The following is a 72,089-nucleotide window of genomic DNA, read 5'->3' on the forward strand; positions in this document are numbered from 1 at the left end:
CTAAGTCTGGCTTCCAGCATTTTCTTCTGTACTAATAATGAACTCCATCTCAGAACCCAAGTGTAAATTTTTTTTGATTGGCACCTTGTATCCGAGAACAAAAGTCTCGACTAATCCTGAGAGTGCCCAGGCCCTCGGCAAGGAGTTTTCTGCAAGTTACCAGAACCCAGCGTAAATTAAAATTTATTTATGTGTAAATATATTTTATATAAAATAAGAGATGTTTGTAGTTTTGAATCCTGCTGCTCACGTCTTAGGCTCTTTGGCCTTTTACTTATAAAAAATAAGAGAAGCTTGTTGGACAGTTTCAAGGAAATACTTTTATCGAGGGGGATGATAATAATAATCTATACCCTGTTGGCCTCCTTGCAGTGTCAATGTTGTCCAAGTTAATGGACTAAAGTAGAATAGCTGCAAATAGGCGTTAACTGAGGTACTCAAAATAATATATTATGTTCTGCTACTTAAAACAATATTTCCTCGAATGCAAAGGCATTATAATCTGTAAGGAGATACTTGGGGAATGAGATGAGATGAGAATTTTGTGAATAGTAGTAAGATGGTTTGTGAATAGTAGTAAGATGGTTTGTGAATAGTAGTGAGATAGTTTGATTTAAGTATTTATTGGGTTTTGGGAAATGAGAGAGAAAAAGTTGAATAAAACAGATGATAAAGTTAAAATATTGTTAGAATATAATTTTTTTAATATTATTTTTGTTTTGGGATTTAGAAAATTGAATTATTTTTTGTTTAGAAATTTGGGAAAGTTGTAATGATTAGTTTGAAAGAATTGTAACGATTAGTTTGAAAGTGTTTGTATTTGAATGATGTTTGGAAAGGAAATGAGATGAGATGGGATAAGATTTGTTTCCAAACATCTCCTAAGTATCCAACTTGAATAGTTGAGACTTGACATTCCAATGGTAATATGGAATTGGAATTGATGTAGCAAACCCCAATGAGTGGCGTAGTGATCTTGGGGTGAGCCATATGAACTAGATGTCCTAGAGTTCAAAACTCGATTCACACTCTTGGGGCCATCAAACTAGGAGAATTTTCCCTTGAATTACCCAAGGTAGACTTGCGAGAAACTTCTTGCAGAGGGCTTGTGCACCCCTGAGATTAGCTATGACTTCATGTAGCAAAATCAAATAGTTGGGATGAACTGATTAACTTGTGATCTTTGAGAATTTGGAGCATGGTCATTCACCTGCTTTATTTTTTTACATAAAAAAGTTTTTTGAGATGTGATATGCTCTTGGAAGCAAAACTTATCTTTTCCATGATCTTTGATATCATGATCCACTTTCGCGTTAGTTCCTAGTGGGTGCTGTGTCCATTGTGGATTATAAAAGGATGGGATGAGGATGACCTTTTTCTATTATCCTGTCTAGTGCATTGGAAAAATAGTTTCTTTTTTTATAGGTGGAGAAAAGAACATATTCTCCCTCTGTAGCCGGCTGGATACATAAGACATGGTTCTTATATATGGACTGAGAAGAACAATTACCTTCGGGCTAGTACTCAAAGCTACTAAGAATGACAGTTTACTATGTAGTGAAAGTGCAAAAAGTCCTGCTGAGAACAGCCCATTTGTTTATTTTGAAGAATATTTATAAGGAAGATTGATATTTCTGTCCAATTAGATTGTGAATAAAAAGAGATAGGAAGAAGATTAATTCAGTAGTTAGCCTTTGAAGCGTTCCAAAACATGAGTTCTTGTGAATTATCATGATATTATCCAACAAGTATCGTAGTTATTTTTTTATTTTATTTTTTGACTTTTCATTTTGGCATACATATTGAGGGATTTCTCATTTCTAATTGGCGGAGACAGAAAATTAATAGGCTTATGCTTTTAAAGTTACTTCACTTTTCATGTATGCGGTTAACATGTAAAATTTCTTATTCTTCCTAGTGGCAACATTTATTCCTTGTACTGCCTACAATCGGGCATTTAAGTGCAGCCCTTGTCATCATGGCAATTATAATGTCCAGGCTCCTGTCAGTGATCGGGAATATAGAGCAACTCTTCCAGAAACAGCTGCTATGATCGACTTGGCTTCTACCATGATAAGCGAAGGCCGCGGGTCAGAATTAATGCCAAGGGATGCAGATCCAACTTCACCCATAACTGCTTATAGGTTGGTATACAACCATATTGTTGCCATCCATACTAACAAGACTCAAATCAGAATCGGATATTGGCGGTTCAGAGCTAATGCTTATCTTCCTAATATTTTCTTTTCCTCTAGTAGCATTTTCAGTTAAAAAAAAAAAATGTGGGTCCATCTAATTGAAATTTAGTACTAGTCGTCATGCTAGCTGGTGCTCATGCTAAACATCTTTACATATCAAAGAAAGATTTTAGCATGAGTCATCCCATAGTATGTCTATTTCTTCATCTTTTTGGTTGTCTTCTTCATTTTTCACTTTTTTAATCTGTTCTCACTTGCAATGCTATCTAATGAGTTGAATTAAGCTAGTTGTATATTGGCTATTTGGACCTGTTCCTGGAATGATACGCACTTATACGAGATATTATCCTTAGAAGCTCTTTTCTTTCAATTAATTTCCTTTGCACAATCTGATCAGTTTTTCCAGACTCAACAACTGCTGTTATAAGTTGTGGAGGATTCTAGTCTGGATTTACCTCATATATCTTAAATAAAAATCCTGAGTCTTATGGGAGGTGACAAGAATGGTAAAACATTTTTGTGATGCTTCCACACTATCTGCCCGTGGTCACCAGGAAATTGGCACAATCAATGTTACCATATACAAGAGTTTGATAAAATGCCACTGCTCCCTTTCCTAAAAAGTTAATTACTTTGTAGGTATCACTCCCTCTGTGCATATATGGGAGATGATGACATGTTCAGTTCTGACCTTAGCGATGACCAGCTGCGAATGAGACTTGGCCACATGTCTAACACACCTTGCCAGGTACAGATATGCCTGTTTGAATTCTCTTGTCTGGGTACAGCAGACGTGTGTAGTGTATTTCAATATGAAGAGAAACTTCATCCGGTATTTTCATGAATTAAAGAGCCAACTATTCTGTTATAATTGGCATGGAACTTTTCTTTGCAATTATTTAATCTACATCATAACGAATAAGTTTATAGGAATGTATCTTAAGCAATCACTTATAAAAAAAAAAAATGTGTCTTAAGCAATCAAGTCATTAATTATTAACTCTGCAGTCCTTACATCTAACAATGTGTTTTTGTGCCTTAACACCAGAAGGATTTCTTTCCCTTGTTAAGTGTATGGTAGGTGGCAATACGTACAATAAAGTTATGTCATCCTTTTTTGGCAGGTAATCTTTTCCATGGCAGATGAGTATGTGCCAGATTATGTGGATAACAAAGCATTGGTTGAAAGGTTAGATTAATCTCTTCATACCTTTACTCTTTCTTTTTCTTTTTTTGTTGTTTTGTGTGTGTGTGTGTGTGTGTGGGGGGGGGGGGGGGGGGGGGGGGGGGGGGGGGGGGGGGGGGGGGGGGGGGGGGGGGGGGGGGGGTAAGCGGAGATCAATGGCCCTTACACAAAATGGAACAACCGCATAACAATGACCCCAGTAGCTCAGTTACATTTAGGCAAATACGTTAATCTCTTAATATTCATGCTCACGCTATTTTATTATATCTTTTTCTTTTTTTGCATTGGGACATACAATGGTAGAGATTTTGCCAACTGGTCTTGGTTGATGATCTACTTGTTTGAAACAAAACAATTATAATTTCTATGGGGTGTGTGTGTTGTAAGGAGAGAGACAGGCTGAGACAGAGATCTTTGATGTGATCAAATAAACTTGTCATAACATTTTTTGAAATCATCCAGATTGTGCAGAGCAATGGGTGGTGCAGAGAAAGCTGAAATCGAACATGGGAATCACTCCCTCTCTAACAGAGTTGATGAAGCTGTCCAGGCCATAATTGATTTTCTTAAAAGGGAGGGACCTAAAGGTTGGGATGATCCATGGAAGTAGTGTAGTTTTTTTTTTTTTTTTCCTGTCAGCTTCATGATTTCATCTTTTTTTGTTATTCTCATGTATTTGCTCTCTTTGTTGCTGTCAGCTATTTCAATTTCTTTCTTCAATATATTAGAGGGTGGGGAAATCGTATTCTTATTCTATTTATTGGAGGTATGATTTTAGTTTGCATCAGTGGACTTTTGTGAATAACTTAGTTTCGGCATTAATTCATGTGAGAGCATTTTTGCGTCCTTTTCACCATTTATATGGCGTTTGATGTTGACCTTTTTGCTTTCTGGAACTTGCCTCTTGATTGTATACCCAATTAGTTGTTTGTAATACCAACTTTAAAGGCTTGTGAGCTCAAACCAACTGTAAATGTAAATTGTTGAGAATGGATTTAAATTAACTGTTATTATTTGTTCCTTTTAAGAACTATGGTCATATTTTTTTGCTGCTTTGCTTTACAAGACATACAAACACAGAGTCTCACTAAAATCAAATCAGTCCATTTGATTTAGAGAAAAGAAATTTGCAACTGTGAGTTGTACAATCGTCACGTAATCGTTTTGAAAAAAATAAATAAAACATGAGATTATATGAAAAAAATTATTTTTTTATTAGTAGATTTTTTTTTTTTTTTAAAGTGATTACATGATGATCACAACAATTATTCTGAAAAGTAAGTAAACTGACTTCTTTCTCAACTAACAGACTTACGATGATATGTAGTAGCATCTTTACTCCTCAACTAAATACCAAGTATTAAGAAGACTTGGACGAAAGCATCTTAAATTATTGTCCTGCTGCCTGCACCATTGAATGCCTGCTTTGTCTGAACTGCCCTTGATGAAACCTTAGAAGAGAACAGAGAGAAACATCTCCAGACTAGGACAATAGGATTACGTTATTGCTTGTCATGAGTGGTGCTTAACCTTTGGAATTGTCGTAGAAGACTTTCTTTGAAACATCTCCTATAACCATGTGGTAAAGAAACATGCAACATAAAACGTCACTTTGACGTTTGATGTTTCTGATCTATGAAACTTTTTCTCTGAACTTGTGGGAATCTGACGTAAAAGATCAGTGACAGAAGGAAGTGCGTGTTTACTGTTTAGTTTGTGGGTTGGTGAGTTGGTACTTGGTGTCAAAGTGTCAACCCAAATAATGTACAAAATCTTCCCTCTCTAGAGAAGCCCAATTCAACATTTCGAGTCTTCGACTTCCCCAACTTTCACTTCTCTTTATACTTTATGCTAGGGGTGAAAACCGTCCCATCAACGCGGTTTTATGACAAAATTGATACCGACCGATGCTCCATTTTTTAAATAGGAAATCGGCCGAAATCGGTGGTAGCAGCCGTCTCGATATCAACAGTTTTTTAATAGTTCAGGATCTTTTCATCAGCAAGCTTCGTCTGAGAGAGAGAGTTACAGAGGAGAGAGAAGATAAGAAATGAGATCGAAAAACTGAGAAGAAGTGAGGAAGAATACGATAATTTTCAAAACGATCAAACGGTATCGTTCTATTTTTTTTTTTTTTTTCAATATGTTGTGAATAAAACGATATGGTTTAGTCTAAAATCAAATGGTGTCATTTTAATTGTATTTAAAATATAATTACAGGTTTAAAATAAGAGTAGGATTATTATGCCGCTCTACTTTTATTGTTGTCGTGCTGTTAAGTGATTTTTTTATATTTTTTTAATATATTTAAATTTTTTAAAAAATGAAAAATATATATTAATATATTTAAAATTACTTCTTTATTTATTAAATAAAAAAAAATTTAACCAACAGTCAAATAAAATAGTTAAAACGAGACGATACAATAGATTTTCTCTTAAAACAATACCGTACTACTTAAACTTAAATAAATTAGTGTCGTTTTGAGAATAAAATATATAAAAAAATATATATATAATTTCTTTAATCGATTGGTGAAACAATTTAGAGTATGTTTGGATGTTGAAATGAGTTAAGTTAAATTGATAAAATATTATTTATTATTATTATTATTATTATTTTAAAATTTGTAAAAATTAAATTATTGATTATATTTTATATTAAAATTTTAAAAAATTATAATAATAAATTAAAATAAATTAAAATAAATTATATTTTCAAACCAACCCTTAATCCAGATTTGAACCGATGCTAATATCTGTTTTTCTATTTTTTATCGCACGCGTATCGATTCTTTATCGATTTTGGCCGGTTCTGAACTCTGACAACAAGTCTAAATCGGTTTAAAGTTGGTTTCTGAGTTTCTTATGCAGCACTACTTTATAGAAGAGATAGATAATATCATGAGTTTAGAGTTTTCAAAAGAAACAGCTGTCCTCTAATCAATAATAGGCCCTTTAGACCTTAACACACTTGAATAAATTGCTTTATGGATGATGTTGCTGTCTTGTCCAAAGGCCATCCGTAATTTGCTACCATGTCCTTTTCATAACTAAATGCGCAGCATGGCACCGCTGCTTTCTTTCCTTTACACTTTTTTGCATCATCAAAATAATTAAATAAAACAAAACTCTCAACCCCCCCGGTTGTTGATTTGTTCGGTGGCATTCATTGTTGGGTTTTTGAACAGCTATTGGTTTGGGGGCATCATGGTCTTAGGGACATTTCTTCTATTTTCTTCTAGGTAAATTGGATACTCCAATCCAAAAACACTAACTGAAAATCTCATATGGATGTCTTTTTTTTTTTTTTTTTTTTTAAATTAACTCATCTATTGAAAAACTGTACTAAAATATAGGCTGATTGCATATTGGAGTCTCTGTCTCCTCCAATTCGATTACACACTCAGTCACTGTTAAAGTATTTTTTTTCAATATATGTGCTTAAAATAACATGAATTGAACTTATCGATTAAGACTTTAATGTCTGTAAGAAGCATTCCAAAGTAGTTATTCTCTTAATGCTTCTTTTGTATTGCCGGAACTACTAGCTGAGAATTTTCTTCTATTGTAACATTTGTCATACTCAGTTCAATTTCAAAAATGACTATTTTAAAAACAGTCATTGCTTCTGCTATTAGAGGATCTGAGACAGAAGTCAGCTTCCTCTTTATAGCCAAAAATATCATATGGATGGCATCTGAATTAGAAAATATTTACTTATTTCCATATGGAACAATCTAACACACAAACAGACAAAGAAAAAACAGAATTTATGGTTGGTTTGATTGATATTTGTTTGGTTGGTAGCTGCTTGTTAGTGCAGATGAACCCTAAACCAAATGTTTATTATACATGCAAGGTAAGTAGGCAATCTAGGAAAACTGTGTTCCTTTTGTTCAGCTCAAACTTGATATCCTAAAACTACATCCTACCCAGAATGAATTAAGTAGTTCATCCATAATAACCCATCTCATCTCTACCTTTCCTTTATTGCATCTAACACGGTTTAGATTGAAGTACAAGAAAAGGACCTGTTTTTGTATAATATTGTGGAGGTATAGTACCGCTCTTTTTATTATTATCTTCTCATTATCTCATAACGTAATATTAAATAATTAAAAATTATTTCTTATGTTTCACTTGTCGACTTATTATTTAACGCCATATCAAAAGAAATGTAGAGAATATGATGATAAAAATAATGTTAAATAATTTTTTTTCATTGCGGATATTCTCATTCATAGGTTAGGAGAAAAAGTGTGGGTTTAAAAAGTATAGACAATGGTTAAGTTTTTTAACATTTATTTCATTATCAAATATTATTCAGACATAAAAAAATAAATAAAGAAACTCTTTTATTTCAAATTTTGAACTTTTTATTTAATTATTACTTAAACATAAAAATTAATATAACTTTTTCAATATTAAAAACAAAAAATAATAATAATAATTTTTATATTAAACAATTTTTCAACTTTATCTATCATTAATTTTAGGAAAATGCTAATTGAACCTATATAAAAGTGACCAATTGACATTTTAATTTTTTTACTTAATAGTTAAGAAAGTAAATATTAATAAATTAGTATTTTTTTCTATTTTTTAAAAGTGTTTAAAAATATATAAAAAAATGATTAAAAAAAGAGAAAAAAATATAAAATTGAATTTGCACTTATCAATTTGAATTCTTCGGTTGATCATCGGTCCTTATAGCACTACTCTTAATTTTAACAATGCAATACTTATTTTAAAAACGCTTTTTATTCAAAATTTTTATTTTTCCTTTTCCAACGTCTAATCTCAAACAAAATTTCAAAATTCTAATATATTTTCAAACATTTTTTTACAACCAATCACGGCCTAAATAAAAAAAGTACTCCCCAAAAATGCCATAATGCCTTAATATGTAACAAGTGTAATGCTTTTCTTCCTCTCGTTTGCTTTTGTCCTTTCTCTCTAAGTTTTTTTTGGGTGCTTTAACTCTTTTGTTTATACTTTTTTTTTTTATATAAAAAGAATTGAATTAAAAAAAATCAAGGAAATTCGTTGGCCAATATCATAGGTTCTCGTAATTTACTAGTTGGTTTCAATTTTAAAGGGTTACAATTCCCTTTTTTTCATCGTGATATTTGAATTACTAATTTTGAATTTTAACTTTTAGTTACATGATATTCCAAAAGAATAATTATTAAAAAGAATAGGATCGTGCTACGTCTACTGCTCCCAGCTGGGAGCTACTGTTAATATAATTGTTCTTCTTTTTGTTATCTTTTTTTACATGTAATTTTTTATACTTTTAAATATTTTTTAGAAAGATAAAAAAAATTACAATATTATTAAAAAATACTTTTTCAATCACTAAATAAAAATATAGATTAAAAAATAAAATAAAAAATTTTAGTAGTAACACCAAGCTACTCTCTTGGTTCCCTCTAGTTATTTTGAATTTTTTTTTTTTTTACTTTTTTTACATGTATTTTTTAACACTTTTAAATATATATATTTTTTAAAAACATTCAAAACATTATTAAAAAATACTTTCTTAATTATAAAGTAAAAATAAAAATAAACAACAAAAAATGCTAGTAATAGCTCCTAGCAGAAGCTCGGAGCGGGACGAGGCTTCGTTTGGTAACTAAACTCCTCTTAACTCATCTCAACTCATCATTAAAACTTTTTCAAATCTCAACACAAAATATAATAAACAATTCAACTTTTTCAAATTTCAAAATAATAATAATATTAAAAACTAATATTCTAACAATATTTTATCATCTCAACTCAACTCAACTCAATTCAGTTCAACATCCAAACGTAGCTTAACATTTTCCAAAATAATAATACTTAGGTTTTGTTTGGATCTTTAATTACTCTCAATTCATCTCAATTCATTATTACAATTTTTTTAAATCCTAATACAAAATATAATAAACAATTTAACTTTTTTAAATCTCAAAATAATAATAATAATATTAAAAAATAATATTCTAATAATATTTTATTATTTTAACTCAATTCAACTCAACTCACTTCAACATCTAAATATCTCTCAATTTTCCCGCGTTTCGGTGGACATTATCTTTGTCTCATTTCCACCGCTGGCTTTAAAATAATAAAAATTATATGTTGCAATTATTTTACGTTTTTTATGCACTTTATTAATTTTTGAATTATTTTTTTAATATAAAATAATTATTTTAACAAATATACAAAAAAATAACTATATAAAAATAACTATATATATATATATATAACAGAACTTCCAAAATAATATATTCAGAATTTTGTTTTGTTTTTTTTTTTTTAATTTTGAATAAGAAAAGCACCGTTCATGGGATGGGATGGCTTTTCCTTTTCTTTACATATCGATTCAACCTTGCCCACCTGACGATGCACCATGCACATGCACATGCACATTGCCCAATACTTTCCTAATGCTGCCGAAGGACGTAAATGCCCCCACTCTCACCGACACGCGTCCAATCCATATATTTATAATATATATATATATATATGTATATATATCTTAGGGTGGTCTCGGTCCCTGCGTAGTATCAACTTGACAAATGCCTGGAATTGCATCGGAAATTCGAGGGTACCGGGGTCCACGCATAATAATTGTCGTCCTCCCAGCTCCGTTTTCTGCCAGCTTCTGTATGTCTGTGCTCCCAAAATAGAATTCAAGAATTCCCATACTCCCTCCATAACCTTTCTATACTTTTAGAAAACCAAAATACTTGCCATTGTTTTTCGGAAGCAAGTTTAGTCATAAAACTAACTACTGTATTCAGAAAGAAAACAGGGGCAGAAAAAATACTCTCTCTCTCTCTCTCCATATGCGTTGAAACTAGTTGGAACCAAGAAGAAGAAGGACAAGAGGTCAAGATTTGAGAGCCGTATTGTCCCAGCTTCCTTTGCTTTTCTTAAAGCGATTTTGGCTATTAAAGAGACGAAGATCTCTGATCTTGAAGGCTTGAACCATACTATGTAAGTTAAAGTTCATCTCTTTATATTGCTTCCTGTTTTTGGTTAAATTTATGCTTTAACCCAGGAAAAAGAAAAGGACTTCTATTTTTCCTTTTGTTTTTTGTTTATGGGAATGTGACTCTTTAATCTTCTCGTGGAAAGAACCTTTTTTATTTTCCCCGAGAGGAAAACTTTTAAGTGGCCGGTGTTTTTTTCTTTCTTTTTCTTGATTTGTTCAGTTTGTTGCTGTTGTGGTAGTGGCGGTGGTTGGAAATGCCGGAGAAGGCAGTGAATTCGCTATCTTTGAATCCATTGATACCAAGGTCGAGTCCCTTGCTTCATTGGCGTTTTGGGGTGCTGACGGCTTTGGTTTTTGTTGGGATGGTCGTCGTTTGGAGCATAGATGGGTGCACCATAAAGAGCTTTCTTGAAGCTTGGAGGCTCAGGCAAGATTACAAAACCGTGAAGTTCAGCACTCGCCCAGCCAATCTCACCCGAACCCATCCAAGTCTGCCTCTTAACACCTCCATCATCCTAGCTAATGATCCGACCCAGAACCAAACCAATATCCCTACCCACTTCGATTCCCACATTCTTGAACCGGTTTCTGTTCAGAATTCAACTGGAGTGCCTCCAGAACCATCCCAGAATCCAATGCAGATTATAGCTTCGCCGGAATTGAGCTGGGTTGCTGCGGAATTGGAGCCCAACTTGACGTCCAATCTTCTCACCAGGTGGTTAGCTCCTGGAGGTGAACCTTGTAAGGATTCCAAGACGGTGCAGATTGCGATTCCTGGTTTGGATGGTGGGAACTTGGTTGATCTGTCAGCTGGCGAAATCCATGAATTTGGTTTTCAAGCACTGGATGAGTCTGGAAAACCTCGCTGTTTAGGTGGGGATTACTTTGAGACTGATCTTTCAGGGGATTCTTGGAAGTCCAGACCATTAGTCAAAGATTTTGGTAATGGGTCTTATTCTGTTTCGCTTCAGGTTCATCCGGATTTTTTCGGGGATTACAATCTGACGGTAATTCTGCTCTTTAGGCATTTTGAGGGCCTAAAATTCTCGCCTTGGCGCTTCGTGTTTGATCGAGAGCTTCGCAAGATTCCAATCAGGTTTCACAAAGCCTCAGGTCAGTTGCATGAGATAAAAACTTGTAAAGAATCTGATTTTAACCTGGACATTTGGTCTGGGAGGTGGACTCGGCATGGTAAAAATGATGATTGCAAAATCGGTAACGATGGTCGGTACCGTTGCCTAGCACCAGACTTTCCATGCCAGAGTCCATGGTGTAGTGGTCCACTGGGGTTGTTAGAGAGTAACGGTTGGGTCTACTCTGCACATTGTGCATTTAGATTGTTCCTAGCGGATTCTGCTTGGAATTGCTTGAAGAATCGGTGGATTTTCTTCTGGGGTGATTCAAATCACGTTGATACAATTCGAAACATGCTCAATTTTGTTTTAGATTTACCTGATATTCCGTCAGTTCCTAGGCGGTTTGATATGAACTTCTCAAACCCCAAAGACCCGTCTCAGTCAGTTAGGATCACTAGCATTTTCAATGGCCATTGGAATGAGACAGGGAATTATGAAGGGTTGAATTCGCTGCAAGATGAAGGATTTAGAAATTTGTTAAAAAAGTACTTTTCAGAAGGCGCACTTCCAGACACAGTGATCATGAACTCTGGATTACACGATGGTGTTAAGTGGAAAAATTTGAGACAATTCTCTGCAGGCGCAGATTATGCAGCGTCATTCTGGACCGAGGTTATGGAGTCAGTGAAGCAGAGGGGGATGGCGTTGCCAAAGGTTTTTTACAGGACCACGGTGGCGACTGGTGGATATGCTCGGTCACTGGCATTTAACCCCAATAAAATGGAGGCATATAATGGGGTATTGCTGGACAAATTGAAGCGAGCTGGGGTAGTTTCGGCCGTGATTGATAACTTTGATATGACTTTTCCTTGGCATTTTGATAACCGGTGCAATGACGGTGTGCATTATGGCCGGGCTCCAGTGAAGATGAAATGGAGAGATGGCCAAATTGGGCACCAGTATTTTGTAGACCTCATGTTAGTTCATGTGCTGCTCAATGCACTCTGCGCAAGATAGGGAGTTAAGAAGGTTTGTGTTTACAGGTGCAGCAGGTGAATTTTCTGCACTCTTGCTGAGAAGGTGGAGCACCCAGATTGTGGTGTTATGACACTATTGATGGAACGCAAATTGCAGGTCATTCATATACCTGCCAGCCAAAGAAAATGGACCGGATACGATTGCTAGAGTGCAGATAAAAGAACTCAGCTGTGCTGCTTGGAGGAAAAAGTTTTTTGAGTTAGGGAGTTCTATGTATAGAACCAATCATATTGTTCACTAGATCCAATGGCATTCTTTGTTTGTTTATAAACTATCAAATATATGGTATAGATAAATACATATGGTTGCCTCGCTTGTAGAGTTTTTGTTAACGTCATCAGGTATCAGATTCAGTAACTGATGCATTTCTCTGGTGTTAGCTTTGCCAATTCTCATGATCTTCTCAGAGTTTATCTCAGCACATCTCATTACTATTTATTATTATTCATAAATTTTAACTCGCAAATCTTATTATTATTTATAAATCATTTCAACTTATCTCTAAATCTAAATTTAAGTGAGGCGAGTACGCAAGCAAAATCATAACTTTTGATCTTGGGTTTGAATGCTAGCTGGATTCTCATGTAGAGAGATATAATAGAACATTAATTGAACAGTAAACAGACAAAGAAGTGCCAAAAAGATTGCACGAAAAGAACCGAAGTCAAGTCATTTTTAAACGGCAAAAATAAAAAGACTACTGTGTCATTTTCAACTTTATCAATGGCAAGCAGGGATGCCATTCTCCATAGAAATAAACGGCGACTGTGATAAATCTTGTTGTTTTGCACCCTAGACGACAACGAAAAAGGCCATTAGGTTCGTACTAGATCTGTTTGGCTGCCATTGGATATGATAATGCACCATAAAAGATTGTCGTCTCCGGTTGAGCAAATGACAAGGAGGACGGTAGGTATCAATTATCATTTTTTGAGGTGCAGTGGCGCCTGCGCATGCATGGAGGAGGAGTGGGCTCCAAACCCCTTGTCGTTTTTCTTTTAGTTTATATAGCTGGCTTGCTCTGAGGCAATCAAGTCGCCACTTGCCAATTTTTTATTAAACGAAGATATTCTTGTAACTTGTTCATCTTCTCAAACAGTATAACCACATGTATTGTACGTACGCATATGGATTTTTTTTTTTTTTTTTTTTACCTCAAATCTTCAAAATGGAGTTTTTTTAATTATTAATTTTTAAAACATTTTCATTATATGTGTAGACATATGAGTTAGTCACGTTGATTTAGTGACTATATAAATGTGGCGTGGAATATCGCATTAATTTATAAAAATGATATATATAGTAAACATAAAATATATGCCTTGATAAAAAACTAAACTAATTATGCTGTGAAGTTGACAGGATGCATGGTTGTTTTCTTTATGAACTCTCAACTTTTGTATCGATAAGAAATCACTCAAATTTGCCCTCCATATCAATCTAAACAAACAAACTTATACTAATTATTATGTCAAGATTTATGAATCATTTTCCTTTAATCAATAAATTTCCGGATAAATGCCAAAAACATCGCCAAATAAATACATCCATAAAGTGATTAGATACAATCTTTAAGTATAGAAGACTCTTGGTAAAAAAGTAGACGCTACAAAAATGAAAAATCAAGATTTATATAGTTGCAACTTGTAAAATACCGGACATTTCACAGCGGAGAGGAGCTCCTGTGGTCACTAGGGGTGGACAGCGGGACTCCGCATCCCTCTGCACCACCTTGTTTGCCCCACCCCCACCCATGGGGGGCGGGGGGTTTCGTCCCTTTCATGCGGGGTGCAGGGGGCCCTGCCCGCACATTTGGAGGCCAGCGGATGCAGGGGACGGAAGGGGCTAAGCCCCCCTCCGCTTTACCCTTGCCCTGCATAATTATTAAATTATCATTAATATTTAAATTATATAGGAAAAAAACAAGTCCATAATTATCTTAAGGCCCCCCTCCCGTCTTCTCAAACTCTCGTCTCTCTCTCAGACTCACTCTCTCTCTATCTCTCACTCTCTCGCACTCTCAATCTCTCTCTCTCTTGATCTCTTTTCTCTCTCTCTCTCTCTCTCTCTCTCTCTCGCGCGCGCGACTGCACGAGCACCACCGTCGTTCGCAACTTTGTTGTGCCAAACTCTAAAGGTAAGACTTCTAGTCTTTACTCCGAACCTAGATTATTATTATTTTTTTTTTTTTTGTGAGTTTTGGATTGAAGATTGGAGGAAAGATGGGTTGAATCGAAGATCAAGGATGGGAATGATTGTGAATTTGTGTGCTGTGGATTCTGATTTGTGCATGTGTTTAAAATTGATGTCGCCTTTGTCACTGTGTTTGCTTTTTTTTTTTTTAGTAGTTTGTACTTTCTGGGTTTTCGGATTTAGAACCCTAAACTAATTTAAGGTTCTAATCCGAAACCCTAAATTGATTCGAAACCTCTGAAATTTCAATGCAAGGGTTTCAACCGAAACCCCTAAATCAATTTATTTAGGGGTTTTGGATTGAACCCCAAAATCAATTTAGGAGTTCAATCCAAAACCCCTAAATCATTTATTTAGGGGTTTCGATTGAAACCCCTAAATCAAAAGGCTAAATTAATTTTTTTCGGAGTTTTGGATTGAACCCCCCCTAAATTGATTTAGGGGTTTCAATCCAAAATTCATAAATTGTGTTGATTTTGCACTTTGCCTTATTTTTTCATGTGTGGTGTATTATTATGATTTTTTTTTATGTTTTTTGTTTATTGATTTTATAATTTTTTATCGTGTTGTGGAAAAATATATGGATGTCACTATAAGAAACGTGGTACATCTCATTTAAATGTCCATTTAGAGGAACAATGCAATAAGAGTCCAATATTAAGATCTTTACTGGAAAAGAGTCAATCTAGACTAGATATTGGATTAAAAAAAATGGTGGATGGGAGTAGTGGGGGTCTAACGTTGAAGGAGTATACGAAGTATAATGTCGATGAGTGTAGAAAGAAGTTAGCTAGTATGATTATCATAGACGAGCTACATTTTCAGTTTGTGGAGGAGAGAGGGTTCCAAAATTTGTCCAATAATTGGAACCTAGATTTACTCTTCCTTCTTGCCACACTGTAGCAAATGATATTAAAAAGATGTACAAAAAAGATAAAGATGTTTTGAGAGGCCAATTGGCGGGTTTGGTAGTTAGCCTCACTACCGATACTTGGACTTCTGTCTAAAATTTCAATTACATATGTTTAACTGCTTATTTTGTTGATTTTGATTGGATTCTTTATAAAAAGATTATTAAGTTTTGTCAAATAATTGATCATAAGGGTGAAACAATTGGGAATGCCTTGAAGCCTCAATAAAGGAGTGAGGGTTGACATGGGTTTTGACAGTTTCGGTTGATAATACCTCATCTAATGATGTCGCCTTGGGATATTTGAAGACTTATCTTAGAGAGGCAAATAAGACATTCTTGGGTGGTGAATATTTGCATGTCAGATGTACTGCACATATCTTGAATATAATTGTGACTGAGGGGTTGAAAGATGTTGATGACTCAGTTGCACGAGTTAGAATGGCTGTGAAATTTGTGAGGCATTCTCTTTCTAGATTGGAGAAATTCAAAGTTACTGCGCAAACTGTGGGCATAGCATCAAATAAAGGTCTTTGTACTAATATTCCTACTAGATGGAACTCAACCTTCTTGATGTTAGAGGCGGCCCAAAAATATAAGACAGTTTTTCAATTATTGGGTGATGAAGACATTCAATATGTCAAATACTTTGATGAGCACGGTGGATTAGGAAAGCCTAATGATGATATTGGAAGGTAATTTCTACTTTTGTTGATTTTCTCGGGCTTTTTTACGATGTCGCATTGAAATTATCTGATTCTTTGTACCTTACATCCCATGAATTTTGTCAAAATTATGTAGGGTGAAATAAGAATTAGACGACATGGGTAGGGGTTCCAATATAAAGATGATGGGGATGACATTGATCATGAGGGTCAAATATGACAAGTATTGGGGATATTTGAGTAGACTAAATATTTTGTTATATGTGGCTGTTATTCTTGATCCCCGTCTGAAAATTTTAGGCATGTTATATGGTTTGAGACTTGTGCATGATCAGACATGGGTTGATCTTATTGGTGATATAGCTCAAGATACCCTGGCTAATTTGTATTAAGGGTGATACTGCATCTACTGCACCTACACATACCCCAACGCCTATTCCAGACATCGGGACAACAAAGAAGTGTAGATTGGCTTGGATTAATACCCTCGCACAGAATCCCACACTAGTACGTCAATCTACGAAGGTAGTTTCGGAGTTAGACAACTATTTGTCAGGGGATCTTATTCAAGATGATGACGGTTTCGATATATTAAGATGGTGGAAGGCGACATCAAAGAAATATCTCATCATTTATGAGATAACTCGTTGTATTTTGGCCATCCATATTAGTACTGTTGCCTCGGAGTCAACTTTTAGTACCGAGGGCGCATATTGGATCCTTTCCGTAGTTCATTATCTCTTACAACTGTGGAGACATTAATATGCACACAAAGTTGGACGATGAGAAATGATACTTAGTTCTGAATGTTTTAGATTTTAAGGAGACCAATGAAGAGGGCGGTGATCAGTCTGGATCTGGATCATCTGGTAATTGGTGTTTTTATTTTATTATTTTGATTTATTTATATTCATTTCGATTTCATCGGTATTAGTTTTAGTATTCATTGTTGTAACAACATATTAGACAACTCAAACGACGTCTACCTCCATTGCAATATGAATATGTGCTCAAGCTTCAAAAGACTACCTGCCCGGGCCACCCCAAATGTCACAGTCAAAGACTCAAACAACTATATCTTTAGATTTTTAGAATATTGAATTTTGAAATTTGAATAATTTGTACGTATTATGTATTCAATGATTTGTAATGTTGATACAATGTCCCTTGGACACTTTTATGTTTGTAATTTTGTAATTGTTTAGCCTTTCATTTTTGTAATAACTTAGTTATTATTATTAGTTTATTAGGTAGTAGACTTGTAATATGTAGTAGTACTTCATTTGCTTTAAATTAGTAAATTTGTATCATGTATATAATATTTTTATTCATGTAACTTTTTTTTTTATCAAGTTTTTTAATTTCTAATTTTATGGGCCCAAAATGGCTCAGAAGCTGTTTCTGGACCAAAGGCCTAGTAGGGGCGAACAGATTGATCCCCTCATCCGCACCCCGTTCTCCGGGACAAGGGGTGGGAGAAGGGGAGAAAAACGTCTCCCCCGCCCATGCGGGGGCGGGTAGCACCCTTAATGGTCACGTCTAAAAAGGGTTACTACGCCGGTCGCCCCAGCTCCTATTTTATTTAAAAAAAACTTGTAAAACACATTAACCCTATTTGAATCTATTAAATTTAAGAAATATATAGATAGATAATATTAACATTATACACATTTAAGATAATTTTTAAAACAATATTAAATATTATAAAATCTAAAGAAAAAAAACTGTGATCTTTAATGGCAAAAGTTTCTATAGTGCGTTTAGATGTTGAAGTGAGTTGAGTTGAGTTGATAAAATATTATTAAAATATTATTTATTATTATTATTATTGTTTTGAAATTTGAAAAAATTGAATTGTTTATTATATTTTGTCTTGAAATTTAAAAAAATTATAATGATAAATTGAGATGAGTTGAGATAGTTGTGTTTCTAAACGAAACAGTAAAACGGGTCTGACCCGCACAAGCTCGCGGACGCAGGCGGATGGATGGACTGATACGCAAAGAGTGGGAGATTGGCAGGAAGGGTAGTTGATTGTACTCTAGCAAAAATAAAAACATCGACCGTGCATTTTAATTTGTTTGCTGCCAAGACCCCAAAGAATACTACGAAACCAATCTGGCAGATTTTGGGGGATTGAGGGCTGGCTTGTCCTTGAAGCAACCTATCTCCGACTACAACGACGACGACGAGGAGTGCAGGCCTTGGCGTCGCAGGATTTTCATGGCCTTTACGTGGGTCTCCGGCCTTAGGATCGCCCTCCTTCTCCTCCTTCTTGCCGCCGTCGTTACCGCTTGCTTCACTCTCCCCGTCGAGAAGGTCTGGTTTTTTCCATCCGGGTTGGTGTTGTTTTCGCTTTTTGGTTGGTTTTCTGTTTTTTTTTTTTGTTGAGTTTTTTCGTTTCTGTTTGTGTCAGATATGGTGAATTGCTGATTGGTCTCTTTCGTTTCATTTTGTTGAGCGTGACATCTGTGAGGGATGTTTGAGCTGGTTGTATGTTCTCTCGTTTTGATTCTATAAAGTATAAATATGTGTGCGTTTATTATTGTTATTATTTTTGGACTGGGTTAGAATATGTTCGAGTTTCAGATCAATTACGGGAATCTGGTTTTATTAGCAGTTTTCCAGAATTGGTTTGTAATTTGAGCTTATGTTTCTGCCGCTGACGCATTTATGGCACCAGTCTTTGTTTTTATGGTCACTGCATAGTAAATTTAGAACAGAAAGAAGGAAAAGAGAACCACATTTTATGGTGCATAATTTGCGCTTTAAAATTTAAATGTAATGCCGAACACAGTTCGATCTTTTTAATTGAAATAGTTCACTCTCCCATTATTAAAACGAGAGACAGTAATATACCAGCTTGAGCCACTCCCGGAGCCTGGTTGATATCCTAGTATTAGCTTCAGATCCTAAATTTATTATTACTTAGCTTCCCAAGATATAGGGTGCGTAGCTATTATTTAATCATTTATCTCCCGCAACGGCAGCATTCAATTTTAACTAGTTCTTCTAGTTTGTAGCTTCCACAAGAGGGTTATGTTGCAGATGTCGTTCTTGGAAAACGTTATATGAAGTTTATTTTAAAAGCTCTGTGTTTCGTATTTATCATAGCATATGCTTTGTGCAGATTCTGAAGGACTTCTTATTATGGGTTGAGCAGGATCTTGGACCTTGGGGTCCCCTTGTGCTGTAAGTCGATTGCTACTTTCTTGTTGGTACTGATTTACAATTTATCTCCAGTCAAACAAGTGTAGTCTTGATTTTTAACTCCTGTGTTCAGGAATAAGATTTTTACCTGTGATGTAACTGCAAGTAAAAGTTTTATTGCAATCATCGCTTTGGTGGGAATACTTTAAGCCAAAATTCCTGTCATAGATGGTGTGTGTTAGAACTTAGAAGGGTGGTTTAAGAAATTCATTTAATGATGGGCTGGAGTTTATTTGCGTGGACAGTTTGGCAGTCTAATTTGATAGCCAAAAGATAGTTGATGTGCTTAATACAACCCGCTTACCCTTATGAACTCTGGAAAGGCTATCCTACAATGCATAGGCCTGTTTGCAAATGCATAATTGATAGTTATGCATTTTGAATTCTACTTGCTAGGTCACATACACTATCATGGGACAAAAACTTCCAAACTGAAGTCAACGATAATTTAAAATTTCACAATTAGATTTTTGAATGGGCCTAACTTGAGCAAATGTGCTAATTTTGTTTTGTTGGAAATGTAGAAATTTATGCTACCCTCAAGAGCTTTCCTGATTTTGAACTTTCTTGAATTTAATCTTCATTTATCCATTTGGTTTGGCATGTTCAAACTTCAAAGGACTTGAGATTAACTTGCGAAGAAAACCTAATTACTCTTTGTTTCTCTTAATCAGAATTTTGTGAGTAACCAGTTGCAAGAATTTTACGTCTTGAATCACTCCTATTTCCTTTACCCAATTTTTTCTTGATTGACTGGATCTTTGGAGAATAGTACCAATCTCATGCGTTAATCTCATTGGGCAAATCTGAGGGCAAACAAGTTTCGTTCTTAGTTCAATAGCTTTGGGAATTGATGGCTTATATGGACTGGATATAAGTAGTTTCTCATTTATTTCTTTGATCATTGGAACTTTCTTCTTGATTTCTCAAGACTCAATGAAATAGCTTTGAATCTGTGTTATTTGAATTATTTACTTCTAGTTCCTAAATAGGTGCATGTCTTTGTATACTCCTAGTGTACATGGGCTATGCCTATCTTTCTATCAATGAATTACTTATTACCTATAAAAAAAAAAAAATATTATTTACTGTAAAGGGCAGGAAGTAAAAGAATCATATTGTTGAGTTCCCTGTATGATATTGATATTTTGAAAGGGTAAAATGTGTACTTCTATGCAGATCATTCTTTATTTCTCTGACTTTTTGTTGATCAGGAAAATATATAGGCACGATCAATTTCTTACTTAAGCAGTAACTTGGTGATCTAATCTGCAGGGCTGTTGCCTACATTCCTCTTACAATCTTGGCAGTTCCAGCATCTGTATTAACTGTAAGCATTATGTGCAATTGCAATGCTTTAGTAAACCCGTTCATCCCCTTTGTTTGATTGCAATTTGGAGATATACAATACTGATGTCTCTCATAATAATTTCCATTTTCAGTACTGAGTCCTTTTCTGTTCATTTTTGTTGGGTACTTATGCTGAAATGCATTATTTGAGATAACATCCCCCTTCCCTCCCTCCCTGCCTTTCCCCAACAAAAATAAAAGGAAAAAGAAATTCAAGTGCAGCCTTATCTGACATTGTTCTCCATGTTCTAGCTTGGTGGTGGTTTTCTTTTTGGGCTGCCTGTAGGCTTTGTAGCCGACTCTATTGGTGCTACTGTTGGTGCTGGGGCTGCATTCATTCTTGGCAGAACAGTAAGTCTCTGAACTGCTATGGTGTTGTATACCTCCTGATATTTCAGTTCCACTGACTTGTAAAAAAGATCAGTTCCACTGATGGTCGGTTGTGCATACACACTGCCTCATTCGATGGTATCTCATTCTTTGTTTGTCAACGGTATTTCCTATATGTGATATCTAATTCTGGTGCCCAGAAACAGAAAGGACTACAATTTAAGTTAAACTGTTAGAAAATCTTGTCTAACTGTTTCCTTCCTCTAATCTACAAAATTTTCTCTTGTGGTGTTTTATTCCTTGTTTGGGATGGTATTTATCGTTATTTAAGTTTATCTTGATTCCTGTGCAGATTGGGAAATCATTTGTGGTTTCCAAGTTGAAGGATTATCCACGGTTCCAGTCAGTTGGGATTGCAATCCACAGATCTGGATTTAAGGTTTGTAAAGTTTATTTATTTCTTTCTTGTATCACCAGATAATTATGCATAGGTGTCGCTCTTTTATATGTCCCATGAACTTGGGGTGGGCCTATTCTTATCTTCAATAAAATCTTGTTTACCGATATAAAAAAGAGTTTATTTTTACTTATACTATTCTTCCTCATGTTTTGATTAGTGTATTCATAGATCTTTATTTAATTTTAATCTCACAAATCATTCATCACTGCATTTCGTACTTGTTTAACATGGAACCCACTTGCCTCAGGAGATCTCATGGTTGAATATTTGTACAAGATGATAAGATTAGATAGAGTGAAATCACCTAGAACTATGCAATTATATTCTATGCCTGCACATTGATAGAGATTGCTACACTATAAGCATGTTATTCGTTCTAAAGGAATCTGCTGGTTTTAGAGGCATGTTATCCAAATTCTGAATGCTGATTGTTTAGACACATGATTATACCTTTCAACTGTACTGCAACTAATACCTTCCTACTAGGGGTGCTACCCGCACCTCCTGGGCAGGCAGCCCCCCTAGTAGGGAGGGATACCTGGGGCTGGGGGAGGGAGGGATGGAGGGGGGAGGTTAAGTTTAAAATCTAACCTAAGCCAAAACGACGTCATTTTATTAAAACAATTTTTTTTAATATATCTTATATATGTAACTGATAAAAAAAAATATATCTTATATATGTAATATAATAATATATATAGGGCCAGGCGGACGAGTGAAACCTGGGCGGGCCCAGCCCGACACCTGCCCCTTGGCATTTCCATTGGGTGGGCCCTGCTTGCTCCCGGCGGGTGCCGGGTGGATGGGCCGGATGTGGGGGCCCGCCCAGCAGCCCTACTGGTTCCTACAAGCTTGTTTATAACGTACTCATTTGTATAAGTAGAAACAAATTTTTTTGAGGGGCACTGACTGCTCACTTGAATGGTGGTTTAATTCAATCGTTGCTCACCCAAATTTGCTACTTCCACCGTTACCTATCAAGAAACAATTAGGTTGCATTTGGATGCAAAGACTATCTAAGATTATCTCAGATAGTTTCGTATGGATGAATATACTCTCCATCCAAACAAAACTTATTTCTATGAAATAATCTCACTTTTTCATCTTAACTCACTACTGTTAAGCTAAACGACAATTCCCCACGGGATCCATATAAATAAAAGTATTTCATAATATTTTTTATTTATGAAAAGTAATTGTGGGACCCATCCATACGAAAACAATCTGTATGAAAAGTAATCCGTATGTTGGAGCGTGTAAGGTTGCAGGACCCATCGATATGAAAAGTAACTGCAGGACCCATATTATTTTCTAACCAACAATTCCCTGTGGGACTCATCACTGTCATCTGAAAAGTATCTCATAATATTTGTTATTTATTAGCAAAACAGATAAATAAAATAATTATTCCATCACTACAAAAACAAAGCAATCATTGATGGGACCCACCACTCTTTCAACTTCTCGTAGAAGTTAAATATATCTCAACTTACTTCATAATTTAAACACATCTCAATGGGACCCACACTCTTATACAAAACATCTTAACTCACTATTCACAGCTATTCTCAAATGATCTGAGATACCCAGGGCAGGTTTGGGGGGTGAGATGAGAATTTTGTGTTTTGTTTGAGAGTTTAAAATATTGTGTTTTAATATTATTATTGTATTGGGATTTGAAAAAGGTGAATTGAGATTTGAAAAAGTTGAATTATTTATTATATTTTGTATGGGGATTTGAAAAAGGTGTAATGATGAGATGAGATGAGATGAGAATTTTGTGTCTCATCCCATCCCCCAAACCTGCCCTTAGAATCCAAATGGAAGCTTAGTCAGTGAAAAATTTAATGCAATCATTCTTTGTTGTGCGCATACATCTTTTACATTTATTGGGGGGTGGTTTCTCTATTTCCTTCTCCTTCTTCTCGCTTTAGCTGTGGGTGTGTATGATAAATGATGTGAATGCCTATTAGTAAGTGTGTCAACTTTTACTTTGTCTGTGCACGTGTGCACAAATTCTTTTACATAATAAAATTATGAATCAATTCATCTCTGCTTTATTAAAATCGAGCCTTTGTCTGGAACACTTGCACCAATCGATATCATATAACTCAAATCTGTACTTTATCCTTTTGTTGCTATACATTCATACTATCCTTATTTAAATTGAAAAGGATGCGTCAATCCTCATTGTTACTGTGAGAAGGTATGGTATATAATTTGATGACTAACATTGCACTCTTTGCTTGGAGAGTGATATTTATAAGAAACTTTGGCTTAACTCACTTGCAGAGTATTTTTCCCCCTAGATAACTCATTTCCAGAGTTGCTACCCTTGTTTCGCACCTTCTTATAAATGCTCGCTGTGTGTTCTTAATCTTCTTTTCTCACTCCACAGATTGTTTTTCTGCTTCGGCTTGTTCCCTTGCTGCCATTTAGCATGTTGAACTACCTCCTGTCTGTGACTCCTGTTTCATTAGGGGAATACATGCTGGCTTCCTGGTTAGGAATGATGGTATCTTCTTTGCACTCGAACAATTACTTCTCACTTTTCAGATGATTCTAATACACATGGTCTTTATGCGTTAACATTGCTTGATGGTTATCAGAAATCATGAGTATAAAGTGTATCCTTTTACCGTTTGTCCTTCTTTTAGTCTAACATATAATGATCATGTACTCATTCTGGCATACTTATGCCTTCAGATTTTCACATAACCATTCCAACCCCTAGGGGTTGGGCCAGTTGGCTCAAGTGGTAAAGGCTTTGGTCTTGGTGGTATGCTCCCTCCAAGGTCTAAGGTTCGAATCCTCTTAGGTGCAAACAATTTCTAGGGGCCATCGGACTAGGGGATTTTTCTCTTGAATTACCCGAGGTGTATTTGCAGAAAGCTCCTTGCCGAGGGCCTATGCACCCCTGGGATTAGTCGAGACGCTGTTCTCGGACACCTAGTGCCATCAAAAAACATAACCAATCCAATTCACCAAACCACTCATGGGAATAAAAAGAATTTAAAATCAAATTATTTGGAATATATAAAAATAAATCTGCAGTGATAAGTAGAGAAATAAACGGCAAGTGTTCTCATCCTTTTTCTCAATACATGTCTGAAACGCCAATTAAGAGAGAATGATAGAAAGGCACCCTATCTGTTTTCTTTTCTTATTATGATATGTTGTCTGACTCATCATTCTAACATTTACTTTAAATATTAATAAACTATTGATCACAATGTAGGGATGATTAATGAATATGTACTGGAAGTGGGGCGCATGCACATGCATGAATATGTTTTATGGGTTCATGGACTCAACATGTGTTAATCAACTAAGTGATCATGATGAGCAAGTTTTGTACGTCTTAAACGGCTATTACTTTCTTATGCTTAGTTATAAAGTATTTGACCTATCTATTTAAAATGAAGAAATTGACTTTTGAAAAAAAAAAGCTTAGTTATAAAGAATTGATGATGAAATTTATTACAATTGTTTTGTTCATGTATACCATCATCTGCATCAATGAAGATTTTGTTATTGAATCACAGTTTTTGGCTGGTCTGTACATTAATGAAAAAATAAGCAGTTGTCTAAGATTTAAAAAAAATGAGACAGGTGTATTTAAACACATGGGAGAGAGAGGGGGGACTCTTTGAATGTCCTGATATTGAAGTGTATTTTGAGTGTAAATGGTTTTTGATGCTTTTAAGATGGTTTCTGTTACAGCCAATAACGCTTACATTAGTTTATGTTGGAACAACTCTCAAGGATCTTTCTGATGTGACACATGGATGGAATGAGTTTTCAAAGACTCGTTGGGTAAGAGCCTTGCCATATTTTTCTCTGTTTAAGATTTTCTTTTCTTTTCTTTTCAAATCAGCCAACCCATCACATGGTTGTGTAAACTAGAATATGAACCGTCTGATGCCCTACGGGTGACCCAAGGTATATGTTCATAATGGGCTTTGGATTTTGGAAAGTATTGGAAGGTAGATTCTAGATAGATTAAGGCATGTTTGGGTAATGAGATGAGATGAGAATTCTCTAAATACTAGTGAAATGGTCTGAGTTAAGATGTTTTATTGGGTTTTGGGAAATGAGAGAGAAAAAGTTGAATAAAAATATTATAAAGTTAAAACATTGAATATAATTTTTGTTTTGAAATTTGAAAAAGTTGTATTGTTTTGTGTTTTGTTTGGAAGGTTGGGAAAGTTGTAATTATTAGATGAAAAAGTTGAAGGTTTGAAATTAAAAAGTGTTTTTGTGTTTGAGTGATGTTTGGGAAGGAAATTATGAGAAGTTTTGAGATCATCTCATCTAACTTCCCAAACAATCCCTAAATGAGGTTTAGGAGCCTATCGTGTTGCTTTATCTCCTTTTTTATCACCTCCTCAATTTGATGTTCATCCTTTATACTATGGATGCAGGCATTTGTCATATTGGGCCTATCAGTATCTGGTAAGTTGCAATCATTAAAACACATGCCTCTGCACACGCCAGAGGCACCCTTTTTACTGGGCATTTGTCACTTGAAAATGTTGTTTGCCTTCTTACTTGCTACTTGTCGATGAAAAAGCTTGCTCATGAAAAAGAAAAAAGACTGAAAAAGCTTCCCCTTCATACTTGTCAAGTAGTACATGTAACAATTTGAAAGAAAATCATCAGCATGTTTTTCTAGTGACAATGACACTTGAGGAAAGAGGGTTTCAAGAGCCTTAGCTGAGAAATACGAACTGCAATGCTAGTGCCACGTGTACATGACAGGATATCATAGGTCCTTTTGCTATTTATGTTTTCAAAAGGAAAAAAGAATCTCAAAGTTGACCTTTTCCTACATTGTCTTATCTTTTTGCTTGTCTGCAGCGGTTTTGATTATTTGTGTTACCAAAGTTGCCAAGGCTGCTTTGGAAAAGGCTTTGGCTGAAAATGAGGATCTTGATGACATTTTAGCATCCCCTCAGCTGCCTGTTGTGGCTGAACCAGCTGTGGATCTCAACCAACCTCTCATAATCAAGATAGACACTTCTGAAGACAACCATGAAAAATGAAATAAATGGTCTATGTAAATTCTTCCCTTACCTTCCTTTAACGGCCATTTTCAGTTATTAGATTTTCAGCATTTGATTCTTGTGATGCTGTTTGATCTGTACAGTCCCTTATTTTAGCACTTAAGTTTTGGACAGGAATGGCTGGTTTTAGAAAGAAAGTGTAGCTCGTGTCTTGAACTGGAAAGCAAGTAAAGAACAAAAATAAGAAAAAAAATAACTGGAAAAATAAAGAGTAAAGGATGAATAAATTATTGCTTTTCACATTGTTGTAATTTGGTTTTGGCTCTGTTTTGATAAACTTTCTAATTCTCTCTCTACTTTTCAAAGTACTCTTATAGCAATAGCAAAACTGTGCATATGTAAATACAGCACAGACTGGTCGGCCCACTTGAAAGAAAGGAGCAAGCAGCTATTATTTGTTATGTATAAATGAACAAGATAGAAGTTAAATTTCTCATTAGAAAGATAGTAAGATCGAGCAAACAACATGATGGTTGTCCTTAATTGGAGAGGCTAGACATTATCCTTGTTGAATACCGGGTGTCCATGTGATTTTGCGTCACATTATTAGTACAGGCTTTGACTGTTCTGGACCATTAAACAGGTAAGCATGAACTTGAATCTGCAGCTTAAAACTTTAAATTACAGCAAGTTTCTGTTTTATATCATGGCTGTGTTCTAGATGTGGTCCGGACAATACGATACTCATTTTGGTTGAAGTCTTTTATGTCAAACTTGAGAAAATCAGAGAATCAAGAGTGTTTTTCCGAAAAAGATACCCCTCGAGTCACCCACTTTCCTTCTAAATCAATTCCATCTATACACGGAGTCTAACTGATTCTTAATATTCAGCATCTATATATGGTAAGATAATCTATACAGCTCATATTAATAGTCCTAAATTGTATAAATTTCTAAAAGTTTACACGGTAACATCTCCCCTTACATTGATGCTGGTAAGTCAACCAACAACAATTTGTCAACAAGAAATTGATGCTGCTGTCGAGTCATAGCTTTAGTGAAGACATTAGCCACTTGGAGATTAGAAGAGATGTAAGGAAGAGATATCACCCGACGTTTCAAGGTGTCTCGAATAGAATGACAATCAACCTCAATGTGCTTGGTGCATTCATGAAAAACAAGATTGGTGGCAATCTGAATAGCACTAGTGTTATTAGCATGAAGAGGGTAGAAGTAGTCTGAGGAAACCCAAGTTCCTCAAGAAGACCGCGTAGCCATACAATTTCAGAACAAGCAGTAGACATGCCACGAAACTCGGCATCAGTAGAGGATTTAGAAACATGATCTTGTTTCTTACATCTCCCAACCCGTAGTAGATTGATGTGTATTCGGACACCCAATCCAATCAGCATCACTATAGGCAACAAGCTGAAGAGATGAGTCGGTAGGAAAGAACAACCCATGAGTAGGTGAACCTCGAAGATAGCAGATGATGCGTCGTACTGCAGTAAGATGGAGATGCCGAGGAGAAGACATAAACTAACTGACTTGATGAACAACATAGGAGATATCAAGTCAAGTAGTGGTCAAGTAGATAAGACTCCCAACTAGTCGTCAATAGAGAGTAGGATCTTCCAGAAGGTCCCCTTCATCTTTCCTGTATTTGACATTTACCTCCATAGGAGTATCAACAGAAGAAGTGTCCTCCAAACCAGCCAAAGTAATAAGATCTTGAATATACTTATGTTAGTTCACGAAAATACCATTGGCCCGATGATGAACTTCCAATCCTAAGAAGTATGTGAGCTGGCTAAGATCTTTCATATGGCATGTTGCATGTAACAGTTGCTGAAGCTTAGTAATCAAACCACAGTCAGTGCTAGTAATGATAATATCATCCACATAAACCAAGATAAGGACTATACCCGACGCAGACGTGTGGAAGAAGAGAGAAGAATCATACTGACTTTGTGTAAAACTAAAGGAAAGAAGTGTACAGCGAAACTTCTCAAACCAAGCCCGGGTCGCCTGCTTGAGCCCATACAGAGAATGCCTTAACTTACAGACATAATGAGGAGAAGAAGTAGTCATACCAGAGGGAAGTTTCATGTAAATCTCTTATTGGAGATCACTATGAAGAAATGCATTCTTCACATCCATTTGATGCAGTTGCCACGACTGTGAAGCAGCAATAGCTAAGATGGTTCGAATTGTGGTCATTTTGGCAACATGAGCAAATGTCTCATCATAATCATCCCCATATTCTTGCTTGTTACCCAGAGCTACGATGCAAGCTTTGTATCGTTCTAAAGAGCCATCAGAACGAAGTTTTACAGAGAAAACCCATTTACTCCCAATAGGTTTGATTGTAGAAGGACAAGGAACAATATCCCAAATGTGATTCTCCTCAAGTGCTTGAAGTTCTGTTTGCATTGTATTTTGCCAACACTCATGTTCCATGGCCTGTTTGTAGCAAGAGGGAATGAAAATAATGGATAAAGTAGTGACAAGAGAGACAGGAGAGAAGAATCCATACCAATCAGGGAGTCGAGAAATACAAGTTGACCGACGAAAAGTGGTGGAAGCAGGAGCAAGAGCAGGAGCAGGATCAGGTGCCAGATCAAGATCACGAGGGGCACAGAGGAAGTGGAACCAGACTCATGTCGACTACGTCTTCTATACACAAAACTAGGTTTGAACCTTTCCACAATTGTTGGGGAATCATAAAAGCTAGGTAGAAGAGATAAAGATGCAGATGGCAGCTCAACATGAGATGGAAAAAAAATATTGATTTTCAAAGAAAACCACATTCCTAGAAACCCATATACGACGAGCATGGGAATCATAACAAACATAACCCTTTTGAAGTATAGCATAACCAAGAAACACGCACTTAACAGATTGAGCAGTAAATTTATGTTGTTCATGAGCAAGAAGATGCACAAAACAAACACAACCAAATGCCTGAAGATCAGAATATGAAGGAGAATGACCAAACAACTTAAAGAAGGGAGAAACATTATTTAACATAGGAGAAGGTAAGCGATTGATCAAATGAACTGAAGTAGAAAGTGCCTCACACCAAAAAGAGGAGGAACAGATGATTCAAGTAAAAGAGTTCTTACCATATCAAGAAGGTGACGATTTTTCCTCTCAGCAACACCGTTTTGTTGTGGTGTCAAAGGACAAGAACACTGAGAGATGGTCCCTTTGCTTTGAAAAAAGTCCTGAAATTCATTAGACATGTATTCACCGCCAAAATTAGAGCGCAATACCTTGATGCTGGCAGAGAATTGAGTCTCAAGAAGTGCAAGAAAGCGCTTAAAGATTGAAAAAACTTCAACCTTAGCCCGTATGAAGTAAACCCAAGTAAAGCGACTATAGTCGTCAATGAAAGTAACAAATTACTTATAATGAGCATGAGAAATAACAGGCGCAATTCCTCAAATATCACTGAATAATATCGAAACATTGTGAGGCACGAGATGCATGATGAGGAAAAGGTAGAACTTTACTTTTGCTAAGTTTGCATGATGTACAATCAAAAGAAAGATTAAGAAAATAACATGCTTTATTTCCCAATAAACCAGAATTAAACAAAGTACGAAGTACATCAGAGTTTGGGTGGCCTAGACGTCTATGCCACATCTTATTTCCAGAACCAATAGCATTACATGCAAAGGAAAGTAAAGGAAAACTAGGAATAATGGTGGAAGGAGAAACGTGAAGAGGAAAGAGTCGTCCCACTTTAGGCCCCTTCGCGATCATCTTTCCTGACACTTGATCCTGCACAACACAACCAGAACGAGAGAAATGGACATTACAATTATTATCAACCAATTGACCAACAGAAATAAGATTTGTGGATAGGTCAGTGGACACAAAAATATCAGTTAAGGAAGAGGAAAGATCACCAACAACACTGATAGGTAGAAAACTGCCATCATCGGTGTGAATTTTCAGATTTCCATCATAATTTTTGACATTGGAAAGAGGAACAATAGTATTGGTCATATGATTAGAGGTTCCGAAGTCAAAATATCATGGCTTAGAAGAAACTTTATGATTACCTGAGAGCCCAAAAGCAAAAAAAAAGAAATGATCATCTGTTGTACCATTTCAGGAGTGAGTGTGTTCGGATTTGCTAAGACTGTAGAGTAGGAATAGGAACAACCGGCGAGGCAGCAGACAATGCAATAGAACTAGAGGCACTAGCGGAGGCATGATGAGCAGTACCCAGCTTTCTTTCAGGTCGAATGGGACAAGCAGAGATGATATGACCCTGTTTCTTGCAGTAGTTACAGAATTTCTTGGGGCAATCCCGAGCAATGTGACCAAATAGGTGCATAAGCCACAGAAATAGGTGCATTAACATTAGCCTGATGTTTCATGGCAGCCTGAGTTATTATACATTGCTCCTCACAAAGAAGTTCACTCAAACATGCATTCAGAGATGGTACAGGATGACGATTCATCAGATTAGAACGTGCAATTTTAAAATCGGAACGGAGCTTCATCAAGAATTGATCTCTCTTGCTTGTTTCATGCACTGCTTGAACAACAGAGAGAGCTGCAGCGGGAACATTAGCATAAACAATATCTGAATAATCAGCCCAAAGATTTTGAAAACCAGAAAAATATTCCTCAATAGAGAGACTTCCCTGTGTGAAATTAGCCATCTCATACTCCAATTGAAAACGCCGAGACGTGTTGTCTTGATTGTAAACCTTGTTTAGATAATTCCACATGTCAGCGGCAGTTTTGCAAGGCCTTAGATTGAGAACAATGTGAGACTCAACCGAGCTAAGGATCCAGGTCATAACCCGAGCATCCTTAATTTTTCATTTAGATAAAGCCTTTACATCTTTAGGTGCGAGAATACTCCCATCAATATGACCCCGCAATTCTTTCCCTTTGACAAATAATTGAAACTGAAATTTCCAAGCAGAATAATTTTTTGCCAGTAAAAAGAATATGAAATGAGTCTAATTTATCTGATGACATGATGAAATCAAATAAATTAACCCACTAGAAGATTGTTGCGACAAGCACAAAAAAAAATATGCGTGCCGAGAAAAGAAACCAGACCAGAAAATCAAAACAGGTGTAAAACAAAATTACCACACCGAGAAAAACCAGACCAGAAAAATCCCAGCAGCCACGCCAAAAAACCACACAGAGAGGATCGAAATTGAAGCCAAACCAGGAACAAAGGGCACCAAAACCAGAACAAAAGCCAGAAACGTGTGCTGAAATCCAACGAGTCTGAAAACAGAAACCAAGAACGTGCACAAACCAGAACAACAACACCCAACAACTAGTGCACCAAAACAAGAACGCGAGACACACAACAGAAGGCGCCGAAATCAAGCATAGAACCAGAAGGCAGCACAAGCAACGCCGAAAACCCCAAAGAAACACCACCGAAAGAAAAAAATTTCAAGAACTACGAATCTGCTCTTGATACCATGTCAAACTTGAGAAAATCAGAGAATCAAAAGTGTTTTTCCGAAAAAGAGACCCCTCGTGAGTCACCCACTTTCCTTCTATATCAATTCCATCTATACACAGAAGTATATCCTATACACGGAGTCTAACTGATTCCTAATATTCATCATCTATATATGGTAAGATAATCTATACAACTCATATTAATAGAGTCCTAAATTGTATAAATTCCTAAAAGTGTATACGGTAACATTTTACATCAAATGTTGGACGAATGATAGAGTCTTCTGCATAATTGAGCTGCATTTGGTTATCGAACTCAGTTGAGCTCAGTTGAGTTTAGTCTAATTTGAAGCTGAGTCTAGCATCCAAACATCTAACTTTCAAATTACTAAACTTATCTCAACTCAAAACTTTTTTACACGTGGGACCTACAACTTTTTTCAACTTAAAACATGTTTATACGTGAGATCCACAATCTTTTTCAATTTTCTATAAAAAGTATTAAACTCATCTTAACATCTAAACTTAGTTTAGATGGGCTTCATATAACTCTTTCTACTATTTAACTCACTATTATTCATAAAAAATTCAACTCAATTAAGCTCAGTTCAACATCCAAACGCAACTTAATCACTCACTTTTTCATAGATTTTCCAACAGTTATCAATTTACCTTTTCCTGGTCAAGGAGGAGGATTGCAGGGTCTACGGCAGGAAAATGTAATATCTGGACGATAGAAGTCGTTATTTGTTTTGGTAGTTCTTGACTATTACTTTTGACAAACAATAGGGAGGCAATGAATATGTATTTGAAAGTAGCTATGATATTGGAGGTACTCTGTGTTTGTGGCTAACAAAAAGCACAAACTGGTGGACATTTTTTCTGACCCGATACCTTTACCGTTTTCTGTGTCACAAGATTGCATGCCTAGCTAGGTCAAGATATCTGGCTATATGTCTATTATCAACCAACACCAACCACCATCCGGGTAGGCCCTAATTAATTGTGAACCTGGTGACACCGACTGGGAAGTGGATGGTGCGGTCCAATTTATAAGCACTTAAATGCTTGGGAGCAATGCTTCTGGGTAGGAAAAGTGGTTTGCTTTGAAACTTGCACAGGAGAAAATCAAAACTAATGATGAAAGGTGAAGCAACATCATATGGTGCCTAATCATGATGAACATTTGAATTGCGGAGTGGTTACTATTGGTTTCTGATATTGCTTTTTCCTACCCAAAGAAACAGCACAAAAGTCATTCCCAGGCATTTCTTTATAAATTTTTGGCAACACATGATACCTTTCTCGCTGTCTCCCTGTGGAGGTTTGAGGACCCTACCCATTTCTTAGAGCAGAGGGCTAGCAAGATTCCAAATTTTCTATGGTATAACTCCATGTTTCATTTATATCTAGCCTAACTCCATCAGACTCACAAACACTTTGACTGCCTCTTGGATGGGCCACAACCTAAAAATCTTGGCCATTGGTTATGTTACGAACTAAACGCTGAACTTTGTGAGCGCAGACCTTATATATATAGAATGCAATCAACGAATGTAACACAGAAATGCATGTTTTTCCAAAGCTAAAGCTAGCCAGAAACCTCAAGGCCCTCGGAGGAAAAATGCCAGGATTCTGCATTTTTCCACTTGGCGGGTCATGCTTCGATGGATGCCGCGATCACACTCAAGGCTCAGGATTCGGCACAAGGATCTGGAATCTAAGTGACAGGCCGGTGGAGTTGCAGATAAGGGTGGGATCAATATTGAAAAAGGTTCATACTTTAAAGCCAGGGTCTTCAAAGAGACTGAAATGCAAGAGCATATACAAGGCTCACATGCCTTGTAAGAACGGCAATGGAGGTGGAGGAATGAAGAGCTTGCTGTATTACTATGATGAGACATGCCACCCATATGTTTGGGTTCATGACACTGGGGGTGATTCCTTGAGAATGGTCAAGCAACAGTACCTTAGTCTTGAGGACCTTAGGAACTACTCTGAGATCAGAATCTTTAGGGACCATCAGAGAGGCTGCATATCAGTTCGCAAGAAACCTAGGCCTGATTTTTGCTAAATATTCTACAATATTCAACTGATGTTAGTTTGAATATTTGTGTTGGTATTGACAGCAAAGTTTGTTTTCTTTGTTCTCTCTCTCTCTTCTTTGATCTTCTTTTGCTTGGTTGTTTTATGAAAGATGAATGTACGAGGAACTCAGATGCTACAGTCATACCGTAGTATGTACCAAAGTACGTAGTTCTCTGAATGAAATAGTGCAGCTGTTGGATCTGGTTTTCTTACCAGTTTAATCTCAAAAGGTATAGATATTTTTTTCCTCTCTCTCTCGCTCTCTCTCTCTCTCTCTTGGTGGTTGAGAAAATGGAGAAACTACCATCATAAAAAAGGAACTTGCAAATTGAATCAAGACATTTAATATTACGTCATATGAGATATTGCATGTTGCGGTGGACAAAATATTAATGTTGCAACCAAATATTTGTAAATTCACTTGGGATCTCTGATCTGGCATGCTGAGATGAATATGTTCATCTTTGTTTGTAGCCAAAATCAATCAAAGTCTGTCTTCAGAGCTTATATTTAACGAAGGAAAAAAGTGTTTAATTTTTTTTCTCACATCATTTTTTCAACACTTTTAAATATTTAAAAAAAAATAAAAAAATTCACAATTTTATTAAACAATATTTTCTTAATCACTAAGTCAAAAAATCTATACTAGAACGGACTCCCTGGCATTAGTGATTAAGAATAGAAGATAGAGTTAGTAGTAGGTAGGTTCTTCAGCTCCAAAAACTAGTGGTTTCTATATATTATAGATTTTTTGAATGCTTCAGTGAATAAGACTAGCGTTTGTTGAGTTTATTTTTTCCTCCTCTATTTTTTTTTTTTTTTTTTTTTTTTTTTTACAAAAAGGGAGGCGGGAGCAACCAACATATCAATTCTTCTTGGACGTGACCATAAGAGTCACTTTTTACTGTAGAATGTCTAGTTTGAGCCATAGCTACTGCCTCAAGGGCGAGCCCATCACCACAGCACTCAAGCCATAACTACTATCCCAAGAGTGAGCTCGTCACCACAGCACCCCCAAAATATCCAGTTGATCCAAAGTTTATCTCATAGCTCAAATGTCAGACTTTACTACCACAAGTGATTTCAACTTAATCCTATCTCAAATTCCTGACCTCAAAGTCATAAACTACCAGCTCATACCAACTCAGCTACCACATTGGTGGCTGAGTTGATCTAATAATGGTGTTGTATTGCTCACCATTTTATTTTTCATTTGATGTCTCGATCGGATATAGTTTATTTTATTGCAAAATCAGGCCCCTAATCACCACATTCAGTTCGAATTTGAAGATTAAGGTCTCGTTTGGATAGTAAGATGAGATGATATGATTTTAGATAAAAATTAAAAGTTATTTATCAAAAAAAGATGAAAGTTGAAAGTTGTATAAAATATTATTAGAATATTATTTTTTAATATTATTATTGTTTTGAAATTTGAAAAAATTGAATTATTTATTATATTTTGTATAAAAATTTAAAAAAATTATAATAATAAGATAAATTAAAATGAGATGAAATAAAACATTTTTACTATTTAAAGAGGGCCTAGAGTTGCGCATCGCCGCTTTATCGATCTCCAACAGGATTGAACTCGACGGTTCGATTTAACTAGGTATTGTTATATACGAAGATGACAAAATTTTACTAAAACAGATATACAAATTAATTTAACATATTGGATGATGTACGATTGGGTCTCGATCTCCTCGATAATGGATTGTCCTATTTGAGGGACTACTGCCTACTACCCTAGTAATTAAGGGGATTCAACCCCTAACCATAGACCCCACGATCCCTAAGAATCAAGGGTGGTGTCATTCAACCCAAGGGCCATTGGCGATTGTCCTTTCTATTTACCATATGAATTATAGGCGTGGTAAATCTGTATTTTTCAGATCATGTTCGTATCGTGTTAAATTATGAATATTTGATTATATACGTTAATTCAAATATAACTCGTTAAGTTAAACGTGTTAAATTTTTAAATTCTAATATAACTCATTTAGATAACGGGTCATATCATGTTATCCATTTTAACCTGTTTAATAATTAATTAGAAATATATTAATACTCATTTAAACCTATTTGTTTTATTTAAATGTGTTGAACTAAAACACATAACTCTTTTGATCTGATTAACATAATTTTATATAAAAATTAAAATTTATATCTATTAATAACCGCAATATCTTAAAAAATATATATCAATGTTTTTCAAATTTTAATATATAATAAAATCAATATTACAAACCATATAATAATAAATATGAGCATCGATCTAAAATTATAATCCCAATAATAAAAACATAAGTATATTGAGAAATACCAATATTAAAACTTAATAATAATAAAATTTAATTTTGAAATAAATTCTAAACGGGTCAAAACGGATTAATTTTGCGTTAAGTAGGTTGACCCGGTATTGACCCGTTTATAAGTCGTGTCTTAACGGGTCAAGCCGTTTTGACTCGAACCCGTTAACATTAAACTCAAACCCACTAATTTCGTGTTGTATTCGTGTTGGATTCACAGGTTGTATCACATATTTGCATCCCTAATGAATTACTGTACCATGCATCGTTATGGTAAAAGTAATTCATAGGTTGGGAGCATAAAGATCAAGTTAGACTATGTTTAATAAGTGAAGTAGTTCATTACTATTTAATACTATTTACAAACAGTTCACTACTATTTTATTATTATTTACAGATTATCTGAGATAACTTCATCATCCAAACGTAGTCTTAGAATCATCAAAGTTACGGTGTGACGTGACAAAAGACAATCTGAGTTTTCAGTAATTAATGACAAGGTCAAGTAATATTTCCTTGTAGATCTAGATGGCTCAATATCTACTCAAAGTTCTCATTTAGGCCCTCTTTGGTTGTTGGATTGTATTGAAATTAACTCAGTTTAGTCTAATTTTAAGCTGAGTCTAACATCTAAATACATAACTTTCAAATCACTAAATTCATCTCAACTCAAAACTTCTTTACACATGAGACCTATAACTTTTTTCAATTCAACATCTCTTTACATGTAAGACTTACAACTTTTTTCAAATTCTTATAAATATATCTAAACTCATTTTAACATTCAAATACATCTAAACTCATCTTAAGTGGGTCTACAAAACTTATTCCACCATCTCAACTCATTATTATTCATAAAGAAATCAATTCATCTCAATTCAACTCAACTCAACATCTAAACACAGTCTTAGAATTAATTGCTCAAAGGGAAAGAAGATAAGCACGCGAAGAAGTGGTTTCATACAACATTTTTATCAATCATTTAATATTATTCGGAATATTTACATGAATAACAACATATATAAGATAATTTTACATGTCAATCCCTCTTTAGTAGGTAGACCTTGTGATTTTTTGTTTTCTACATGGTTGGCCATCAATGAGAATCTTGGGCCTTACAGACGAAAATGGGTTGGGAATTATAAAGCAATTAGCAAGAAGCCAATATTTCTACGGTCTATTCTCAGCGCGCGCGCACGCGGTATCGGAAAATGTCAAAGGGGAAGTGGTGAATGGAATAGACTTTGTTCTTCAGCAACTTTGCCGTGTTCAGAATATTTTCCTTCCACGCAGAGAAACTACTTGAAAACACACGCAACTCTCTTCCCTTCCCTTCCCTTCGTCCCTCCCCCAAAATCTCACGCTCCCGGTCTCTGTCTCTCTCTCTATCTAAATCCAGATGGGAATTTCATTTAGCAGCAATAGAAGAAGAAACAACACCTATCTCCAGCAGCCACCTCCCAACTACCCCTCTTCCTCTTCTTACTATTACCCCTCAGAACCCCCACCCCCACCGCCTCCTCCTCCTCCTCCTCCACCTCCACATAACTGTCTCCCTTATCCTGCACGACCACATCATCCTTATCCTGCGTACCCTCCCCCTCTTCCACCTGCTGACTCTTACTATTATTCTGGTGGCTACAGTTCCTCCAGTTATGCCAATCCCATGACCGCTCGCTTCAACTACCACCCTTATCATGCCAATCAGGCCAATGGGTGGCCCGCAGCCCGGCCTCCTGTGGGCCCGGCGGGGGATCCTCCGCGTTATGTTGAGCATAAGAACGCGAAGAAGGTGAGGAATGATGTGAATGTGCATAAGGACACCTTGCGGGTCGAGGTCGATGAGCACAACCCCGATCACCACTTGGTTTCTTTCGTTTTCGACGCCTTGTATGATGGGAGGTGAGGGAATTCTCTCTATTTTAAATTAGGTATGCCTAAGTCATGGATTGTACTGATCTTTCTCTTTTATTTACTACTGTTTGTTTCCTGTTAGTATGCGTATGGAAGCGTGTGTCAAGGTAGTGGGTACTGATTCATGCGAGTGTTTTAGATTATTTCTTGAGTTGGGTTTTCTCGTTGTGATCTTAAGGTTACTGACTCTGGACTTCATCTTGCTGCTGAAAGTTACGAGAAAAATAAGAAAATGGAAGTGGAATTTTGAATCTTTCAACTATCAGTATTTGGGAGCGGAGCGGAGAACCATAAGAGTCCAATTAATTAAGATTACTTGAACAACTTGGGGTTCTCTGGGTTGAAGATATTACTTTAAAGAGACAGAAGCAAAAGAAAAAAATGGAAACTTCACAATGGCTTTCCTTTTTCAAAAGGAAAAAAAAAAAATCTTTTCGTCTAGTACTCTAAGCTACCATATAGATGGGATTTGTTTTAATTAGGGATGTTAAATATGAGAGAAAAAAAGAACAGTAATGAGAAAAAAGAGATTGCCACAATTTGGATGATGGTTCCGAGCTGCCTATGGTGGTGTTTTTGGAGGGAGAGCAATGGAGAAGCTTTGAAGATCTTGAGTGGTCAATGGATGAACTTGGAATTTTCTTTTTTAATACTTTGTTCCATTGGTTGATTGTAATTGATTTTAATGGCATGAACATTCATGAATTTCTTGAATTACTAGAACACCACTCCTAGGCGTTGCTCTTGTATATGTCCTGCTTACTTGGGCTCTTGCCTATCATTATGATCAATAAAATCTTGTTTACCGATAAAAAAATAAAGAGATGCAGTTCGAGGACACCCAAACCAGAAAAAAGAAAATATCGGAAAAGAAAAAGAAAAGAATGAAACTTTAGCTGAGATAGCATAAATTAATGAATTTAGTGGATCATAAGGAAACCTTCTTACAAGCTATTCTGTCCCAAATACTGGCATATGGGATCTGATGAGAAGTGAGAACGGATCTTATGTTTCATTCTTCACTTCCGTTTTTCTATTTCTGAATAGCCTTTTTTTTTGATAAGTAATCAAGAAGTTTTATTCATAATAATAGGCCAAGCCCAAGTACACAGGAAGTATACATGAGATTTCTGAATAGCCTTTTTGCATACTTCTTGATTGCAATCTACTTCTTGGTCTGCCTAATGGAGAGAAGTACAAGGATTTTAGAATTACTGGACATGACCAAAACCATTGTCAGGCTATGAAATTTTTATTATTCTCTCTGCTTGTCTCCATGTTGAGACTGAAGCTTGTTTTTCAATTGGGGCTATAATATTAAGTGACGCAACTTATAAAAAAAAAATAATAATATTAAGTGACACAGTTCCCAGTTCAAAGGTTGGGTCACAAGTAACTGTTTACCAGTTGAAGTTTATATGGGGTTTACAGTGACAAAAGTTGAATTAGAATTATGAAATGGCATGTACTGGAGGAATGCCTCTCACCTCTGAAGGGAATGAACCAATTCCTAGTTCAAAAAAAGGGTTACAGGTGAGAGGTTACCGGTTGAAGTTTATATGGGGTATATAAGTGAGAGGTTACCAGTTGAATTACCATTGTCAGGTTATGGAACTTTTATTATCCGTCGGCTTGTCACCAGTTGGAGACTGAAAGCTTGTTTTTCAATTGGGGCTATAATACCTAATGTAATGAACCCAAGGAAGGCCAATGCTACGTTTGGGCTTATACTCCTTTTTTTTTAATTTTTTATTTATTTTTATTTTATTTTTATAAGTAAACGATTGTATTAATAATGATAGGCATAGCCCAAGTACAGAAGAAGATATACCCCAAAAGTGCCAATCAAGGTTACAATTGGAGTCCCTTAGAATTATTATAAAAGTACTTTCTATGTATAATCCAAGGTATTACAATCTCCCCTTTTTAAATTCCTAACGTAGTCATCGGCCGTTCCATCTAGGCAGCACTGCTTACGTCCCAGTTGGGATTGGACTCATTGGAGTGGTTGAACAGTTACAAAGAGCTTTTTTTATGGCAAATAAAGTGAATACAAAGATATTTGTTCCTGTTAAGTGATATGCATCAATATGACTTCTCCATTCAGTGGACTAGTGAATGCAGATGAGATAATGTCTAGTGTTAATGTTGATGGTGAAATGAACATATTGATGCACAGATTCAATATCTCATGTCAGGCCAGGCAAGGTTATTTACCTCCAACCTTGGCACTAGGCCTCACTCTAGAGTAGCTGGGCCGTTAACACCCCACTTAGGTATACAAACCTTGGAATGGGAGGGTTGCCATCACCCATCTGTAAGACCTTTGATCTCAGTTTTGTGCTATGACATAGACTTTTCCAACCAAGATATAGCTGGCATGGTGGCCCCTTCATTTTTCTTACACTTCATTTTAGTCCTTTTTAGTGGCAAAACGGAAATCATGTGAACCTGAATACTTCATGTTTAAGTTTTGATTGGAAATGAATCCTCTTTGTACACATAAAGTTATCATTAGGTAGTTCTAATCATCATGATGGCAATGGTTCTTGGACCAAGTAGCTACTATAAATTAGGGGTGGAGTGTCGTTATAAGTTTTATCGCATTCAGGTGGATGAGTTATATTTAACCTTCTCTTTTCGTTTAAAAGAAAGATTCCCAATGACATTAGCTTCTGTCAAGAGAAGCAGGCTCAGGCGTTCTCTCACTTAACATCTTGCAAACAAGGGCCAGTTCTCATTTTGTCCCAAAATTGCCTCAGAATATAAACTGTAAAAGGCTTCTTGAGTCTGATAGAAAGTCCTGGTAAAATTAGGTTGTGGAGGTTACTCTTTGGAGTTCATAATTGGACACAGTTTGAAGATAGGTCTTGGTCTGTTCAGACAATTTCAAGCTCCAATATATGAGGAATCTTAGTACTTGGAACCGAAAGAAATGAGCTTTGAAATTGTGTAATTATAAATAGAAAAATTCTTCTCATTAGCCACTATTCATTACCTCACATCCCACACCCTATGAAAAAAAAAAAAAAATTGTAGGTGTGGGTGTGGGAGTGAATAGTGGCTGATGAGTAGAATTCCTCTTATAAATATCACAAGAACAACTATATATGAATGTAGAGCTGCTTTCATCTAATTGATTGATTACAGTAACGCATTTATCTAATGTATTTTGAACTGTGTTGGGAACACCATGGAATATTCTTGCGGTATATCTAATTTGGTCTGGTCTCTGTTTTCTGATTGACAGCATCACTATTTTCTACTTTGCTAAGGAAGAGTCGAACTGTAAATTTGTTCCAGTATTTCCTGAAGCCTTTATGCCAGTGCGAATCCCCTTTCAGAAAGGACCTGGACAGAAATTTTGTCAGCCTTCAGGAACAGGTGTCGACTTAGGGTTCTTTGAGTTGGATTATCTCTCAAAACCATCACCTGAAGATGTATTTCCTATTGTAATATCTGCTGAAACAAACTCGCCACCTCATTCAATAGGCGAGCATCTAGGTGAACTTGTGCCCACCATAAACCCTCATATGCAGATTACACAAGCCATTCTAGAGAAGAATGGTGATGGACCTTTCCAAGTGAGAGTTATTAGGCAAATACTCTGGAATGATGGAGTTCGCTATGAGCTTCGTGAGATATATGGAATAGGAACCTCAGCAGCAGAAGGGTTCGATGACAATGACCCAGGGAAGGAGTGTGTTATATGCATGACTGAATCTAAGGATACGGCTGTATTACCTTGTCGACATATGGTGAGAGTTCATCTGTACTTTTTTCATTTCAAAAGATGATAGTCAATTGCTCAAAGATAAACTCCATCCTGGTTTTTCTGCACTCATTATGGATAATGAGATAGGATGCTAGAACGACTAATGTGGTTGATTTAATTCCAAGCACGAGTTGGAGTCATCTAATCACCTGGTTACCCTTTATTGGATCCCATGCGGTACTGCTGCAAAACTATCCAAGCTCATTTTGTTTCTGATATATATGTCCTTTTAATCCATGCATATGAGGAGAGTGAAAACATTAGATGGTTGGGTGATTTATTTGATGCCCTGGCATTGTATTCCTTATTTTCCAGCTCATGGGTTAGAACTTAGAACACACAACAAACGCCCACATACAAACACACCATCTGAGAAGAATTTTCAACTAGCAATATATAGATGAATATGTACAAAACTAAACACCAACATCCATGATGTTATGGCAATATTTTTATGCCGTTTTCCTTGAGGGTAAAAAATCTACTTGCACATCTGAGTTTGTTGGAAACAGTTGTGAATGTACTGCAAGCTGGTAAAATATTTGTTTTCCTCTACTTTCACGTTTTAAACCTCAGTTACTTTGTCCTCAAGTTTTATATTTGCTATTTTTCAGTGTATGTGCAGCGAGTGTGCAAAAGCGTTGAGGCTTCAATCAAATAAGTGCCCTATATGCCGTCAACCTATCGAGGAACTTTTAGAGATCAAGATAAAAAATGGTATCAGTGAGAGATTCTTTTCTTCATACTAAAGATGGATTGCATGGTACAGCTTTCAACTTCTTTTAGTTTTCATGTGTCATCAACTGTTTTATCTCTCTAATTTGATTATTTTTTCTCTGTATATTGTAAAAGAAGTATCAGGATTTAGTGATCATCTGATATTTTATTATATCTAGCAAAACAAAATCTGATATTTTATTAACAAGCACTGCAAGTGGTTGTGAATCTGTCAAGTGTTCAAGAGTCGGCAAGAGAGGCCATTTGTCTCGGGCATTGAAAAGTATTAAAAAAAAAAGGTGTGGTTTTTGAACTGCATGGTATTGAATCAGTCGGAGCAACATTTTTCGTGAAAAAAATAATATTATCATGAAATTAAATTAAATTATTATCATGCGCATGCACTACTTAGTCTGAAGCTTTGAGTTCTATATGATATCTTTGTGAAGAATAATTTCCTTGTACTCTAACCCTTTTGGGAAAAGCAAAGGAAAAAAGAAAAAAATGGCCCTGCCTCTCGATTGAAATTTTATTTTATATTCATATATCTGTGATAGTGAGCGATCTAGAGAGTCAAAAAGGGAAGAAGCATGACAATTTGAGGCTATCTGCACGAACATTCTAGGTCTTGTGCCAAGCAACATTTTCCTCTTTGCTAACAGCCAAAAAGCGAGGCTTATAAGGAATATCTGGCATAGAAGGTAGGAATAAGGTAAGAATCTGGGCTTGAGAGCAACCTTTGAACAGATGAAAACACAATATTCGTACAATAACATTATTCAGTCATTTCATTTTATGGAGCATCTTTTCATAGCCTCTCTGATCTCTTTTGTGCCAGTTGGCATCACAGAAATGGTTTCCCTTAGACTGATACTAGTTGATTATTGTTGGTTCTTTAGTATATGTTGTACAGTCTATTCGGTCTCCAGTGTAGCAGGGTTTGGGGAATTCCTCATTGGGTTTGGGGAATTCATCATTGCATCACACTACTGGTTGTTGTGCAAGGCACTTTTATGGTTCCATCACAACCACATTACAAATTCACCATGGACAAAGTTATGAGTGAGGTTCGAACTTGACTGTTTTGTTGCACGTGTATTGTTACTTATTTTAAACACAAGGTACTGATAAGGGCCGAGGTTCATCTCAGTACTCTTTCTGCTTGCACTTTTGTTAGCACAAGTTTCTTAAATCATCACAATCATATTTCTTGTGGCATTGAACAAACTCTACTCCCAAACTATGGTGTATATGACCGAAGTAAATGGTGTATCCAAAGCATATCCTTTCCAAACATATATGAACCCCAAACTATCCTCTTTCTTTTTGCATCTGTTTTTCTTTTGGGTTTTTTGCCATTATCTCATGTATGAATTCCAAATTGACGTGCTTGCTAGTTGTCTACCCGAAAAGCATTTCTCAAGTTTGAACTTTTGACTGTGGTTTAAAGTTTGTGCTTGAAGATTTCTTTCACGCATCTGCTTTTGGGTTCATTCTTTACACAGCCGCATCTGGCTTTAAAGCTGCGAGAGGACATTCTGATATATGAACTCGCTGAAATGGAGTGTATTGTTTTGGATGTGTAAGTTTAGAGCAAAAGGGTAAATAGAAAATTTCTAAGAATTGGAATTCCGGGTCCCGGTCTGGGTAGACCCAGGTTCCCGGGTTGGAACCCGGATGAACACCCTTAATAGAAATACAACTGTCAGGGCTTTCTTTGGTTGTCTGAACCTTTCAGAATCTAAGAACTGGGAGGAGAGATTGCAGAGGCCATGTGGGTGCTCGTGTGAGACCTTCAATATAAATAGCAATGGCTTAGACTTTAGAGTAGCTGCACAAGTCATGCCCTTAAAGAACGTGAAGAGTCAAAAGACCCATAAAATCAGATCCCCAATATGGCTAGGTCTCTGCAATTCATACAAAATCACTTGCTTTGCTACTTGTAAATTAATTTTATCGAATAAGCTTGATATGGGTTGAAGAAAACCTATACGCAAATGCAACGTGTATTGAAACCGTGTCGTCTTTTTGTTAAAATCAGGGCAAGAAAGCCATCTTGTCAAGCTCCTTTGTCAACATTCAAATGTCTCTTTGCAGAAAAAAGTGACCAGTTCAAAGGGATAAAAGAAAACTAAAGCGGGGGAAAAAAGCCACAAAAGAGGAGGGTTCATCACGGTTTAGGCTTTTAAGAAAGACAATAACAACTTGGGTTGTAGAAAAGAACAGGGTCCTAACATAGAGACAATACTATAGCCCTACTTAAATGTGATTCGTCTGGCACCCAAGGGGCTAGTTTTGGCTGTGTGGCTTTTCCTTCCCCCTAATTGCTATTAAAGTTGGACATGATTTAACCACAATGTGCCTTTATTTGCTATATGCCTACTTTCATTAAAAACTAATATGAAAGTAGTTTTTTAGGGTCTCATTCATATTCCAGTTTTATCACTTCTTTCCCAAGTAGCATCAATAATGCTCTTCATTCTACCTAACTTTGTATCCCATTTCTCAACTCCACCTTTTCGAAAGAGATTTTCTCTCTAATTTGATGCCACATAAAATCAAGAGCTAGAAAATTGCAAGTGAAGAGACCATTTATGTGCTAAAGTTGTTTAGAGAGAGAGAGACGTAAAGTAGATCGATAATAATTGTTAAAAATTTAATTTCGTTTGAGAAATTCACTTAAACAACTATAAAAATTATAGAGCCTATTTCGTGTATACGTCTCTCACTCTAAATTTTAAAAATTGGGTTAAATGGGATCTAAATCTTTGATAATATAGAAGAGCATAATCAAATTTAGCTTAGACAATAATGGTGATCCTAACCAAACACTTTGGTCCGTGATAACTTGCTAGACACATGTAGGACTACTTAATGGAATCAAAGCACGTTTGAATTGATGGCTTACTTTGTAAAGAAGCATGATAGAGCAATATGCACTGTTTCAGTCACGGATAGTGTTTGATGTTTTATATATCCAGCGAGAGAGAAAGAGAGCCATCCTCAGTCACGCACGCACAGTTACTCCATTCTATGACTTGATCACGCACCAATCATGTCTACCGTCTATAATTACCCTCAGCTTCTCTAAAGCCGCTCTTAAAGGAAAAGAAAAGGAAGACTACTCCTAAAAGAAACATACTCTAATTACTCGAGTTCAACAACCACATTCCTAAATAAAAAGTAAATAAACAAACCTCAATCGAGTCCGATAAGGTATTTTTTTTAAAAAGCTTTATTTTATATATTGGAGAAGGGTGGTCGAATTTATGATCTCTATTTTAGAGACGTGGATGTTGTGCCATCAAAGGCCAAGATCGGATAAGGAACTTGCAAGGTTGAATTACTCCTAATAATAATAATAATAATAATAATTGAGTAATAATATTTATACAATACATTTTATAACATATTTTGCTATATATATATATATATATTATATTATAAAGTAAGTTTCGTGTTATCATTTTTATAAAAGTATTGCTAAATCTATAAATGAATTGTATAAAATAATCTCAAAAATTAATATGATTTTATCTTATATGTTAGATTTGTTTTATAATAAAAATAATTTTATAATTTAATGAAATTATATTAAGATTATTTTATTGTAATTTATTTATAATTAAAATATTGTTTTTAATAATTTAAAATACAAAAGAAAAATAAGATAAATAAATGAGTAAATAAATGAGTAAACACATATGGCCCCAATAAATGGCAGTATTTATTATGGCATCCAAACTGCGGAGAGAAGGTCTGGCACAATTCATCCGCATTTGCTGATAATAATTAAGAGCACTACTAGTGTATTTAATAAAATTTGGCTAAACAGTAAAAAAAAAATGGCTAAAATATCAAATTCAATAAATCTATTATTATTTTATTAACATATTATTTTTTAATTTATTTTAATTCTAATTATAATTGAATACAATTAGTCTAACATAGCCGTTTTAGAATTTTTAAGAAATGAATTGGATTTAGAAATAAGTTGAGATGATTTGTAAATAATAGAATAAAAATTAAATTGTTTATTATATTTTATGTGAGAATTTAAGAAAGTTATTTTGAAATTTGAAAAAATTGAATTGTTTATTATATTTTGTGTAAAAATTTAAAAAAATTATAATAATAAAATAAAATAAATTAAGATAATTTTAAATTCAAACGAGATAAGTCTGCTCAAGCTCGAGGAAAAAAAAAAAAAAAAAACACCTGTTTATGTTTTTATTTCAAGCTATATATTGGTAATGGGAGCAGAAGACTGTCTGTCTCGTTCGGCGAGGTAAAAGTAAAACACTAAACACACCAGTTTTTTCAAGATTCCGAACCGCACAGAAGAGATTGGATTGGCACTGCCCAGGAAAAAAAAAAAAGAAAACAAAACAGAAAAAAGAAAAAGAAAAAGGAAGCAAACCGCAAACAAGGAAAGATGAATATTTTATGATTGAAAATAATATTTAACCAGCCGAAATAATATTTTATGCTCCAACCCTCAAAAAAAAAAAAAAAAAGCAAATATGAGGTACTGTTTGGATTTGAAGATGAATTGAGATGAATTATAAATAGTAATGAGATAAATTATGAATAATAATGAGATTTGTGAGTTAAAATTGATGAATAATAATAAATAGTAATAAGATGAATTGAGATGAGTTAAAATAAATTAAAATAAATTGAGATCACTTGCGAATACAAACCAGACCTGAAACTCTCACCTATGACACCATTTATTCCCGTTTTAAAGATTAAAATAAATATTTTCTGAACCTTTTTAATTTTACCTCTCCACCAAATCTCACCAATGGTGAAGCCAAGCTGCCAGTAGCCACACTCACTGACCTTTATGTTAGAGGAGCTTCAAGCCAAGCCAAATGTACCCAACTCTGGCTTTATATAAAATTATATTCAAGTTTTTTTTGAAAGTTACATCGCCAAATACAAGCTCCAAATGTTGTAGACTTGGGGCTAAAAATACCAAATTTATGAAGTACCTTAACAAAGTGTTTTAAAGCCTTCACCGTCACTCTGCCATTTTCATTTGCTCATTTTGCTTAGCCTCTCTCTGTCTCTCTCTCTCTCTCTCGGACCCTGAAATAGAGGACGCAGAGTCACTACAGAGAAGTTTAATGTCTACCCACCGGCTCTGAACATCTCTCTTTCTCTCTCCATCGCTCTTTTTTCAAGACCGAACCTTATTGTAGGGTCATCAACTGCCTTTGCTCAGAGACTCAGACCCATTTGTTCGCTCCCAACGTCTCCCTGTTTTGCTTGGAAACACCCAAACGAAAGAACAGAGGAGAATCCTTTTGTGGTGCTCTTGTAACTATCTGCGTTTTAGCTGCCTCTGTTTCCCAGATCTGCTAGCAACACGCTCTGTCTCCATTCTTGTACCCTTCTGCTTGTACCATTTGAGTTGAAGCTATGAGTAAAGAAGATTTTGTGAAGATCCAGGTACTCTCTCCCTCAGACATTGTACCGCTTCTACTTTCTCATTTCTTTTCTTACAAAAAAATCATTGCTTCATTGTGAAAAATACTTTCTTTTCTTCCCTTCTATAAAAAAAAAATTCATAGCACACTTGTCCTATTATGTGTGGTCATTTCTCATAACAAGCTCGGTTTATGTTTCTCTTTAAAAATGATGTTTCTCTTTACTCAATGTCTGTTCTTTGGGTTGCTTGTGCATGCAGAAATCTGTCCTCAAAGTGAACATCCACTGTGATGGATGTAAGCAGAAAGTGAAGAAGATCTTGCAAAAAATTGATGGTATCATTCCTCTCTTCTACTACTATTAGCTCCGTTCTCTTTCCATGCGGATCTTTAGTATATGTACCGAAAAAAACTTGGCTTTTCTTCTGTGTTATGAATTTTAGTAGATTTTTCTTTTTAATTCACGGGACGGTTTTTTTTCCTGCCAGGCGTTTATTTCACAGAAATAGATGCGGAGCAGGGGAAGGTGATAGTCACTGGAAATGTAGACCCAGCAGTGCTCATCAAGAAGCTTGTGAAGTCGGGAAAACATGCAGAGCTCTGGGGTGCTCCAAAGGCCAACAACAATAACATGAACCAACTGGTCAATCAATTCAAGAATATGCAAGTTGAGAATGGCAAAGGTGGGAACAACAAAGGTCAGAAGGGTGGTAACAACCAGCCCAAAGGTGGACAACCGAACCACCAGCAGCAGCAGCAGCAACATCTGCAGCAACAGCTACAGCAACAGCTGCAGCAACAGCAACATCTGCAGCAACAGCAACATCTGCAGCAACAGCTACAGCAGCTGCAGCAAATTCAACAGATGAAAGAGTTTCCAGGTCTGAAGCTGCCCCAATTCAAGGACATGAAAATGCCCACCAAGGACCAGAACGCAAACCAAAAGGCAGTGAGGTTCGACTTGCCAGACGATGATGACGAGTTTGATGATGAATTTGATGAATATGATGATGATGATGATTATGATGAGGATGACTTTGATGAAATGGACGATCCACACCATCCCTTAATAAGATGAAACCTGTAATGGGTAATGGTCAGGGGCCGCCTAACATGATGATGAATGGTATGATGAATAAAATTAACCCACAGTTCATGAATGCTCCGAAGGGAGGAAGTGGTGGTGGTGGAAATGGTGGTGGAAATGGCAAAAAAGGTGGTGGTGGAGCTTTGCCTGTTCAGGTAAATGGTGGCAACAGTGATGGCAAACATGGAAATGGAGGAAAGAAGGGCGGTGGCGGTGGAGGTAACAATCAAAATCAAGGCGGTGGGGGTGGTAAAAATGGTGGTAAAAATGGAGGCGGCGTTCCCTCGGATGCTAAAAATCCAAACGGTGGTGGGGCAGGTCCCAAGAATGGCCACAATGGTGCTAATGGAAACAACAGTAATGTCAATGGGGCGAAAAAGAATGATGGGGTTCATGCCATGAACGCTCCTGGGATGCACATGGGTGGACCTCATGGTTTGGTCGGAGGAAACGTCGGTCATATGGGCAGCATGAACATGCCGATGGGCCAAATGGGTAACATCCCGGCCGTCCAAGGCCTTCCGGCGACCGCCATGAACGGTGGTGGAGGCGGGTATTTCCAGGGTGCTGGACCTGAGGCGATGCCTGGCAACCCATACCAACAGCAGCAATACCTGGCAGCAATGATGCAGCAGCAGCAGCAGCAGCAGCAGCAGCGCGCCGCAATGGCGAATGAAAGGTTCCAACACATGATGTATGCCAGGCCCCCTCCGGCAGTCAATTACATGCCTCCATATAACCCCTACCCGCCTCCGCCCGATTCATACACCCACGCTTTTAGTGACGAGAATACATCGGGTTGTAATGTCATGTGAAAATCTGGCCGTAGATGTTGCTGCTGTTGGTTTAATTTGCTAAGGTTTCCGACGGTGGGTGGCGATGGCGAATCAGATAAGAGTTTGCGAGCACTGCAAGTTCTTTATGCTAATATTATACTTGGAAATGGGTTTCTTCGATTTTTAGTTTAATATCTCCATTTCTATTTTACCCCCTTTAATTTCCTTCAATCCCAAGTTGAATTCTGGCTCTATCTAATCATCATAGGAAGTATTTATAGATAGATCATATATATATATATATATATATATATATATTATATTAAAAGCTTTTAGGGGCAGAAGAATGAAATGTAAGCTTTTGGGGGGATGGTGGTGCTTTGTTGTGAGTTTTGGGCTTTTCTTTTATGGGAAATATTGTTTATATGTGTTTATATTTTGCAAACAAAAATAAGATAAAAAAAAGAGAGGAGAAGAATGGCAGTAACAGAAAAGCCCATCTCTCTCCCCGTTTCTTCCCCCAAATACAATGTTGCTCTTTCTCTCTGTGCATGTCTTTCGTTATATAAAATCATCGTAAAAGAGCATTATGATCCTGATCTGTTGTCTTCTTTATAGATTGCATCCATTCTCGTCCATGTAATCACATCGTGACCCAAATTATGAATATGAATGTGTTTGTGTTGTGGGGTTGATGGTGTGAGTTGTGTTATTAAAAACTGGAGTGGAATCGCAACACACCAATGTGAATTGTGTGTTGGTTCATTGGCCTGAACCACAAAACCCTCTCTCACCCACACCGTGAAATTTTCGTTGGCTGGAAATGTGTTGCGTGGGGTATATATATTTACTCTTATTATTTGGTTTTTGCTGCAATACAGTACTTTATTTTTAATTGTACACTCTGCACTCGGCTGAGCTCTACAGGTGAGGAAAACTATAGGCAGACTTTAATTATGCTAAATGCCAAATTCCTTTGTACGTATGTATGCGTATATCAGAAGCCCAAAACGTAGCCGTAGCCTTAGAACGTGTTGTCAAGGACAAGCTAACAACTTTAGCGGAATAAACTAGTACCGCTTTTATTTCTCGTGGACACTCTAGGGTGGCTGTAGCGTTCTCCTTTCGAAAATCAATCTAACGGCGTTGACACTGGGGACACGAATTCTTGGTTAATTGTCTGGTCTTATCAAGCAGAAAGGGCATCGAAGAAGTAAGAAATTTTTGGAGAGCAAAGTATGAGAAAGAGGACCCCCACCACCTCTATCATGTAACCATCACATGATGATATAATGGAGTGCATCATCTGTCTAATCAGTCAGGGATTGTTGCAGTCCCTTAGCCAGTGTATGCCAGTGTATATTAAGAAAATGATTTGCTTATAATATTTTTTACAATTATATTTTAAATGAGCAATATCTATACAAAAGTACTACTCTCTTGGACCAACCTTCCGATTCTCCGCGAGAGGTAAACAGACTAAGCAAAGATTATTTTTTCCGATTAGTAGGATTTTGGGTGAAATCCAGCAAGCATACCATGACCATGTTTTAGTTAACCAGTGGACTGATTCTCTGATCCTTTGGTTTTTAGATCAGGTTCAGGGGGTTGTGTACTCGCACGGGGTCCGAGCCTGAGACAAACATTTAATGCTTTCGCTGCTCGAGATCCAAACTTTGCTGAGGGGGGTGTTTGTTTGGTTATGAATATAGCTTTGCTTGAGGTGCAATGATACTTCGCCAGTACTGGTTTCGAGCCACACCTATCTTTCACTATAATGATTCGTATGGCTTTCGTCCAAACAGTCTACATCTACGTACAGAACAGAATGCGCCAGTTTTCGGTCATGCCGGGTGCCATGTGGGGGGAAGATAGGATGAGGACTTTGACGGACAGGCGAGGAATCACATGGGGGGGTGTTGCATGGGGATGAGGGTTTTGGGGGTTGTGGGCTTTGTTTGGAGGTATACGGGGCGCAGTACAGAGTCTCACATAAACCCAACAACAACAATAATAATAGAGTCGTCTGCAAGCTTATATAAGTTAGTACCTGAAAATGATGCCACGGGAATTCTTTCTAACGCTCTCGGCTCTACAAAACCCAAAACAAAAAGAAACCATCTTTTGAGGTAAATGACAGTGTCATGTTTGGTGGACTATGTTTGAAAAACAAACAAGTTTTTGAAGGGAGAAAATCGTGACACTTTCTTGCAACACCAATGACCCATCATTTAACTATTATATTCATTTTTTGCTTTCTTAATTTATGTTCTTCCGTATTGTTATTTGTTAGTTCATCTTTTGAGCTGCTAAAACCTTTGGCTGATGACATGAACCCTATATATGGGGGAGAAAATCCAGGGAATCCGAGAGAAAGTGGAGCTTTGAGAGAGGAGAGAGTGTGGAAAGTGAAAGGTTGGATAATCATGAGGAAGAAGACAGAAACTGATCCTTTTCTTCCACTTTTTCTCTCTTATTTTTTCGGAGCCTTAATTGTTATTGACCTGGGATTGAATCCAATGGTATAAATCATAGCTCTTTTAACGTAAAATGCTTATTTTGTAAGTGTTTTATTTTTATTTATTATTGAAAGATGGGGTTCAAACTCCAGATCTTATGTTTTAAAATCTCTATCTCATTTAATAGGGGCATATATATAATAATGTAATTTATCATTTATTATTATAATTATGATAAATGGGATTTTCGTAGCACAAGTTGAATAGTGAATACAATGTCGTTTTATTCACAAGTTGAATATGAAGAATATTGTCCTCTAAACACACGCACATTCATGCAAAACTTGTCAGAAATTTAAAGGTTTGAATTTTGAAACGCCAACACATAATATAATAATGAGACGGGAGCAGCATTGCTCATTGTAGTTTGTACTACTACTCTCACTAGCTAGCTGGCATACGCATACAATGACACAATTCCAGCTATATTCTTCTGCATCAATAACTCTTTCCTTTCTAAAATCACCGCTTGGATTAAAAAAAAAAAAAAAAAAAAAAAAAAAACCTACCATCTTTCGCTTTTCATTCCTATTTTTTTAGAAAAATAAAATGAGTGTAAAATATGAGTAATGCTATAAAGAAACTACTGTAATAGTATATATTTTATATTTATTATATAGTTATTTTTAATTTTTAATTTTTTTATTTTAGACTTAGAAGATATATAATCTAGATAATGTCACATCATGTATACAAAATAATTGCTTTCAATAATAACTTCTATCTATATTTATATAACAAAACGTTACACATTATTTTTTTCACAATTTTTCATAAAATTTTATTTTAATTAAAAATTATTTAATTTATAAAAGCAACATCGATCACTTTACAGAAAGAAATACCATCGATTGTAAAAAATAATTGTACGTGAATGATATTAACCTTTTTTGTTGTTAAACATAATATCGAACGATTAAATCCTTGATAACTTAAAAATTAAGCTACTATGTATAAATAATGTTACGTACAGTAGTAAAATGTGTAAATATAATATAATTATTTTAAAAAAATAAAATTTATTATTAAAATATTTAATTTCTTTTCACGTAGATATCATATATATTTATTTTTTTCAAAATAATTTTACTACACTTGTAATTATCATTTCCCATTATATATTGTCCCTATTAAATGAACCCCTATTTTCGTATAATCAAAATAATTACTATAAATTTTATTCAAATATTTAAACAAAATAAACGAGATGTTGCAAAAGAAGAACGTGTCAAATAGTTCAAAACAGTGTTTTAAATTTCGTACCATACCAGTCGGTACGGTTGAAAGTTTTCGTTTCTGGCCGTCCGGCCGGTACAAGTACTATACCTGTTCTGTACTAGCCAAAATACCGACCGTACCGGCCTGAATTTCGACCTATGTTTTCTTTTTTTTAATTTTTTCAAACTATAAACTTATTTTTTAATTCCTAATTCAGACTAAACTATTTATAATTTATATATATATATTTATATATAATTTATTTATATATAGACTATTATTTTAGAATATAATTTTTATATATAATTTATTCATATATCGATTATCTCGAAATGTTATTCAGAAACGTTATTTTGAAACGATATCGGTATCGAAATATTTCGTTTTAATGTCTTGACTGGTACGCCGTCTGATACGATATTCAAAACATTAATTCAGAAGAGTTATTTTATTAAAATTCTCAACAAAAATTAACAAACTGTGGGCTACAATTTCAAAGTATAATAATATTCCTACAATTATTATTAATATAATAAAAACCAAATGGTAGGGAAAAAAATGTAAAAGGATTTCTAAAGATTGTAGTAAAAATGGGTTTTTATAATATATATCTAATTTATCAGCAAGTAAAGCACTGGCTAATGGTTCCAATAATGTCCGATAGCCGAGGCGGGGGCGAGGGTGGGACCCCACTCAGTCTTTTGTTTACTCTTGCCCAGAACGATCCCATCCAGATTTCAGTCGGTTTGGGCCCCGCAAATTGTACCGTTAACGGAGACAGGACGCCGTTAACTCCGATCTACCACAAACTCTGGCGGTGCCGCGGTAGTAGTATCAGTAGTAGTAATGATTATTTACGCATTAGGGAAAGCGTAACATGGAATCGTAAGTTTCCGTACCATCGAACGATTAAAAACAAATCGTATTCTCTACCCAACCCATAACATCGGAACGGTGCGAAGGAGTTGGTTCTTCTCTGTTCGCGGGCCCACGGTTTTTTGCTACGTCCCACCTCCGTTTCGTTTCATCTGTCCTCGGCATGATAAAGGCCAAATAAAAAAAAAAAAAAAAAGAAACTTTAAAAACAAAAAATGAAATATGGATTCAAATTTGAATATATATATATATATATATATATATATATATTTCTTACATCTCATATATTAGGTTAAAAAAATTCAAACTTTTTAGGTCCATGGCGTGAAAAGTGTGCCCTCAACTCATAAATAGATAGAAAAAATGTCTAAAATTATAGAAAAAGAAATACTTTAATCCAAAAAAAAATTATGCAAAAATAAATTCATAAAGTATTGTAATTTGATATGGTACGTCATATTATAAATAAACTTTAATTTTAAAGTAGATCTAACGAATTTTATAAAGTCACATTCTTTTATAAATTTACTTTTATATAATATTTTTTTTTTTAGATAGAAAATTTGAACTTCATTGCATAGAGGTAATAAAGACCTCAAAACTGAGAACAAGATAATTGATCAACAAAATTAATATGTTCAATAAAAGGAGTTGTATGCCACCATAGCTGCATTTGAGTTTTATGCCATGCATGTTAAGCTAGGTGATGTGCTACAACATTCAAGAGGCGACCACAATGCTTAATCTTGCAATTTCCAAAACTCTGCATTAGTCTTCTAATTTTAGTAATAACTATTCTCATAGCTGTATAAGAAGCTTTTTCACTATTGACCTCCTCAACCAAGTGTTTGCAATCACTTTCTATCACAAGGTTTTGGATGCTAATATTTAGATAGAGTTGCAATTCCCTCAAAATAGTCGTGGCCTCCACAATTTCTAGTTCCAGAAATTCCTCTTCCCCTCTACTTAGAGCCATAAAAACATATCCATGTGAGTCTCTAAGGATAGCCCCAATACCAGTTTTATTTTTGTCAAAAAACAAAGCTCCATCACAATTAAGCTTGAACCAATTAGCTGGTGGAGGAGACCACCTGTAAATCATGGTCTTGGAGGTACCATGAATCTGCAAACCAGATGACTGCATACACTTGTTTGAAAAAACAAAATCCATAACTTGCATGGGTGGTAAATTAACAAGTTCATGAATCATCTTATTTCTCCTAAACCAGAAACCCCAAGCCATCAGGATAAAATCAACAAAATCCTCTATTGATTTTTCTGAAAAAACTTGCATTACAGTAGTCATGAAAGAAGAAAACTGATTGATTTGTGAAAAGTTAGGAAACTTTCTCACCCAATGTTCATGAATGGAAGGACAAAAGAATAATGTATGAGTTAAATCTTCAAGACTATGATCACAGAAGCAGCAAGCTCTACTCACATCCATCCTTTTACTAAGAAGATTAGCCTTTGTGGGAAGTACTTCTTTGCAAGCTCTTCAAGCAAATAACTTGACTTTGTGAGGGATTTTTAGTTTCCATAAACCATTCCAAAACTTCTTTGTGGCAGCCCCATAGGATGTTTCCCCCACATTTACTGTAGAAAGTGACTTAAACAACCTGTATGCACTTTTAACACTAAATCAACCACTTCTTTCATGCTTCCCATACCCACATATCATCTTCATCTGAATAACTAGGATGTAGCCTCAATATTGCCTCTGTATTTTTGGATTGAAGAGAGATCTAGCCTTAAACAAGTTCCACCACTTGATATTGTAATCAATCAGATAATCAACCTGTCCTACCAGTTCCTCAGTCCTCCTAACCTGTTGGGGATTGTGAACCATAATTTCCTTTTTTAACTCTCTAAAACCAAGCAGCCATACATCATCAAGAATATGAATACTTCTTCCATTCCCTACATTCCATCTCCCACATTTTAAGAGCAGATTTTTAGCCTCCCATATTCCTCTCCAAGCATAAGAGGGAGAGTTACCAAGATGGGCCTCAAGCAAGTTGCAATTTGGAAAGTACCTTGCACTATAGATTTTATGGAAGAGAGAGTCTTTGTGTTGCAGTAGCCTCCACCCCTGTTTAGCCAACAATGCCATGTTAAAAATTTCTAATTCTTTGGAGCCTATAACCCCAACAGTTTTAGGACAACACAACTTATGCCATCTAACCCAGTGAATCTTCCTTTCATCATTTTTTTGCTCCCATCATTATTTGGCCATCATACTTTCAATATCAGCACAAAGTTTAGAAGAGAGTTTGAAACAACTCATTGAATAGGAGGGGATGACAAGAGCCACAACTTTGAGAAGTACTTCCCTACCCCCTTGAGAGAACATGTGACCTTTCCAACCTTGAAGCTTTAACCAGACTTTTTGCTTAATCTCAGCAAAAGCAGCCTGTTTGGATCTACCAACAATAGATGGCAGTCCTAGGTACTTATCATACTATTGGATCTTATTAGTACCCCATAAATCCATAATAGCTCTCTTCTGCATAGCACTTGTATTTTGACTGAAAACCATTGCAGATTTGTCTTGGTCGATGAATTGACTAGAAGCCTCCTCATAGAGTTTCAGTAATCTTAACAATTTGAGATTTATCTCCACGCTAGCATTACAGAAAATGAGGCTGTCATCAGCAAATAGAAGGTGGTTCAGTTTTGGGGCACCTCTACAAACTCGAATTCCAGAGATTGCATCTGAAATGGCTGCATGCTTCAATAACCCAATAAGACCTTCTGTGCATAACAAAAACAAATAAGGAGAGATAGGATCTTCTTGTCTCAAACCCCTGTATGAGATAATATGCCCTGTTGGAGATCCATTAATAAGGATTGAGAAAGAAGCACTTTGCACATATCTCATGATAAGTTGGATCACCCTATCATGGAAACCCAGTTTGCACAAAACAATTTGAAGAAAAGACCATTCGACCCTATCATAAGTTTTACTCATATAAAGCTTAAGTGACATAAACCCATTTTTTCCCTCTTTTTCCTCCTTAGAAAGTGAATAACCTCATAAGCCACTAAAACATTATCTGTTATCAATCTACCAGGTAGGAAAGCGAATTGGGTTTCTGAGATAATAGAAGGTAGCACTTGCTTGATTCTGTTAGTAATGATTTTTGATATCATTTTGTAAATAACATTACAGAGGCTAATAGGTCTGAAATCATTAACTTTAATGGGTTTCTTTTTCTTAGGAACCATAGTTATAAAAGTATGGTTCAGTGCTTGAGGGAAAACACCAGAGTTGAGAGCATTGAGGACAACATCAGTAATAGAGTTACCAATTTGAGGCCAAAACTTTTGGAAGAACAAAGGAGGCAGGCCATCAGGACCAGGGGCCTTCGAGGGATGCATTTCTTTTAAGGCTCTACATACTTCCTCTGTAGTATATTTTTTAGTAAGGTCTTCATTCATTTCTGTAGTGACATTGGTATCAATTTTGTCAATAACAACAACAACATTATGGGAACATGCATAAGTAAACAAGGATGTAAATTGATTAATAATAAGATTATTGCATTGCTCACCTTCGTGCCAACTCCCATTTTCATCCATAAGTTTGACAATACTAGTCTTCTTTCTTCTCTGTGATGCCTTATCATGGGAGAATTTGGTGTTTTGATCCTCTTCAGCTAGCCAAAGGGCATGGGATATTTGTTTCCACATTATTTCTTCCCTTGCTAGCCATGTGTGTACCTCCTCAGATGCAGACTTTATAACACCTGAACTTAATGATAGGGGATCCCTCTGTTGTGCAGACTTCAATCTCAATCTTGCCTCTTGCAGTTTGGCTTGGACTTTCCCAAACTTTGCTTTGTTCCATTATTACAGCCTAGTAGTGCACCCATCAATGGACTTCATGGCTCCTTTTAGGTCATTCTGGCATCCTTGTATACTCCAAGACTCTTGAACAATCTGAGAACAAGCTTCTTCTTCCAACCACATAGACTCAAACCTAAATGGTTTAGGCCCCTTTCTTCTACATTGGATTCCCACAAAATCCACCCAGATTGATAAGTGGTATGAATAAGAGATCGAGCCATGATTTACTTTAGCCCTCTCAAACATAATGCACCAGGCCAGATTTCCCAGGAACCTATCCAACCTTTCTGAAATTATAGTTGATTCCCCTATCTTGTTGCACCAAGTAAATGTAGGCCCTTGAAATCCCAGATCCTTCAGATAACATTCCTCTAGTACTTCTATGAATTCCTTAATTTGATGGTCATGTCTATCTCTTCCTCCCCATTTTTCTTCTTTTGAAAGTATTTCATTAAAATTCTCAAAAACAAGTCATGCTTCTGCCCTATTCAAACTTTTAATTAAGTTCCAAGCTTCAAATCTTCGGGACACCTCTGGGTGGCCATATATCCCAATAATAAACCATTTATTTGAGTCTTCCTCAATTACAACATCAATACGGGAGGGTGAATAGCTAAGAATAGTCAGCTTAACTTCTGCCTTCCATAAGAGGGCCAAGCCCCACTATGATCAATAGCTTCGACAGTCAAACAATTTGCATACTGTAATTTTACTCTTTAGATTTCCATTTTTGTAGCTTTGAGTTTTGTTTCGTGTAAAAATAAAACTTCGGGATCTTCTTTTTTGATCAAATCAGAAAGAGTTCGAATAGCACGAAGGTTCCCAAGCCCCCATGTATTCCAGCTTAAGAGCTTCATTGCTCTTGGTGGGGCTGCTCAACAGCCACCACCGATGATAGTTGAGAGATCTCAATATTTGCCTAATTAAGTTCAACCTTTTTCTTCAATCTCTTTGACATTCTAGTTGCCTCACCATCACTAATGTCAACTGAAGGTCTTTTACAACCACTATCAGCATCAAGACAGATGAAACTATTGCCCTGGGATCTTGTAATACGCTTCCAAGTATAAGTTCTATGATTCTATTGGTTAGGCACGTGCATGGGTGTAATTTCTACATTTCCTCCACTTGGTGTACTCAAACACTTCCCTTTGTCAATGATAGAAATACCCCTGTCCACATCAACATTCTCAGAGGCCTTATTCAAACATTTACCATTTATCCTTCTAGGTTTATCGGCTAAAACCTCTCCATATTCAAGTCCCGAAGATATCTCTTCAATATTGTTATTTTGAAATCGTGACTGAGTAACGGCATGATTAGCATTGATTCCTTCGGTAACGGGAGGATTAACTCCACGGTTGATAGGCTCCGTGTTTTATGCAAAAGCAAAGTTATCCATCATAACTATATTTTTATGGATATTCACTGCATCTCCGGCAGCTGCAGCAAGCTGCTCCGATGACTTTCTCGTCTCCTGTTGCTAGAAGAAACGACTTTCCATATTACTCCCATCCCCTCCTCGATTCACCGCTCACAGCCATGGCCCATAAAGGAAATAAAAAATATTCAGATTAGTCATAGAATCTGTCCAGGGCTCACAATCACGATGTAAATGCCCCATCAATCCACTCAAGTAACATAGATTAAGGAGACGTTCATAGGAAAATCTTACCCAAATTGGATGAGTAGATCCTACACAAACTTTCTTACCACGTAACAGAGGTTTCGATACATCCATGCATACTAGGATATACATAAACTCTCCCTATACCAATTCATCTTGCTCTAGATCCACTTCAATTACCTTACCCAAAGCCTGACCAATGCATCTTCCAATAGAAGCGCTACAGATCATTACTGGTAGGTCATGGATACAAACCCAGAATGAAGCCTTAGTTAAATGAACTTGATGTGTTTGTTTAAGCCCCTCCACATCGCTAGTTAGCACAAGTTGTTTATCAAACGACCATGGCCCATCTCGTTTAACACGATCCTTATCTTTCATATCTTCAAACTCAGCGATAAACAATGTGGGATTCAAATCACGGATGGTGACAGCCTTAATAGGATGCCATACCTTCTTCATAGTCGATTTCAACACTTCCTTATTAAAATGCTTTATTGTTAAAAGCCTGAATAACAAGCATCGTTCAGCCCTCACCAAAGCATCTTCCACCGCATTCTCCTACACAACAATCACCTCTTCCCCTTGTTCCGTCAGCGAGAGATGAGCACACAAGTTTTCTATGCTGTGCTCTATGCTAAAGTAACATTCACAGGGAAAACCCTAAAAATGAGTCATCAAGATGACCATGCAAACCAGCACTCGGCAGGAGAGTAAAAATAGATAAACATTTTATATGAAAATTCCCATATATTTCGCTATAGTTAAAAACCCCGTATCATAGAACAAATAAAACAAATAACAGGTTTATATAATAAGAGTAAATATATATATATATATATATATATATATATATTCGTAATGATGTCGATATCATCAACCTACCTAATTTGTCACCTTGTATAAATTCCCCGTAAATGAGGTGTATATATACATGACAAAATCATTGGGTACGTACGATATGTTATGCTTCTCACCATTGATCGATCACGTATAATAACCATGTCAATTCTTATTAAAACCACGCCTAGATTCTGTAATACACCTAAAAATATTAATATCTTTCACATACCTTTTTGTCTAAGGAAAATTATAGTTGATGTCACCATTTTTTTTTTATAATTATCATTAAAAATATATACCTTTCTAAAATGGATATGATATTTTTTTTTTGTAGTGGAGGTGATAATCTAGATCATAATTAACTAAACGGCTACTATTATTTTTCCTATATATCTACGTGAGATCTTCTTGGCATGCATGTGCTGTGGGTTTTAACGTGCATGCATCTATCTCCCTTTTTCCTCCAATCCTTGCAGCTAAAGTTTCACCGATATATATATATATATATATATATATATATATATATAAATCATAGGCACATTAACGTTTGACAATAATATATTTCTTGATGCCGAAAGATCTACAAGTCTTTGCAAGAACTAGTCTAATCGTAGCTAGGCACTAGGCAGCCTTGAAATTCAATGTGTTTGAAAAGTGACACAAAGTTACAAAAACTCACTTCTAGCTATAGGGTTCTTGATGTTTCTAATAATAATAATAATAATAATAATAATATATGATGAAATAAGAGTAATAATATCCGAACGTTATTTTTTGCAAGATTGTCAAGTATAGATTTAGAATTGAGTTGAGATGATTTTAGATGAATTAAATAAAATATTGTTAGAATATTATTTTTAATATTATTATTATTTTAAAATTTATAAAAGTTAAATTATTTATTATATTTTATGTAAAAATTTTAAAAAAATTATAATGATGAGATGAGATGAATTGGGATAAGTTAATAACTTAATATGAGTTTTAAATCTAAACGGGTTGTCAGCCGGCAGAAATAATACCAATATTACATGCACAAATGTCACACAAAGCATGAAATTAGAAGCACGTACGCACTAACTTTCTAAAATATTGTGCTGTTACTAAGTGGTGGAACAGTCATTGACCGTCCAAATCAAATACATCAACACAGGTCTAAGTTAGAGATCAAACAGTGCATTATACAGTATCGAAACACCATGTCCTCCGGCCCCGATCGAGGAACATAAAAAAAGACTACTAGCTAGGGTTCCTGCCCCGAGTACCATATATATATATTTATATAAGATTAGGCTCTGAAGTGGGGCTGCTGCATCATGATATATAGTTGAGTGTGTTCGGTTTTAATGGTGGGCGGCTGCACGTTATGTGTACCTGCAGACTCTGATGTCTGCTCGAGTGGAGTGACACTCGAGTAATATCCCAAGAACTTCAATTATACACATGACATGATCTCTTATTTTCATGAAATAGCATATCCTATTCATAATGGCTAATTATTTCATCAAATGCATGTCCTAGCTATATATATAATATATAGCACATGATGATGTTGATGTTACATCCATGTATTTTACACAACTTTCAAAAGTGGATTTGATTTTATTATACTAGTGCTCCTAGCTACTAAATTTGATATGCCCAAAAATCACCAACTCCACTTGTAATATTAGAAGTAAGGTTTGGCATGATCAGATTAAAATCAATTCAAGTTTATCAAAATTTGAGCTACTGAGTTTAAAAAAAAAAAAATAACAAAAACGAAAGAGATCATTCAGATCCACCCCTGATCCAATTGACTTGCCACTTAATTTTTTAATTAGGAACGGAGTTTTAAAATAAAAGGATTGCACTCATGTTAAGCCTTTTCCTAACATTTTCATGTATAGCCATTGCTTTATTATCCCATAGTAATAAAGATAAAATGTTTGGCTCCAAAAATACTTTTTAAAAAAAAAATTATTACAACGTGTGACTTCAAGCTGTTCCCCATGTTCTATTTTACTTTCATCTTTTCCATGTATGACTACTTTTCTCTATTTTCTGTCGAGTTTCCTTCATCCATTTAACATAAATGCGTTTTTCTCTCACTAATTGTAACAACCGGTTGAAGCACCAAACCGCATTTAAAAACTTTTATTTTGAATAATATGTGAGAAAAGTCACTTGAAAGTTAGTGAGTAATTTTAGAACAGGTTATGAGCCCAAAAATTTATTTTGATAGAGTATAAATTTTATTGGGCTTAATTAGGTTAAATTTTTTAGACCAAATGGGATTTTGCCTGAAAATTTTATGAGACAGGTTGTATTATTTTTAAAATTTGAGTCCAGGCCCATTAGTATCGATAAAATAACCGACCCATGAGAAAAATTACAGACAAGCCAAAGATATTTTCAAACTGCTCCAACCGCCTTGTCCAATCCTTTTGTTAATTCCATACACTACCAAGTTGTGGGCTTAATTACTCTAAAATGGGCCCAAAAGCCCAAGCTCGTAAGAATCAAAAGATCAAAATCCACACCATGGACGTCTCCACACCGTTTCCACGCCATGCACATCTCATTCCCACTAGGGTACACAACAACACTATATATACACACGTTACACACTTCACGCATAGCCCCTAATGCACGTATTGATCATCTTCAACCTTTAGACTAGGGTTGCCACCACACCACCTTAAGGTAGCCCCATTGCCAAGCTCTTCCATGTGAGCCACCCAGTTCTCGATGCACCAACTGCCTTCCAGTCCACATCCAGGAAGCAATCGAAGCCACATCAACCACCTATAGCCTCCTCCCCTCTACCCCTGTTGCTCAGATCAGCAGCAAGTCATTGCATCGCGAGAGGACCCCTAGCAGCCAGCTCCCACCTCCCCACACCCACAATCCAAGGTAAACGCACAAACCACCCAACTGGCAACCTACAATGCAGACCAACGTCGCAACCACGGGAAAGGCAGATGCTACAGTGTGAGACTCCACCACTGCCGCCTAGTACTTTCAGCCACGGTGAAGCCAACCCTCACCCTCAACCTTGGGCTGCTAACACCAGCCACAGTTGCCCAGACACAACCTCTCTCTCTCTTTCTCTCTTTCTACCGTAAAGCAAACCCAAAAACCTCTACTTTTTATACTCAAAATAGATCAATAAAATTTTCCTGCCTAAGCGCGCGTTCAGCTGCCGTTTCTCACCAGAAACAGCTACACGACACAGCCACAGCTCGGTCGTGCTTCTCCTTGGACCACCGTACACAAGTCTTTTTCTCTCATAGCGTTCTCTCTCCTCTCTGTCTCTCCCCTTTTTGCTCACCATGTTACCTCTCTCCCTCACGCCGTGCTCTCTCTCTCTCTCTCTCTCTCTCTCATCACTCTCTCTCTTTCTCAATGCTTAGCCGCCCAGCTCGCCAGCGTTTTCATCCTCAGCCGCCCAGCTCCGCTCGAGTCTCTGCCACATTTTCCTCCCTTGGTAGGCTTCTGTCGCAGCCTTTGTTTATTCAAACTTAGAAATAAGTTTTCCAATTTTAGGGGTCTTCTATAGGTAATTACGATGATGCCCTTATTATTTGCCAAGCAGAATAGGTTTTCTTGGTAAATAATAACTTTTGTGAATTTATGTTGGGCCTTGTTTATTTTGGTTGGGCTAATTCTAAGATTAACCTGTCATTTACGTGGGCCTTTATCGTTGGGCTAGGTTTGGTCTTTAATTGAAATTTGTTTTGAGCTAGGATTACGTTAAGTGCATATTAAGTTGGAGACGTATTTTACATGGCTTTAGTTTTTTTTTCTTTTTTTTTTTTTTCAGAAGAAGAATCATAACATTAATAATAAGAGTTTACAAGCAATTATCAAGCCAAATTGCTTGAGAAATAAAATCTGGATAATCATTATACCACATCTCAATAGACTCTACAACCCAAGCATGTTGGGCTAAGCCATGAGCAGCTTCATTACCCACTCTACTCACATGTTGAATCTGAAAATCATCAAAAGCAGCCAACAACTTCTTGGTTTCTTGCAATAATGCTCCCAGCTGTTGAAGCTTGATGATCCCTTACCATCAACAAACAATCACTCTCAATGACCTCCTTTTTAATACCCATAGGAATACATAATTGTAGGCCCCGAATCACAACAAGTAATTGAATATCCTCAGGTTCAGAAACCTCAACTTCAGCCTTACTAACAGCCATAACAACTTTCCCATTCTTATCTCTCAGTATTGCACCAATCTCAGCTTTATCTTGATCTCGAAACATAGCCCCATCTACATTTAACTTCAAGAAACCAACAGGGGGTAGTTTCCATCACCTGCCTCGGCTCAAGTACCACTTGGTCATGCAACTTCTTATTGCACCTATACCAAAATCCCAAGCTATAGAGAAAAAGCTTGTCAAAACTTCTGTATTACTTGAAGCTTGGAATTGCAAAGCAATCTGAAAAATAGAACCAGTTTTCTCCACATTTTGCATTTCATCTTCCAAATTGCCTTCCACAAAGTTTGTTGTAGTCTTGCACTCGAGCATTCACCCACGAATTTCTGAAAACCCTGCCTTATTAGCCTATATGCACTTCTCACACTAAAATTGTCATTTCTCTCAAGAGACCACAACCATTTATCTGGGTGATTTCCAGGGCATATTATGATTTTCAAGATTTTAGAAACAACATTTGGATTGAATAGAGCTCTCACTTTTGCTACATCCCGCTAGTTATTATCCCTATCCAGTAAGACACTCACAATATCCTCCTTATTCAGTGCACCGGCATAAAAAAACAACCAAGGAAGCATCACTAAAACTTGGAATCCAAGGTTCCTTCCACATTTTGGCAGTCTTCCCATCTCCAATTCTCCATCTACATCCTTTGAGTAGCCAAGATTTAGCTTTCCAAATTCCTCTCCAAGTATAGGAAGGATTTCCACCCAATTTAGACTCAAATAAGCTATTTTTGAGAAAATATCTTGCCTTATATATTTTGTATAAGAGAGAATTTTGAGTATTAAGGATTCTCCATCCCTGTTTAGCAAGTAATGCAAGATCGAAGGATTTCAAATCTTTAAAACCTAGCTCCCCTTTTGCTTTAGGCTTACCCAATGAATTTTCCTCTCTTCATTTTTCTGACCCCACCAAAATCTAGCCATCATAGATTCCAACTATGAGTATAGTGTAGAAGGTAACATAAAACAACTCATGGAATATGTAGGGACGGATAAAGCTACAACTTTAATTAAAACCTCCTTTCCCCTTTGAGAAAGTAACTTCTCTTTTCAACTCTGTAATTTTTGCTAAACTTTCTGCTTAATATTAGCAAATGCCTTAGTTTTTGATCTTTCAACAACGGGAGGCAATCATAAATATTTTTCATACCGTTGTTCACAGGTTGCACCCCACATATCCATTATCTCAATCCTCACATCATTAGTCACATTAAAGCTAAAGACCATAGAAGTCTTCTCTCTATTAATTTTCTGCCTAGAGGCATTCTCATAATCATCTAGCAGCTCTTGCAAACATCTATTCTCCTCCTTATTAGTTTGACAGAAAATTATACTATCATCAGCAAACAATAAATTGTTTACCTGAGGGGCACCCCTACAAACTTGATCCCAGAAATTCTGTTCTCATTCCAAGCCTTGTGCAATAAAGAAATCAAATCCTTAGTACACAAAAGGAAGACATAAGGGGATAAATGATCCCCTTGTCTCAATCCTCTAGTTGGTAGAATAGGACCCTTAGGTACCCCATTGATCAACACTGAATACGAAACTGTGTACATGCATTTCAAAACCAAATTCACAAATTGTCTCTCAAAACCCATATTCATCATAATAGCTTCTAAAAAATCCCATTCAACACGGTGATATGCTTTACTCATATCTAATTTAAGGGATATGAAGCCTTTTTTCCTACTCTTTTGTGCTTCAAAAAGTGAATTAATTCATAAGTAATAAGCACATTGTCTGCTATCAGACTGTCAGGGACAAAAGCACTCTGTGATTCTGATATAATGCAAGGGAGAACATTCTTTAGTCAACTATGATTTTAGATAGCAACTTGTCAACATTGCATAGACTAAAAGGTCTAAATTCAGCCACTTTTGTAGAGGATTTCTTCTTAGGAATCAATGTGATAAAAGTGTGATTCAAATCAGTAGGAAACTCACTAGTATTCAGAGCTTTTAGAACAGCTGTAGTTACTGCTCCACCAACCTCAGGCCAAAACTTTTGATAAAACAGTGGTGCCATTCCATATGGACCTGGAGCTTTCAAAGGATGCATCTGCTTTAGTGCTTGTACCACCTCCTGCTCAGAAAACCTTGCAACTAACCCCTTATTTATTTGGCTTGTCACTCTTCCAGTCAAATTGCCCAAGAACTCCATAGGTCCCTCTAATCAGTAGTAGTAAATAACTTTGTAAAAAAATCCATAATAACTTGATCCCTGTCATCCCCATTCTTCCACTCTCCATTGTCATCTTGAATTTTGAGAATATGATTTTTTTTTTCCTGCTTGTAGCTTTAGCATGGAAAAACTTGAAATTCTGATCACCTTCCTTTAGCCATTAAGCTTTAGATCTCCGACACCACATCAACTCATCCCTCTCCAACCATACATGAACCTCTTTTCTAGCAGCAGCAAGGCCTTCCTTATCAGTACCCCTGGGGTCACAAACTTCCAATTCTTGTAGTCTTTTTTTGGGCCTTCTTCAAATTTTGTTTGACTCGACCAAAATGGTTCTGATTCCACCTCTTAAGTCTTTGCCACACTCTAAAATTTTATTCATAACAGCTGCCATATCATTTCTGTCACCAACTTCCCTCCAAGTATCTTTCACAATATGATCACAACCCTTCTCTCCTACCCACATAGCCTCAAATCTGAACAACTTAGGCCTCCTCTGCTGAATTGTCTCCCCATCAATCTCAATCCAAATTGACAAGTGACTTGAATAGGCTACAGACCCATGAAAAACTCTGGCATTTGGGAACTCAGCACACCATTGAAAATTAGCAAGAAACCTGTCTAATCTCTCACTAATGCATTATTTTCCTTCTTTACGGTTACACCATGTAAACATAGGCCCTCTAAATCCCAAATCTCTCAAAGAGAAATCATTCAACACATCTACGAAATCAGCAATTTGTTTCTCAAGTCTCATCCTCCCTCTCCACTTCTTAGACTGACTTAAAATCTCATTAAAATCACCCAACAACAACCATCTCCCTCCTCTACTACTATTTAATCTGCAAATAATATCTCACATCTTAAAACATAGATGAGCCTTAAGATGACCATATACCCCAGTAAGATAAAAACCTATTAGCCCCAACATTTTTAATCAAAGCATCAATATGATTAATAGAATAACTTTGAATATCCATATCAACCTCCTTCCTCCAGAACAAAGCAATACCACCACTCTTTCCCACACAATCTACAGCTAGGAAATTAGTAAAACCAAGCTTATATTTACAATTTTCCACTGCTCAAGTCTTCAACCTTGTTTCTTGCAAGAACAGAATGCCGAGACCTTCCTTCACAATAACATCGCAAAGTGTACAAATGCCTCGTAGGTTCCCAAGCCCATTGACATTCCAGTTGAGGAATTTCATGGCGTCCGACAGGGCTAGAAGCTAGCACTGCCGATATCTCCTAATGAACACTCTTCTGAGTCTTAGTTATTTCTATCGAACTGTGATGCTTCTTTGCCCCTCTAACTGTATCTTCCTTAGAGGATATTTTTCGAGTGCTTCATCTCTGGGTTATCCCACGTAGAGGTTCCTTTTCCTGCCTGGTGCTGGTTTCTATTCAAGCCTAATGGAGGAGAAGTTGGAGGTCCTTTACCAACGTCTGAAGTTGACAGAGTGCTAGCAGGAGGAAATTATAGCGGAGACACATAAACTAGAGGATGCTATTATTCAGGGTGGGAAGTGTTTGATGGTTCAACTATTGACGTCAATGCACTACAATAAAGAAGCGTTCAAATAGACGATGAAGAAAATATGGAGACCTGTTAAGGGTATTCGATTTAGAGATTTGAATGCAACATTGATGCTAATTGATTTTGAGGATCTCAGGGATAAAAGCAGAGTTGTGCATGATGGTCCATGAGCTTTTGATAAAAAATTGGTACTGATCAAGGAGGTAGAGGGTAATCAACCAATTCATCTTATGCAACTTACTAAGGCACTTTTTTGGATCCGATTAGATGATCTTCCTCTTAGTGTAAGAAATGAATATGTGGGCAATCTCATTGGTAGTAAGGTGGGACAGATGGAGGAAGTGGATCTGGAGAAAGGGAAGGTGGCATGGGGGGAATTCATGAGAGTACATATTAAGATTGATGTTACCAAACCCTTACTGAGAGGAAAGATGTTAAACCTGAGATCAAATGAAACAATTTGGGCTCGTTTCTCTTATGAGAGACTCCCTGACTTTTGTTACTTTTGTGGTCGAATTGGCCATGGTCATAAAGACTGTGAGGAATGGCAAGGGGACAATTAAGAAAAGATTGAGATAGACGGTCTTCCTTATGGGCAGTGGTTGCGTGCTAGTAACACTGGTGGATGGTGGGATCGGCGTGAATAGAAAAGCCAAACTAGGCATGCATCTCCAATTGGTACTCCGGTGAAAGAGAAATGGGTAGTGGATTTCATGGGGACAGAGAAAAATGTTGGGAGTAAATCACGGCCACAAAATTCTGTTGTAACAACTGAGGACTAGGAGTTTTGATAACGAAAGAAGAGGAGATTCCGCAAAGGTTTGAGGGAGAGAGGAAGATTCAGGTAACGACTTAAAATTCAAAGTTGATGATGGAAGAAACTGTGATTCCACAAAACATGGAGGGAGAGTTTATGGCGCCGGGATAAGGGGTGGCAATTTCAAATTCTGTGAAGATGGATCATGAGCTTGAGAGACCTGTGAAGGGAACTGGGCCTGGGGTGGACAGTTTGACTGATACTGGGAAAGCCCATTGAATAACTCTCCGTTGAAGATTAGGAACAGAAAGCGGAAAGGAAGTCTGGGAACTGAGGAAGATACATGGCTTAGTTTTAATTGAGTATAAATGTTAGCAATGCACTTTAATTTACATAAATAATTTAGAGTTTAAATAGTCACAAAAATTAAGTGAAAATCAATGAAATTGAGGAATGATGACATTTTAGGGTTATGAGAAGTTTAAACTTTTAGGAAAAATAGGTTTTTATATTATTTCAGATTTAAGTATCAAAATACGTGTTTGATTAAAAATTTACAGAAGTTGGGTGACAATCTTATAGGTGACGAGTAATATTTGTTCGACATTGTTGTGGAAAAAATTCTGAAAAACTAAAAAGTCCAGATAAACGGGGTTCCTTTGCTAGATTTTGCATAAAATAAATGAACTGAGATTGATTTTAAAAAATATGCATGTTTTGTTATGAAAAGGAATTTGAAACAATCTCAACTATTTGTTCTGCATTACTCATGAAACTTTTTATAAGAAAAAAATATTTTCTATCATGACTAGTGTAAACATGAACTTATTTTGACATTTTGTTTATGAATTGTGCAAAAATGAGTGAATATGAAAATCTGTGCATGATTATATTACTTTGATCTAATCTGTTATGTTCTGAATATGTTCTGTACTCTGATATGATATGATGTGACCTTTGAAAACCTCTGGCATGACATTCTGCTTCTGTTTCGTTCTAACCTTACCACATGTGTAAAACTGTGGCCTATGTTTGAGTTGGTACTAACTTTTCTGTTTCCGATGCACCCATTTTGGAAGCAAAGTGATTTTCTGCGTAGTCTTTCATGTGTGCACACTCGGAGTTTCGAGAATAATAAGAGGAATATTTCACATTGTGTTTCTACTAGGTTGGCCGTAGGGGTGATACCCGTATAGTGCAGGGCGGGGTGGGCCCTTCCCCGCACCCCAAATTAAAAATATAATTTAAAAATTATTTTGTGGTCTAAAAATAACTTTTAGACCCAGATTATAATATAATTTAAATTATATTAAAATTTATAAATATAAAGAGAATTTAAACTCATTAGAGTTGAATTTTGTATTGACTTGGCCTCCTAAGCCAACCTTTATATAGGAAACTAAGACAATACAATAGTTATACTTAAGCAATGTGTGACTTACTATGTGAGACTTAATAGTAAGTCCCACATTGCTTAAGTATGAATATTGTATTGTCTTAGCCTCCTATATAATGGTTGGCTTAGGAGACCAAGGTAATCCAGTAACTTGAATACAACTTCAAGTTTTCAAAAAGTTGTAATATCTATATATAATATATTTATTTAATAAATATTTATATAAAAATTTAAATTTAAATTTTTTTATATTAGGGGAGGCGAAGCTGGGGATGGGGCGGGGCCCGCCCCTGCATGGGTGGTGCTAGGTAGCCTGCTTGCCCATGCGGAGGTGGAGCAGATTGGGGCTGGGGACGCTGCTGCCCACCCTTTATTGGCAGCCGGGGTTTGCACAACCCTACTACAGGGGTTAAATATGGAATTCTGTTCTGATATGATGTTTCAGTTATGAGATGCCAAAGGAATTTTGAATAAGAATATTTTTGAACTTTCGCTCTGATATTTTTTATAACATATTCTGCATTTTGCATTCTGAAAATAAAAATATTTTGTTCTACATTCTGAACTTTGTAAATACTCATGTTTATATAGTAGTATTTGTTCTCTACTTACTGAGTTGTTGATAACCACCATTATCTCTACAATACTTTTCAGATAATTTTGATGGTTCAGCTGGAAATCAAGAGTGAGAAGTGTTAGCAATGTTTGATGATCGTAGAGGAATAAGTACCAAAGGGCACAAGTATTTATGGGAGAGTTCTATCTAGTAGATTTATTATTTTATATTATTTTAGTATTTTGAGTCATGGATATTTTCAAGTATTTGTGGAGATTTTAATTTATTTTATTGAGGTATTTCTTTGGTGTCCATGCGGATCGAGTAACATGGATATTTGT

At 36.1% G+C, this 72,089-nt stretch overlaps 6 protein-coding genes across 9 annotated transcripts in view; all 6 read left to right on the forward strand.

Annotated features, from left to right (window-relative positions):
* The window catches only part of LOC121242134 (UPF0613 protein PB24D3.06c-like), an 8,088-nt gene extending 3,882 nt beyond the window's left edge, over positions 1-4,206 (forward strand). The window contains exons 6-9 of the mRNA XM_041140042.1: positions 1,999-2,144; positions 2,838-2,946; positions 3,323-3,387; positions 3,847-4,206. Of these exons, the coding sequence (XP_040995976.1) occupies positions 1,999-2,144; positions 2,838-2,946; positions 3,323-3,387; positions 3,847-3,994 (468 nt within the window). The 3' untranslated portion in view covers positions 3,995-4,206. The remainder of the gene's footprint in view (positions 1-1,998; positions 2,145-2,837; positions 2,947-3,322; positions 3,388-3,846) is intronic.
* Positions 4,207-9,914: 5,708 nt separating this feature from the next.
* LOC121241715 lies at positions 9,915-12,817 on the forward strand. Of its 2 annotated transcripts, none has more exons than XM_041139614.1 (2): positions 9,915-10,373; positions 10,592-12,817. In XM_041139614.1, exon 2 carries the CDS (start codon positions 10,626-10,628, stop codon positions 12,462-12,464), a length of 1,839 nt encoding a protein of 612 aa, XP_040995548.1. In that variant the 5' UTR covers positions 9,915-10,373; positions 10,592-10,625; the 3' UTR covers positions 12,465-12,817. The 2 variants fall into 2 exon arrangements, with proteins under 2 accessions (XP_040995548.1, XP_040995539.1); XM_041139605.1 differs by having other exon boundaries at positions 9,940-10,373; positions 10,611-12,817.
* Positions 12,818-18,207: 5,390 nt separating this feature from the next.
* LOC121242219 (TVP38/TMEM64 family membrane protein slr0305-like) lies at positions 18,208-26,920 on the forward strand. 2 transcript variants are annotated; one of them, XM_041140115.1, is made up of 10 exons: positions 18,219-18,572; positions 18,670-18,746; positions 19,384-19,445; positions 20,739-20,793; positions 21,066-21,164; positions 21,496-21,582; positions 24,002-24,118; positions 25,327-25,419; positions 26,028-26,058; positions 26,464-26,920. In XM_041140115.1, exons 2-10 carry the CDS (start codon positions 18,732-18,734, stop codon positions 26,646-26,648), a joined length of 744 nt encoding a protein of 247 aa, XP_040996049.1. In that variant the 5' UTR covers positions 18,219-18,572; positions 18,670-18,731; the 3' UTR covers positions 26,649-26,920. The 2 variants fall into 2 exon arrangements, with proteins under 2 accessions (XP_040996046.1, XP_040996049.1); XM_041140112.1 differs by lacking the exon at positions 18,670-18,746 and having other exon boundaries at positions 18,208-18,572.
* A 5,663-nt stretch (positions 26,921-32,583) lies between these two features.
* Positions 32,584-34,363, forward strand: LOC121242343. The gene has a single exon (XM_041140222.1). The coding sequence runs from the start codon at positions 33,628-33,630 to the stop codon at positions 34,132-34,134; it is 507 nt and encodes a 168-aa protein (XP_040996156.1). The 5' UTR covers positions 32,584-33,627; the 3' UTR covers positions 34,135-34,363.
* A 3,201-nt stretch (positions 34,364-37,564) lies between these two features.
* LOC121242088 (probable E3 ubiquitin-protein ligase LUL4) lies at positions 37,565-43,096 on the forward strand. Of its 2 annotated transcripts, XM_041140004.1 has the most exons (4): positions 37,565-38,362; positions 41,625-41,758; positions 41,867-42,132; positions 42,764-43,096. In XM_041140004.1, the coding sequence occupies exons 1-4, from the start codon at positions 37,860-37,862 to the stop codon at positions 42,896-42,898; spliced, it is 1,038 nt and encodes a 345-aa protein (XP_040995938.1). In that variant the 5' UTR covers positions 37,565-37,859; the 3' UTR covers positions 42,899-43,096. The 2 variants fall into 2 exon arrangements, with proteins under 2 accessions (XP_040995938.1, XP_040995930.1); XM_041139996.1 differs by having other exon boundaries at positions 37,567-38,362; positions 41,625-42,132.
* Positions 43,097-47,844: 4,748 nt separating this feature from the next.
* On the forward strand, positions 47,845-50,758 carry LOC121241896 (heavy metal-associated isoprenylated plant protein 33-like). Its single transcript, XM_041139758.1, is given in 4 exon segments — positions 47,845-48,323; positions 48,562-48,637; positions 48,790-49,358; positions 49,361-50,758. Coding segments are annotated over 4 exon segments (1,518 nt in total). The 5' UTR covers positions 47,845-48,293; the 3' UTR covers positions 50,204-50,758.
* Positions 50,759-72,089: the final 21,331 nt, after the last annotated feature.

The sequence above is a fragment of the Juglans microcarpa x Juglans regia genome, chromosome 1D (genome assembly GCF_004785595.1).
Source record: "Juglans microcarpa x Juglans regia isolate MS1-56 chromosome 1D, Jm3101_v1.0, whole genome shotgun sequence".
Taxonomy (NCBI): domain Eukaryota; kingdom Viridiplantae; phylum Streptophyta; class Magnoliopsida; order Fagales; family Juglandaceae; genus Juglans; species Juglans microcarpa x Juglans regia.

Coding starts and splice junctions, on each gene's coding strand:
- LOC121241715 (XM_041139614.1), top strand. CDS start 10,626: ATGCCGGAGAAGGCAGTGAATTCGCTATCTTTGAATCCATTGATACCA.
- LOC121242088 (XM_041139996.1), top strand. CDS start 37,860: ATGGGAATTTCATTTAGCAGCAATAGAAGAAGAAACAACACCTATCTC. Junction 38,363..41,624: donor GACGCCTTGTATGATGGGAG/GTGAGGGAATTC, acceptor TCTGATTGACAG/CATCACTATTTTCTACTTTG. Junction 42,133..42,763: donor TATTACCTTGTCGACATATG/GTGAGAGTTCAT, acceptor GCTATTTTTCAG/TGTATGTGCAGCGAGTGTGC.
- LOC121242219 (XM_041140112.1), top strand. CDS start 18,477: ATGGCCTTTACGTGGGTCTCCGGCCTTAGGATCGCCCTCCTTCTCCTC. Junction 18,573..19,383: donor TCACTCTCCCCGTCGAGAAG/GTCTGGTTTTTT, acceptor TGCTTTGTGCAG/ATTCTGAAGGACTTCTTATT. Junction 26,059..26,463: donor ATTGGGCCTATCAGTATCTG/GTAAGTTGCAAT, acceptor GCTTGTCTGCAG/CGGTTTTGATTATTTGTGTT.
- LOC121242343 (XM_041140222.1), top strand. CDS start 33,628: ATGCATGTTTTTCCAAAGCTAAAGCTAGCCAGAAACCTCAAGGCCCTC.